The 63871-nt window shown below is 36.8% G+C and overlaps 1 protein-coding gene across 2 annotated transcripts; it reads right to left on the bottom strand.

Annotated features, from left to right (window-relative positions):
• Positions 1-9891: 9891 nt before the first annotated feature.
• On the bottom strand, positions 9892-63492 carry LOC114652204 (ran-binding protein 3-like). Of its 2 annotated transcripts, none has more exons than XM_028802458.2 (15): positions 62930-63492; positions 41397-41455; positions 38808-38838; positions 37975-38055; positions 36336-36410; positions 32977-33048; positions 30677-30843; positions 30331-30428; positions 29619-29700; positions 27804-27912; positions 25727-25845; positions 18748-18868; positions 16836-16978; positions 15200-15419; positions 9892-11939 (listed from the first exon to the last, which is right to left on the bottom strand). In XM_028802458.2, the coding sequence occupies exons 1-15, from the start codon at positions 63177-63179 to the stop codon at positions 11884-11886; spliced, it is 1683 nt and encodes a 560-aa protein (XP_028658291.2). In that variant the 5' UTR covers positions 63180-63492; the 3' UTR covers positions 9892-11883. The 2 variants fall into 2 exon arrangements, with proteins under 2 accessions (XP_028658291.2, XP_028658290.2); XM_028802457.2 differs by having other exon boundaries at positions 25727-25848; positions 62930-63491.
• Between the last annotated feature and the right edge of the window lie 379 nt (positions 63493-63871).

The raw sequence follows: 63871 nt of genomic DNA, 5'->3' as shown, positions 1-63871 counted from the left end.
TTCGTATTAAGTGTTCCCCGACCCATGTTAATCGCTTCGTGCTTCTTAAAAAAGACTTCCTCCTGCACTGAGAGGAGCCGCAGGCAGCGATCGCCACACATAATATATTCACTTCATGATATTACTGCTCTCTGAACATTTAGAATGCTAAGATAAATACTTGATATCCTTTTCATGACGAAGTGCTTTAAAGCATGTATTAAACACGTGAGGGGAAGGGCACGGTGGCGTGGAGGTTGCGCTACTGCATCGCAGCAATGGAGTCCAGGTTTACCTTCAGTGTAGGGAACCTTTATGGCGGGTATGACGAGGTTCCAAAAAGCTGGATGTATGAGTTTTGGTAGCTTGACAGATATAACAATCCTGCAATAAAGAAAGCCAGCTCAGAACATCCATTGAATTATGTGTTCATGTCTCCGACCACCAGCTTACGAACCCACAATATACACAATATTTCAGTTAAACCAGTGCAATACCCATTCATACATCCAGGTTTTTGGAGCCTCGTCACAGCTGCCTGGCATAAAGGATCTCTACACTGAACGTACACCTGGGGACCCCATGCTACAAGGGAGCAGCGCAACCTCCACGCCACCATGCCCCTACATGTTTAATACATGCTTTAATGCATTTCATCATGGAAAAAAAATCAAGTATTTATCTTAGTATTCTAAATGTTCCAAAAGCAGTAATATCATGAAGTGCATGTATTACGTGTGGTGATCGCTGCCTTTGGTGAAAGAGGAAGTCAGTTTAAGAAGCACATAGCGATTAACAACCTGTTCGGGGAACACTTGATACGAAGCACTTAATGTGCTACATTAGTTATGACGGGGTTTGAGAAAATCTAGTAAGTTTAACATTGATCTTAAGATGAAGTTTACGACATGGCAAAGTTAAACGAGAGAGAGAAAAAAAACAAGGGTTTAAAGTAGAAATGTTGACTTTTCTCAACATATACTTTTTTCTTCTCCACCGAGTCCGTGTTTTCTTCTGCATGGCCCTAATACGCTTCCGTACCTCCATAACTCTTCTGTAGTACAGTACTAATTTGTTTGTCTAGTTATGCAAGACGTTTGGGGGCTCCCTCATATTTTTGGACATGTAAACCCGAAAAATATCCTAATTTGTATGCAGTTGTGAACAGTATTTTGTGCCCTTATGATAAAGAGTAAATTAATAGGTGTTTTCAGCAAAAATAATCAGAAGGACATGAAATTGTGTGTGCCACATCAACCAACTCCAGGGGTCAAAGTTACTCCTTCCTGAAAAAAAATCGAAAAAGTGCTAATCTATAATATAATACTAATAAATAACAATACATTTTTATTTATATAGGGCGTTTACCGTGCTCAAAGGGCTTCACTGAAATGCAAAAAGAACAACAAACAGAGCATATACAACATTAACTATGAATAACATCCGCATAAACAAACACTAAATAAAGATAAATGCAACATAATAATAAGAGAAAATAAATCAGAATAGTATACAAAAATAGAAATGATACAAGGAAAACCCTGAACAAAAAATGTAATTTGTGATCCAAACACAAATTATCCTGATCATCTGGACAAAGAGGGTAACTGAAGGAAAGATCAGAAAGTCAGGGTAAGTTAAATGCCTTTCTGAACAAATTAGTTTTAAGTTGTTTTTTAAAATGATGAATTTAGTTGGCTAATATAATGCATTTAGTTAGATCTTTCCAAATCTTGGTGCAATTAAGCTGAAGGTTCAATCACTCATGGACCACAAGTTAATTAGGGGCACAAAGAAGCCACTTCCATCAGTGGACTTCAGTGGGCAAACAAAAGCATAGTGATGGAGGAGGTTATTTAGTCCGGTGAAAGGCAATTTAAAGCTTTATAGGTTGAGTGACTGAATTTTATATTCAGTCCTCTATGACACAGGGGGCCAGTGAAAGCAGAGCCGGATGGGTCTCATGTGCTCACTGTTATGGGTCTGTGTAAAGACTTCATCAGCAGAGTTTTGAACCAAATGGAGCTGTGATAACAAATTAGAAAAGGGGCACCTGCTAAAAGGGAGTTCCAGTGGTCAATATAGGCATGTGAAATGGCATTTCATGCTGTTTCTATGTTGCTGATCATGAATATGATATTTTTGTTATCTGATTCTTTAGCACTGGTCTTAGCACTCTGAGAGCCACTCCTAGAAGGTTAAAAATGTCACTTTGCAAACATAAGCATGTGGAATGTCGTTTTAGACTATTTAAAGGCCAGTGATTAGGAATATGGTCTTATTTTTGATTTCTGATCCTTTACTAGGTATCTAGCACTCTGTTCACCTATATCAGAATAAAAAATATGAACATAAATCAAAAAGCAAAGGCCATTTGAAAATTAGGCGGTAGACACAATGTATAGAAGCTGATGCAATACAACACATTCCATCTGGCTTATGGGTAATTCGAACACGCACAGTATAGCACTCTGCCGTTATTGTAGTTGAACCAAAGGTCAAATGGACATGGATGCTCTGCTGCGGAATTGCACCTTTGTTGAACAACACACCATAGTGAAGTTTCTTTGGGCAGAGGGAGTGAAACCTGCTGAAATTCACCAAAGGATGTTGGCTCTGTACAGAAGTACTTCCAGCAGGATGTCTTTGCCCATAGGAAGCACTTCTGTGTCAGACAGAACCCTTCTTGGGATATTGTATGCTGTAGTATGCTGTAGTTTCCTCTGTATAATAGACTTGTCCACCAGACTTCTACCTCCTGCAAAATAAGAGCATTTACCAGTGGTGTAACACAAAATGTGTTGGCTTCACATAATAACAGGGGTGGGTGCCCCACTCTGAAAATAAAAGCATTTATAATAAATCCTGATTTAATATTCAACTCTTGATTACAAGAAACATAAGGAGGATATCAGAATCCAAAGATCATCCAATTAAAAATGTGATTAACCCAACTTGCTGTCATATATTTCACTCAGGTCATAAGGCTAATCAACATCTTCTCATTGAACCCATAATCATAATGCTTCTTATGTGTTTTTGGATAAATACATTATAGTCTGATATTATATTTAAAGTTTGCATTAATTTGTATTTATTGTCTGTTGTCACTAGTGTGTGGGAAATATGCAGGTATGTATCTTATTGTACTGTATACACATGACAATGAACTTAAATTCAAAATCAGCAGGCATCACATGTATCAAAGATAGGTTCGTTGGATCAATGTTGTCACGTGCAGAGTACAGTGAAATTCTTTCTTGCATGTGCTAATCGACATGCAGTATGTCAGCAGGATTAGTGAGTTTGACAGCCTTATTTAGGTTTATTTACAGTATTTAAAGAAAGATTTAGCCAATATACAAATTAGGCATAATGTACACATAATCCTGTGGTGGACTGACTTCCCATCCAGGATTAATTCTCGCATTGCATCCTGTGCTGCCAGCTTAGAAGTTTGATCCTGTGATTTTATATTATTATTTATATTTAATATAGCATAGCAGTTTTCAGAGAATGTTTTGAATCCATTGTTTCATATTCAGTGCATAAAACAATATGTACTATGTTCTGGTAGCCATATATGAGAATAATCAGTACGTTGTTTTGAACTATCAGTATAGATGCTTTATACACTGTGATGGAGAGCAGGGATGGAATGGCATCCAGAACAGGATGAACCCTATTCCCTTACCTTTACAGGAGGTCAATGTAAATGGGTGGTCAGAAAGACAGCCAGGGTGTTCCTTAACTCAGCAAGGAGGCTGGCATAAGATGCCTGCACGGTTAGAAAAATGGATGGACTGGCATCCTGGTGAGGGTGGACAGAAGACACGTACCCTACCAGGAGGCCAGTATAATGGATAGAATGGGGGGAGACAACCATCCAAGACAGTATGCCTCCCCAATATGCTAGGTGTCACAATTCCTGTGCCATCACACCCATATACACATCCTTTTCCCTACTTGGAGGGGCTTCCTCCATTCAGCATCTTGGCACCAGAAGTATTCCAGAATCCTGCATATTAGGGGCTTTCTCATCTCCTTTGGGGAGTCAGATTCAGGAACGAAGGAGTGGAGTGCAGTGGAGGAGAGTATTATAATAAGAAGAAGATGATGCCTGTACATGATACATTCTATAAATAAAGTTGTTTGAAGGTGACAATGTTGTTGGGCAATTGTGACTGAGGTTTGTGGCTTTGCAGCACCCTCTAGTGACCACAACACATATAGGGTCATGGGACTGCTTTTCATCATGGATGGGGATATGGTTATAAAAGAAGGAAAAATGGATGGCGGGAAATACAAGAAAGTAAAGAAAATAAACCCTATTTCATTCTATTTGAAAACTGAAGCTTTTTTATACTGTAAGCAGTATTAAAATAATACAACTGTACATTATGATTACACCCCCTAAACTGAGAATACCCTCCAAACGTAAAAAAGGACAATATAAATTACTTAATTTGTTTATTATTAATTAAATAAAATAAAGTAGTAATCAATAAATATATTGTGAAAGAGGAAAAAGAAAACAATAACAAATACATTTACAAAAGGCCGTAAGATATTAGAAAAATAACAATGGACAGAAACTAAAACCTGAGACAGCAAGCTAAACTTAACATAGCCAAAAAGATGATCCAAAAAAAGCAAAACACATAAATTTAAAGCCCTTTTTACCAAGCCAGAAGCTCTAAATCTAAGAGACACAAAAGCTTAGTTGAAAAAGTCTCTAAGAGATGAGAATACCACACAAGACACAGCAGATCATGTTTGGTAATGCCCACCACAAAGGCTTCTTTTCTTCTTCATCATCATTTTCTTCTTTCACTTTCAGGGCAGGCTGAAATCACTTCATTTCAATCAATCGTTTCTAGTGATATATCATTGCCACCTGCTGGACAGAAGACTTAATACACTTTATGATGTTATTCCCACTACATTAGATCTTCTATTTTTTCTTGACTTTTGCCCTTTTCTGAACCCATTATAAGATACTTTTTATATGCATTATAAAGGACCTTAATAATGTTTCCTATAATCTTCTTGCTAAGCAAGCAGCCATTCCACCTGCACTTCAGAATGGGTAATCCACCTGGAGCTAAATGTATTTGGGCCCAGCCAGTACTTGGATGGCAGACCAGCCAGGAAAACTTGGGTTTCTGCTGGAAGAGGGGTTGGTGAGGCCATCAGTGGATGGCTACTCTGTGGATCCCAATGTTCCAATGTAGTGATGGGGAAATTGTGATTTACAAATTGCCACTGTCCTTCGGATGAGATGTAAAACTGAGGTCTTGACTCTCTGTGGTCACAAAAGGTCCCTGGGCATCTTTTGCAAAGTGCAGGGTCCCAACTGGCCTAGCTAAATTGTCCATGATAGCCTCGTCTGTCCTGGCCCACTAGCCATAACTGGTTATCTATCTCTCTTACTCCTTCATCACCTAATAGCTAATGTGTGATGACTACACTCAGGGCAGTGGAGTCGGTAGATAAATCCTTCGACTCTGACTCCAACTCCTTAGTTTCTGGTACTTCTGACTCCAACTCAGACTCCTCTGTATTTAATATGCTAATGTATTTTCCATGTTGATTAAAGAAAGGCAACATACACGTCATTTAACTACAGAACTACTGGCTAGGAAGCTGACTCTCTACCATATTGGCCAGTTTAAACAAAAGACAAGAACCCCTGAACACACATCAGGCCATAGCACACACCTACACCATTACACTTGTTTACACTCAAATAAACTTGTTAAACACATTATATCTGAAATAAACTGAAAACAATTTTTGTAATGTACCATAATCCAGATTACATCCAAGATAAGATACTGCAGCATCAGAGCCAGATCTGCCAGGCTGCAGGAGAGTTTTTACACCCAAGCTGTCAGACTCCTTAACACCATGCTGCCCCCTGGGATCTTCCACACGGCTTCAACCACCTCTAAAAACAGAACTTTTATACATGCAAGCCACTTTCCTGCAAAGACGAGTGTGCATGTAGAAAAGAACTGAAAATCTCATGCTGACCTTTAAGAATTCTGACACTCTTGTTATCCTTCTGCTGTGAAACATTCTGACCTCTCATTGTTTACATGTCTTAGACAACTATTATCATACACTGATAATTTCTGTATTATCTATATCTATTATTTATTTATTATATTACATATCTTACACATCAATATTGCTGCTACTTCTTTGTCCTGTCTTTGCACAATGTCTTGTCTTGTTTGTGTTTTAATTTTTAAATTTAAATTCTATTTTTATTATTATTAATTGTACTAGAACTTCAAAATGGTGAGGTGAATCCATGTTTTGACATCCTTGATGTAATTTGTTTTACGCGTGGAATGTTAGTATGTTTCATCAACACAGGAGCGCCACAAGGGACTGTACTTTCTCCGATCCTGTTCAGCCTATATACATCGGACGCTGCTATTGTGGGCTGTATCAGGAGTGGGCAGGAGGAGGAGTATAGGGACCTAATCAATGACTTTGTTAAATGGTGCGACTCAAACCACCTACACCTGAACACCAGCAAAACCAAGGAGCTGGTGGTGGATTTTAGGAGGACCAGATCCCTCATGGACCCCGTGATCATCAGAGGTGACTGTGTGCAGATGGTGCAGACCTATAAATACCTGGGAGTGCAGCTGGATGATAAATTAGACTGGACTGCCAATACTGATGCTCTGTGTAAGAAAGGACAGAGCCGGTTATACTTCCTTAGAAGGCTGGTGTCCTTCAACATCTGCAATAAGATGCTACAGATGTTCTATCAGACGGTTGTGGCGAGCGCCCTCTTCTACGCGGTGGTGTGCTGGGGAGGCAGCATTAAGAAGAAAGACGCCTCACGACTGGACAAACTGGTGAGGAAGGCAAGCTCTATTGTTGGCATGGAGCTGGACAGTTTGACATCTGTGGCAGAGTGACGGGCGCTCAGCAGGCTCCTATCAATTATGGAGAATCCACTGCATCCACTAAACAGTGTCATCTCTAGACAGAAGAGCAGCTTCAACGACAGACTGCTGTCACTGTCCTGCTTCACTGACAGACTGAGAAGATCGTTCCTCCCCTAAACTATGCGACATTTCAATTCCACCCGGCGGGGTAAACGTTAACTATATATATATATATAAGTTATTGTCTGTTTTTACCTGCATTATTATCAATCTTTAATTTAATATTGTTTTTTGTATCAGTAAGGTGCTGCTGGAGTATGTGAATTTCCCCTTGGGATTAATGAAGTATCTATCTATCTATCTATTTCAACTGACTTATTATATTTATCATTATTCTGTGGATGGATGGATGGATGGATTATTCTGCCATTTGGGATTTTGTTTTTTATATGATTGCTACAATTTTTATGTGGCCATGTTTACCTGTTGCCAGTCATACAACACTGAGGTCATGTAACCTTATGTTATGCTTCACCTATTTAAGATAGTGGCACACTTTATCTAAGTATTGGATTGAAAACAAAAGAAACAAATAACAACTGTTAGTCTAAATTAGGAGTAACTACCCAAGTTAGATACTTTGCTACGTATCTTCAGACAATGACTTCTCTTTTGACAATTGGTTCTGATGGTTCTTCTTTTTTTGGCTTTGGCTATTTCCCCTGCATACCATTCTGTTTGTCTTTCCATCTCCTGGTCAGTTTTTCCATTGCTGCTGATCATTTCAGTGTCCCTTGCTTATTTCCAGGTGATAATATCAATAGAATTTCTATTTTTGAGTAAATTTATCTTTTGTATACCTTTCACAGTACAAGACAAAATGTTCTAAAGTTAAATTTTTTCTTCATGGTTTTGACAAATCCCATTATTATCGGTCTTTATAATGTAAACGTTGATTCAGTCGAAAAATGTCTTGGGTTATGCAAGCCCTATCAACAGCATTTTTAAATGAAAACCTTTGTCCACATTAACGCTTTCACATCACTTATGAAAGTATCTCCATCCACACTAAAATGACTGAAAACATATGATGTATGTGTTCCTAAACTGGTCATGCACACATCAGTGGAAAACTTGTTGAGGGGAAGACAATGCCTTCGGCCACAGGATTTAATGTAAAACTGTTGCAATCAGTAATTTATTTGCCTTTTGTGCATGTGTGCAGAATTTAAACTGTACACAACATAATTTAGATGCACAGGGATAAGCAACACAACATGGCCCCATGGAGAACAACTCTTCTATATCTACTACATTGGAAGAATATGTTTTTCTTCCATGAAGGGTGACCAGTCAGGAAATGAAATATTGAAATGAGCAGGTTCCAGTCATGGAAGGAATATGTAATAAGCAGGAACAAATTAGACACCGATTAGTACCTGCGTTTTCAAACATTTACAATTTCGCCCATCCACACTGCAACGGTGAGCTGGCATTTTCAAAAAGTCACTTTTTTGGGAGTTAAAAATGCTAGGGTAGTGTGCATGAAAGGCAAAAATGGAAACAAATGTCTATTTTTTTTTAACAAAAAAGTAGTGGATGTAGCCTTAGTCAAACTCTGTTCATTATTACTTAATGAGAATAAATATTTAATTTAAACACATTCTTAACTAGTGGATTACATTGTGGATTCAACGTTATCATCATAATAAGGCTGTGTCTTTTGTTGCACTCTAAGGGGATAGATGTACTGGAAATGACTCGTTTTAAAGATGGCCTTATCTCTGCAAAATTAGAGGTATAAACAAAACAAAGAATTGATGTGAAGTTAAAAAAGAAAGAAACAAAAAACAAATTTATATATATATTTATATGTATATATATATATATATATATAAAATGGGCCAATATTAAAGGAATATGGAAGATTCAAAATATACAGTAACAAAAATTAAATCAGAGTGAGACATTGCTGCAATTTAAAAAAATATTTTTAGTAAGGTTGTGGTCTCTTCTGGATAAAATAGTGAAGAGGAATGCCGCAAGTGTACTTCTACAGGATAGATGTGTACTGAAACATACGTATCTAATGAGGTTATACCGTGGATCTTGCACGCACGTTTTTAAAACATTAAAGACATCCTACTGGTGGCCTTGCACAGACTGCAGAAGATGAGGGTACACTGGGTAAAACCATAAGACCTCGTGCTTTTGCCCATTTTCTAGTTCCTTCAAACCTTTGTTAGCTTTAGAGGCCTCTGTAGATTTTTATAACATTGGGACTCATTTGATTATAAAATACACTGTGTTTAATGTGTTTTTAACAAAGCATCGTGTGAATTCTAAACCTCTTAATTGGCTAACCCAACCCACTTATTCAGTGGGAAAAACACTTGAGGGATTTTTCTGCATGAAAAAGCTTGCATTAAATCCAAATACACTTTTAGTTACGCAAGACCACTTAACCCTTTAAAAATTCTCTTGTACATCTGTGCGTGCTGCTGACCTGGCTATCTGTCAGCGGTGTGGGTGGGAAGAAAATACTGGCAGCAAAACTGACTTATTACAATTGAGTTTCTAACTGAAATATTGACACAAGCATGGCATAGCAGTGCAGTTATTAGTGCTGCTGCCCCACACCCCCCCAGAGTGAGTTTAACTGCATAACAGGCCACTTTCTCTGTGGTTTTTTCACATTCTCTTCCTCTTGATGCTCTAATCCACCTTATCTAAAAGATTTATAGGACTTGTTAGCTTAACCACTCTTAATTATGTCTGTGGGTGTGGGTGTGTGAGTGAGTGAGGGTGTCCTGTGATGGACCAGAGTTGTCTGCAGGGTTAATTCCTACCTTGTACCTAATGCTTTCGGGATAGGCTGTGTCTCCTTATGACCTGACAAATGTGGATTATGCTGGCTAACAAGTCATACGTGAAAATGAACCTACGATTCAGTACAAACCACATGTTCAGATGAAATTCAGAAATGTGCCTTCAGACCAAAAACTGTTAAGAAATTTATTTAGTGTTTTGCAGAGTCCTGTTTAACAAAATGAAAATTCGTCACCTAATTCTGAGGAAATAATACCTTAGTCTTAAAATAGAATTTACATACTTTTACATTTTTTTTTATTTGGGGAATAACATTGGCTCTATTGACTGCAGAACAGCAGTAATGACCAGATGTATTTTAGAAGTAACTAATACATCTAACATAAATTAATATAGCAGACATTCTACTGATAAAATTTGTTTACAATCAAGTCCAAACTGTCATTCCTTTCAACTACTTAAACAAACAGGTAAACTCTAACAGAACAGTGCAGATATATTTTTAATAGACTATTTCTTGTTTTCTCAAAATACTGTACCTACATAATACAAGGCTGCAGACATTTTGTTCTGATTTGCACCTTCAGATTACTTTGCTTACATGGATATTATGTAGCGTTAATTTTTACAGGTAAGCTCAAAGTACTGCAAACATTTAAGGGAAGTTAAAGGGCTGAGAATAAAATTTAAAGCATATCATAAGTTTAACACACAACTGTGATTCATGGTGCAGGATTTCTGAAATAATGTGCTTTTTAAACGCGTTAAAAACCTGCATTTTCAACATTTGTTTATAAATATAAAATATATACCCATTTACTATAAATATATCACTTCATAAAATGTTATGTATTTGCTAACATACAAAAATGCGACAGACGTTCTGGCAAGAAATGATCACAGTATCAATGTATGTTTTGTGAGATGTTGCCTTACAAAACAGGCCAAACATGTCAGGAAGAAATCTGTAGAAAGTGCCGCTGTTTTTAATTTGGTAGACAGTAAAGTGAAAACCTAAGCAAGTGTTACAATATGTTACAAAAATTTAAACCGCTCTGGCTACACAAAATATAGAAATGGAATTCAATGCACATTCAAGCGTATTATTTTGAATGTATACATTGAATTATATCTTGATGGTGTTTTATGGTCAATATGATCAATATCTTAGTTCAATATCAAAGGAATTGTTCCTTTCTTATTTATATTCATTTCAATTTAAAAAATATATTTTGCAATAAAGACATTATACAGTTATTCAGAAGCTAAGGACAAAATGACTTTTAAGTGGTCAAGAAAATAGCTTGACGCAACTGCAGTTATCTGATTTATCAGTGAAGAAAAACAATGAAATCACATTTTTAGAATGAAAATTAACAAAAAAAAAACAAGGGATTTGAATCAAATGGCTTTGCATAAAACATGGTAAACATCTTATAAAGAAAAATGTAAAATTAGCCGTAGAACTGCATATTAGTTTACATTTTCAATATATCTTCAATTAAAAAAAAAAGTCAAAGCCTTGTGTATTTCTGTACTTGTATGTATTTTGAAGTTAAAAAATCAGTTGGCAGCATATAAACCTTTAATTTTAACTTATCTCTCAACATGCACAGATAAAAGTAAACCACACTTATCAATATGATGAGTGTAAACCCATAGAATAAGCTTCAAGAATTTAAGTAGTCATGTTTATACATATAAATATAATTGCACCCCAACATAAATTATTTAAAACATATGTCTACAGAAGACAACTGAAAATTTCTATAATATTCCAAGTTTTCATATAATATACAATATATACTGTAGATATATTAATATATAAACAGAAAACATATATAGAGCTTTGTTCTGCAGTCAGTTTTTAGCAGTGGATGGTAAGGCTAGGGTCTTTTTCAGACGTCCAGTCAAGTTGGTGTTTTTAAAAAAAAACACAATTTTGCAATCTCGATACACTGAATATTTTCAATCTTTAGGTATTTTTTTTTTTTTTTTTTGCTGGATATGTAAAGTGGTGTGGAATCTTCCGTAATGACAGAAAATCTTTTATGAAGGACAAGTGATTGTCTTCAATAAAAAAGAAGATATATTGCCTTCCATTACTTAGTAATGGTTTGTCCATGTAAAAACAATGCTCCTCTGTCTCCACAAGGGAGTACTGTTATGTGCAGATGCCAGCTTGGCTGCGTGTCCCACTTCGACTCCATTTTGACTGACCTGTAAAATAAAATTAAAAAAATGTCAACAAAAATACTTAATTTGAACACAGTTTTTTTCCTCACACAGAGGATTTTTGAGCTAAAAGTATGAATTTCACAAAGAAACTATTCGATTTTTATAAAGAGCGTGTCTTACGCACTAACAGTGAGTGATATGTAAAATCTGCATTAGAATGTGTAAAAAGTTTTTATATACCAAATTTAAATAAAATGTAACTGGTTTATTTTAGCTTTAAGGGAGTTCAATCTTACAACCAGAAATTAAAGTCTAACTTAAAACATGCATTTTGCACAATACTTTTATAAGTTGTTGTTTTACAAGGTACATTCAGTACACTTTTTGATTTCTGTAAATGTACATATTTAAATACAGCAGGAGTTTTTAAACTTTTTAATCTGAGGAAGATAAGAAACTTGACAACAAACTTGGACACAAAAAGAGGATTATTATCATAATAACAGTAGAGCTATATACAAATAATAATGGCCATATAATAAAAAAGTACTTTTTTTGTTTCCATTCAAGAATACCGAATTTCTCACATGAATATTACTAAAAGAAAAATGTGGAAAGCAAACATATTGGTAGTAAAACAATGCATAATTATCATTCAAAACAGAGAAGAGATTTCTGAGGTGCTGTATATCACTGACAGTTTAAATACTTAGTATATGGTTTAGTTATGCTGAGAGAAATATATTTTTCTTTATAATGGGGCAGCATAAGGATATGGCTCTGTGGCCAGGGATCTGCACCAGCAACCGGAAGGTTGTCAATTCGAATCCCGTAAACACCAGAAGTGACTCTACTCTGTTGGGCCCTTGAGCAAGGGATTTTCATGCTCAACCATTGTTAAGAGTTTACAGTGAAAGGTCCAAAAAAGGGGACATATCAAGTGAGCAGCGGTTCCCTGGGTGAAAATGCCTTGTTGATGCCAGCGATCAGAGGAGAATGGCTAGATTGGTTCGAGCTGACAGAAAGCAGCAGTAACTCAAATAACCACTTGTTACAACTCAGGTACTGTATGTAGAAGAGCTTCTCTGAATGGCCAACACGTCAAACCTTGAAGCAAATGGGCTACAGTAGCAAGAGACCACACTGGGTGCCACTCCTGTCAGCTAAGAACAGGCAACTGAAGCTACAATTGCAAGGACTCATCAAAACTGGACAATAGAAGATTGGAAAAATGTTGCATGGTCTGCTGAGTCTCGATTTCTGCTGCAACATTCGGATGGTAGGGTCAGAATTGTTGCTGACCATGGTCTATCCCTTTATGACCATAGTGCACCCATCTTCTGATGGCTGCTTCCAGCAGGATAACACACCATGTCACAGAGCTCAAATCATTTCAAACTGGTTTCTTGAACATGACAATGATCTCACTGTACTCAAATGGCCTCCACAGTCACCAGATCTCAATCCAATAGAGCACCTTTGGGATATGGTGGAACGGGAGATTCACATCATGGATGTGCAGCCAACAAATCTGCAGCAACTGCGTGATGCTATCACGTCAATATGGACCAAAATCCTTGAGAAATGTTTCCAGCACCTTGTTGAATCTATGCCACAAAGAATTATGGCAGTTTTGAAGGCAAAGGGGGTCCAACATGGTACTAGTAAGGTGTACCTAACAAAATGGCCATTTAGTGTATATTACTTGCATCAGAATTCACAAATGGAATAACTCAGCTAATTTTAATACAAATCATATGGTGGCTCATCACATACATGTCTGTGACCCAATTTGTGTTATGACCCATAGTTTAAGCACTCTGATATACAGTATATGTTTCTAGCACCTCAGATGATACAAATCAAGGAGATAATCATGTTATGGACATGAAGTAATATCATAAAGACTCACAAAGACAAAGGGAAAAAGCAATTCAGTATGTGGCTAATGCTTAAAACAGAACTGACAGAGAACAGTGACTTGGTACTGAGAGAGCTTATAGTTTGTTGAATGTATATGTGTTAGAGCTTAGACTGTCTCATGACCATGTACTCATTTGATTATATATCTGCATTAAATCACTATTCCCCATGATGACCCTGCATGAAACTGATACATGTGCATGCCTACTGATGCACAATTACTTACTGGTGCAAAGGTATCACACAGATGACCTAAACAGAATGTATTTGTCTCGTAATTTCACAGTAAATGGGAAAATACTTCTCTCAAAACTGACAGGCTTGTCACATCCATATAGGAAACTGACAAACCTTGTTGCAGAATAAAATTAAAACAAAGAACATTAAGAGGAAGGCGTTTGCATAGAGACACCCTTTTTCCCCATTGAGGAACTTCCTGTGCACTGCAAATCCTGACTTGGAAATTGGTACTTTGGCACAGTGTACAAAGTCGAGAGACTGATTTTTATTACTTTTTAAAAGTATTGTCATAGCTTGGTACTGTCTTTAAGGAAAAAAATCTGATGTGGAGTTATAATTCAGGTTGGAAAAAGGTATCTTATAACTCAATTACAGATATTAAAGTGCCTCATCTCTAATGATAATTCCTAAACATGCTGGAAATATATCCTATTTTTCTCCACATTAAAACTATTTATATACTGTATTTACAAAGTATTCCACAGAGCCAAGTTGTCAAAAAGAAAAAAATAGTAAAAGATGGCAGTTTGAATAATTTTCTTTTAAATCAACACATACTGGAGAAATTATTTTATACAATTATGTGGACATTTAAGTTGATGCTGCATTCTGCAATAACATATTTTATTAATAGTTACTGTACATTCAATGCTCTATGTGCTAATTTAGGTCAATGCCAGAAACATAATTTATGAAAATCTTAAAATGGGGTCTCCGTTGATTTCTTGCTGGTGAAGGAATGAATAAGCATGCAGAAAAACAAGTCAAGAAAAAAATAAGCACTTACAAAAGAAATGTAAATACACTCTATTGTAAGCAAGAAAATAACATGCACTTGCTTACTGTCCAAATTTGACTAAGCTTGTTGTAGTATCTTGTACAAGTAGATAGATAGATAGATAGATAGATAGATAGATAGATAGATAGATAGATAGATAGATAGATAGATAGATAGATAGATAGATAGATAGATAGATAGATAGATAGATAGATAGGATACTTTATTAATCCCAAGGGGAAATTCACAAACTCCAGCAGCAGCATATTGATAAAAAACAATATTAAATTAAACAGTGATAAAAATGCAGGTATAACAGACAGTAACTTTGTATAATGTTAATATATTAAGGTCTCTTTACCAGATCTGGGGCAGGCAAGGCGGACAAGCTTCTCCTCTTCTTCCTCCTCATCATCTTCATCTTCCTTCTCACTATCATAGTTGAGGACAGGAACTCCCGACTGTGCTTGTAATTTCCTGGGACTCAACTGGTTCTCCTGATTTTTTTTGGCACAGTCCTGCAGCAGTACTAAACGGTGATGTATTGCCACATACAAGCGTGTAACTTCCTTTAAGGTTGCCTGCAGTAAAATGGTTGGCATGTCAAGACAGGTGCAACAAGGTAATGTACATATTTATAGCTCACTCAGAAATACAAAAGGTTTCTAAAATTCATTTAATATTCAGGAGGCTAAAACTAGTATATACATTTCATTGGGCCTATCTGAATGTTCAAGGAAAATATAGAGCATGATTAAATGAATTCATCTATCCTCACGAGGCAGGACATGGCACTAGACAAGATACCAGTCCATCACAAGAAAATGAAGTCCAAGACTCTATAGATTACTGCTATGCCAATATGCCACCCATATTCAAGCAAATGTATAATTTTGAATGACCTGTCTTTTAAAAATTAATCTTAGCCATTTTTAGCTGGCTGTGCAATGTAATTTTTCTAGTATTACTGGATATTTTTAATATAAAATACACCATACAAGTTACCGTTGTTACTGTACCACAGTGTTAAAAGAAGTCATCTGTGTATCTGTTAATTAATATGATCTAAATGTTTATGAGTATACAGTACCTAGAAAAATTATGGGCAATGGTGGGCAAAGATTGAGCAAAACAAGCATATCCAAAGACAGTGACTAGTGTAGAACAATATATGAACAAAATAACCACTGTATATTTTAAGATACTTTCACACTGACTTGGAAGACACAGATTTGAAGACAGATTTGTATTAAAAGTATCCAGACACTGCCACTTAACCTCGTGGCAGATGGCAGCTTACAGGCTCTTCCACAAACACATCATAAACGTCTTGAAAGGGCTCTCATCAATTGCTATCAGGCAACACTAGCTCCTTCAGAATGCATCAGCTTAACTGGTGTATTCTGTTTCTTGTTTCACCCATCCTACACCTCAGCTTCACTCTCTGCAATTTGCATAAAGGATCAAATTCAAAACATTTATCTTGACCTACAGATTCCTGCCTGGTTCTGTTGCTCAATACCTCCAGTCTCTAGGTTTTCCATAAATCCCATCAAGATGCTTCCATTCTGGTTTGGCCTGTCTGGGAGAGACTTGCCAGATAAGATAAACTAGACAATGCATTTCTTACTCCTACTATGGAATAATCTTCCCATGACCTGGCACCTCTTGAAGACACACCACTTTACAAAGCATCTTGGTACTGTGTAAATTTTTTACTCACTGGCTTTCCTTCAAGATATCAAAATATGACCTAATCAAACATCATTTGGAATTGTCCGAATTCCGTTTTTTCATGTAGCCAATGGGCTCGCTAACTACAGTACCAGCCTTCTTGTGCTTTACCTTGAAATTTGTTTTCTTTTGATGGTATAATTTCTATCACACATTTTATGTATTATGGATGATGCTGTTCACAAATTGCCTTGCATAAAGGTGTCTTTTGAATAAAAAAAATAACAATTTTGTAACAAATGGTAATTACATTTGAACCTTACCTGCACCAGGAACACTCTTACAGTTTGGTCTTCAAGGTCAACAGCTGTGAAGCGCAACATTTTCCTTGAAGCTCTATGTAAATGCATCTGAGCCCATAGCCTAGAGTTGAGGATCAACTTCAGACTGCCTTGGTTTCTCATGACTAGAAGGCAACGTAAGCATAAAATGAATGACTTGAGGCATTTCACTATAATGGCTTTTCACAGTACTGCACTTATAACATTACACTATTCAACTTGATACTCCTTAACAAATTTTCAGTTGTCCTGAAAGTTGTTTGTTAGCTCTAGATTTCACAAGCTGGACATCCCATAAATTCCTTTGTGATTGCAGGGTTTGTCTTAAGATATTTCATATTAGTGCCAGTTCCTTATAAATGCTGCTTAACAGAACTAACATTACAATAATAAAGTAATAAGATCATTAAGCCAAATCAAATAATTAATTATCATCATACAACTACAGTACATCAGGCTATATTTTTGCATTTTGTTGAATGAAGAACTGTCTAAAGTAATGTGACACAACTTCTTGCCTTTGCTTTTAGGCATTCACATCTCTTTGGCTGAAGCTACTGGATAAAATGTAATTTTCTGCAATACAATATCATGTAAAAATTAATAAAAATCTTAACCTTCAGAAGAGTGACAAATATCTAATACACAGCTAACTCTCAAAAAAACAAATAAGTATTTGAATATTTTTATTTTTCTAATATTAATATGGTATGCATAGAAAGGAAAAAAAGAAAAAACCCTAACATTTAAAAGTTGCGATGCAATATATTCATATACTGTCACTATATAGTGTAAAGTTAAATTCCAGTTCTCAGGACTTTGTGCTGACAACTGTGGTCAGCAGAATCAAAGACCAACATGTTCTGCCCACAGAATTAGTCAAAGCCTATATTATACACTGGGAAATATCAATTCATCTGAAAATCATTGCCATTGTCTACATCTTTAGATCAAACTATGAAGTGCTTTGTATTATTTTTGTCAATTCTTAATTGGACTAATACAATTATTTTAAAATTTTCCTCCTGCATTAAGAATTATAAGGTAATGACAGACTCAGAATTATGCAGAAAGGGTGTTGTACAAAATAAAATGCTGTGACAATGAAACCTCTCAGCTGGCTTATTCACACTGGCTTCCTATCATAAATCAAATTGTCTCAAGCCTGTTTAGTCTGTTACCTCAGAGTACTGATTACACTGCATGAAACAAGATACTGTTTCATAACTTGTAGAACTTATTTAACTTTGCAGGTCTTCATAGCTGTACTGATGATGCTGCTCTGTCTGGCTTTTTCTTCATTTACAGGTTTCCACAGTTCCATATATTAAATGAAATTATACTGTTATTACCATGCTACACAATACTTACTTGTTCTCCAACCCATAATTTAACTTATCCTGTTCTGCTTGGCACAGCAGTGGTACTTATTCTGAATAGATTATTTTTATTTATTTAAAATATTGGTCTATTTAAAATATAATATCAGTCAGGTATACCGTATACAGTATCTCATAGTTCCTCCTGGTATCTATCAAAACTAAATGTTCCTGCATTTGTTGTTTTTTTTGTACTGTTTACCGTGTTTATTTGATGATGCATTGTAATTCTGTTGGCCTGTAAAACTCTTTGTGATAGTGCATGATATCACTTTATAAAATTAAAAATGAACTGCTTGAAACTACACTAGTACCTATAATAGAGATAAATATTAAGGGCTGATACTGTAATTAAATACTTCCTGAAACTAACTTCTTCAACAAGTATTATATAATATTTTAGACACAGAAAATATAATACAGTATATTGAAATAATTTAAAAGAGGCAATCTGTTTTGCTTGTAGGAAGCACACATGATTAAGCTCAGTTAGCTCAAAAAGTTCAGTTTCTTACCCAAACGAGACTGAAGACAGCCGGCACCTTCCGCCACTTTGTCATTAAGCCTCAGGACTCCCCTTCCTCTCTCTAACCAAGTCTGGGTGTCTTTTTCAAACACAAAGAGCTTGCAGGTCATCTATACAACAGAAAAATAATACTTTACAGAAGCTGCGCTGGACTTTTTTTTGTTGTTTGCACTTTTTTAAATCTAAAAATTAACAAAACACTGCAAATCCCCAAAGGAAACAATTTATATTTTAAACTACTGATGGGCACACTACCATGTTTTTTAACATGAATATTTCATTATTCAAAGTAATTTTCACACATTTTGAGCAGATCCCAGGATCAGTTAACATATTTAATCTTTGTCTTCATGAATTACCTCAAAAATACTGGTTTCTCAAACAGGGCAGAGACATGATATGTAACTGGTTTAAGCATGATGAATTGTTTTGGTAATTGTATTAGTTTCAGGATGTACAGTCACCCTGTGTAGGGTCAATTCACATCCTGTATCAAGGTGGGATTGCATTGTAAAATAACATGAGGTACAATAAAAGTTACATGGAAGTATCATAAACATGTTGGCCTCTCAGGTGAACTGGTGAGTGTAAAATTTCACCAGTGCCATGGAGTGTGCCAATGTGCTTTTATATATTACTCTTTGGTATATATTGGTGTCCCATCTACAACAAGCTGTGCTGTGTCAGATAATAAATACCATCTTTAGGCAGCCTGGACATGAACAAGTGGGTACAAGCGCTCTTGCTACATTCTGCTTCCAGCTCTTGATGTATCTAGTCACTTGTGTTGTAGCATTTACACCATTAGGTTAAAATGTCTTTGGTCAGGTGAAAATCTTAAAGCTTCTCTTCAATATTATACAGTGATCCCTCGCTATATCGCGCTTCGTCCTTCGCGGCTTCACTCCATCGCGGATTTTAAATGTAAGCATATGTGAATGTATATCGCGGATTTTTCACTGCTTCGCGGATGTCTGCGGTCTATAGTACGTGCGCTTCCTCATGATTTGCCCATTTGACTTCAAACAAGGGACGCATTTGACTTCAAACAAGGGACGCTATTGGCGGATGGCTAAGAAGCTACCCAATCAGAGGACGCGGTTAAGCTCCTGGGTGCTGACTGGCTCAGCGACAGGGAGCGCAGAATTCGATTTCACTTAAAGCCGGCATCTCATCTCATCTCACTCATTCAGCATCAACGTTTTGCTTTGTGCGTACTGTAGTCAAGCTCTTCGTTATGTCTACAAAGTGATCTTCTCCTGCTACTGGGGCCGTGCCGAAGCGCCAACGGAAGATGCTAACAATTGCTGAAAAGGTGAAATTGTTGGATATGTTGAAGGAAGGGAAAAGCTGTAGGACGCCACTACGGTATCAACGAGTCCACGGTTCGTTATATTAAGAAGGAGGAAAAGAACATACGATCTACGGCTGCAGTGTCCTTTAACCAGGAGGCGAAACGAAGTGTAAGTGGACGTAGTAAGGCGGTAGTCCGGATGGAATCTGCGTTAGGGATTTGGATCGAAGACTGCCGGAAGAAAAACATCCCCGTGGACACCAATATCATCCGACAAAAGGCCAAGCAACTTTATGATAGGTTTGCGGATGCTGGAGATGCTCCAGACGATGACGACGACGACCCTCGACCTGGAACTTCTGCTGAATCCCCCAGCGAGAGCCGTGAATTTACTGCCAGCAAGGGCTGGTTTGAAAAATTTAAGAAAAGGTTCAACTTGGCCAGTGTTAACCTGCAAGGAGAGGCTGCCTCCGCAGACAAAGCCGCAGCCGAGAAATTTGTCGCCGACACGTTCAAGACGATTATTGAGGAAGGCGGATATCAGCCTGAAACCGTGTTTAATATGGATAAGACAGCCCTATTTTGGAAGTGGATGCCGTCTCGTACTTTTATCACGAAGGAAGAGGCAAAAGCCCCGGGGTTTAAGGCGCACAAAGATCGCATCACGCTGGTCATGTGCGCCAATGCTGCGGGCTTTATGATAAAGCCTGGGCTCATTTATAAGTCCAAAAACCCCCGAGCCCTGAAAAATAAGAATAAAAACCTGCTGCCTGTGTACTGGATGCACAACCCGAAGGCGTGGATTACGAAACGCCTAACGTCGGATTGGTTTCACCAATGTTTCATCCCGGAAGTAAAGATCTATCTGGCAGATAAAGGGCTGGATTTCAAAGTCCTTTTACTTCTGGACAATGCTGGAGGTCATCCCTTGGATCTATCCTACCGAGGTGTAAAAATTGAGTTCTTGCCACCAAATATAACATCACTGATTCAGCCAATGGATCAAGGAGTTATCCGGGCTTTCAAGGCATTGTACACAAGGAACAGCCTGCAACACATGGTCGAGGCAATGGACACGGACGATGACTTTTCCCTGAAGGAGTACTGGCGTAAGTACATGATCACATCGTGTATGGTGAACGTGCAGAAGGCCCTTAATGATATGAAGAAAGACACGGTTAATGCCTGCTGGAAGAAATTGTGGCCAGAAATTGTGTGCGAAAAGAAGGGCTTTTCTGCAGAAGAAATTCATGACTCAGCGGTTGACAAGGCAGTCACGCTGGCAAAACTGCTAGGAGGAGAGGGATTCAACGACATGACCAGTGATGACATCAATGAGCTGCTCGATGCCCACTCCGAGCTGCTCAGCGATGAAGATTTGGCCGAGATGACCAAGTCAGCGAGCGAGGAGGAAGATCAAGACGACCCGGCAGAGGAAGAAGACGCAGGCCTAACTCTCGAGTGTCTCGCGACCATTCTACGAATGGCAAAAGATCTGCAGACATCCGTTGAAGAATGGGACCCGCAAATGATTCGTTCTCTGCAATTTAAAAATGCTCTTGACGGCACCACGGAAATGTATAGGAACCTCTTTACACAAATGAAAAAGCAGCGCCAGCAACTGCCCATCACGATGTTCCTTACACGTAAAACACTGCCTAGTACGCCTTCAGTGGAAGAAAACGACGGCGCTGCTACACAGTCGCGTGAAGAGACTCCTTTACAACAGCTGTGACAGTGCAGTAAATGTCATCGTTATCTGACAAGTTGGTGAGTACCCAAAACTATTTTTCTACGTACTTAGTATAGTACATGTATGTACGTTTATTGTAACTGTGCACACATTTTATACAATTTTTTGCATTGCATTTTTTTTTTTGCATTGTAGGTATTTATTGCCGGTGGCCTAGCTGTAACAAATGTGATATCAGAGACGCTCTACAGTTTCTTTAAAATAGCATTTTGGTTTTATGTACAGCATTTACATGTTAGATTTTTCACGTATTTTTATATCACCTACTCAATTACAATATGTTTAAAACTGTTACGTATTAAATAAAACTCCTCAATGATATACGATACGTATGTTTGTGAGTACTGTAGTATATAAACTGTGTTTACATACATAATTTCAACGAATCTTACCTAATAACTAAGAGAATATAAAGGGTTTATGCTGTATAACTGTACGGGGAATATTTATAAACCATGTGGGAGAGTTTATAAGGACTTAAAATATATAAAAATAACCATATAAACATATGGTTTCTACTTCGCGGATTTTCTCACTTCGCGGGTTGCTCTGGAACGTAACCCCCGCGATGGAGGAGGGATTACTGTATATGAAATGATTTTTTTTTTTTATCTAAAACAAAACATTTAAAAATTTGTTTTTACTTTTTGGTTTTGTGTGATGCGTTTCAGTGGTGGAAAGGAACAAATTATATTTACTTTTGTTACTGTACTCTAGTAGATTGCGTAGGGAATTGTACTTTTTAAAATAATTTTAAATAATACAAATACTTACTCTTTAAAAGGTATATTTATTTAGTAGTAATCATACATACATTTGTCAAGGATGGTTGTTACAAAGCGCCATTAATTAGTTGTGTTGAAAACCTGGAGTTCACAGTAGCCAATTATAATTAAAAACTGTGTGCAAAATTTTTAGGGGTTGTAAGTCATGAACTGCAGACGTAAAGTACTTTAGTAAATAATGGGTGTGCAGTTTTCTCTGCTTTAGTAAGCTGCTACATCTCAGCATATCATGCTTTAATGTCTAGTACATTGGCCAAGAACTCTTGTCTGCAGCGACTTAATGTTTCTGCTGGACAAAAAGATACCTCTAAAATGTAAGATGCAGTGGAACGTTCTCAGAGTAGTGTTAGCAGCAACACTATATATAAAGAAGGAGATAGTATATCACTGGTCAAATTTAAAAGAGCTGGTCAGTCTCAAGGACATAAGGCAATACTACTTCATTATGCAATCTAAACTATCCAAACAACTGTAGCGTTACCTTCATACAAGAGCAACTTAGTAAGTTTGTAATATTTAACAGTAATTTTTCTGTATACGAATATTGGATCTTACAAAATGTTTGCTTATACCAATTGAATAAGGCTACATAAAATGCTCCATACTGAGGATTAAACCGACAAATGCATAGCGTCTGTCTTTCATGGTGCATACGACACCTAAGAATTGATCACACAAAGTTTGTAGAAAAGAAAAAATCCTTCGACATTATATTGATGACATAAATGTTATTGATCTAAGCACATATTCTGAGTAAAAACTGAGAAAATGTAAGTTGTTCTGCTCATCTCCTAATAACTTCTGCTACATCGGCCTACATTTTTTTGCTTGTTCAACACTCATGTAATTAAGGGGTGTGCAACACAATCATAAGAATTTTACTGTAATTTGTTCACCACTATTCTATTTTAATATTTTAAGATAACATAATTAATATGGTTTGAATTTTTGTAAATTTGCTTCTGTATGCTGTTTCTATGCAGACTGTATTTGCTTAATGTTAACAGGATTCAAAAGCATTTTATTTGCAAAACTGTAAGCTTTTCTCTCCACTGAAGTCTTTAATATCTCTAATTAAATTTTAAAATGATAACTACAGACTACATTGTCAGCTGATATTTACAGATGATTTTGATTACTCGCTAACTATGCATTTGTTGTCATTATGTAATTTTTTTGCATGTTTTAGTATTTGAAATATACAGTTTGCTTCATCAAGAGCACTTATAGTGTAATTGGCTGAGATAAGTGTGGTCAATGACTTTTGAATGTCAACCTAAATAATATAGCAGCATTTTTATTGATTTCAAATTGCAATTGGTATAGTGCATGTCTAGTAATAATGTTTTTTGTATTCCATGTACAAACTAAATTTGTTTAAAATTGAATTGCCATATAAACTACAGTATAGCCTTTCTGTTTCTAAGTGTATATATATATATATATATATATATATATATATATATATATATATATATATACACACACACACACACACACATAATTAAAATGTATCATTATATAATACACACACACAGAGTACTGTGTATATACCATATGGACATGCACATACACACATAATTGTTAACATGTCTTTTGATTAATAAAATCTATTTTATTGCTATATATTTTTTCTTGTACTTTCCATTGTACTGTACAATATGGATATATCAGGAGTGGGCAGGAGGAGGAGTATAGGAACCTCATCAAGGACTTCGTTAAATGGTGCGACTCAAACCACCTACACCTGAACACCAGCAAAACCAAGGAGCTGGTGGTGGATTTTAGGAGGCCCAGACCCCTCCTGGACCCCATGATCATCAGAGGTGACTGTGTGCAGAGGGTGCAGACCTATAAATACCTGGGAGTGCAGCTGGATGATAAATTGGACTGGACTGCCAATACTGATTATCTGTGCAAGAGAGGACAGAGCCGGCTATACTTCCTTAGAAGACGGGTGTCCTTCACCATCTGCAATAAGATGCTGCAAATGTTCTATCAGACGGTTGTGGCGAGCGCCCTCTTCTACACGGTGGTGTGCTGGGGAGGCAGCATAAAGAAGAAGGACGCCTCACGCCTGGACAAACTGGTGAGGAAGGCAGGCTCTATTGTAGGCATGGAGCTGGACAGTTTGACATCTGTGGCGGAGCGACGGGTGCTCAGCAGGCTCCTATCAATTATGGAGAATCCACTGCACCCACTAAACAGTATCATCTCCAGACAGAGGAACAGCTTCAGCAACAGACTGCTGTCACTGTCCTGCTCCACTGACAGACTGAGGAGATCGTTCCTCCCCCAAACTATGCGACTTTTCAATTCCACCCGGGGGGGTAAACGTTAACATTATTCAAAGTCATTGTGTGTTTTTACCTGCATTTTTATTACTCTTTAATTTAATATTGTTTTTTGTATCAGTATGCTGCTGCTGGAGTATGTGAATTTCCCCTTAGGATTAATAAAGTATCTATCTATCTATCCATCTATTTGAGAATATTTGCTTTTTTTCCTGAAGTAACCATATTGTACTTTTACTTGAGTAATTTTTTCTAAGCCTCCTTTGGGTAGTTTCCATGTAACTTACTTTTATTGAAGTAAATATTTGTCCATGTAGGAATTCTTCTAATTCAGTAGATTTTTAGTACTTTTTTCACTTCAGACGTATTTATGTCTATGTGCTTTTATTCCCATACAGGTAACAGACAAAAACTGTGGCAAATCTGTTAGCATCCAACACTTTAACAAAGATAACTGTTGACTTAGGAATACGGGCATCTGCTAGTGTGAATTTCTGACCTTCAGAAGTAATATCAGTCAGACATGAACACTATCCTGTGTTTCCTGTGAGACACAAACCATACTTTTTGTTAAAAAATCAGTTTCTCTGGAAAAAAACTATTGTGTTACTGTTAAGGAGCCAGAGTTTGTTTGTTTTTGACAACAGACCATATAAGTATTTGTTTAGTTATTACCATCATTACAGACACAATGTATGCCATAGCTTGTTCAGGCCAGTACTGGGAACTAAAAATACATTCTTACTGTTTGGTTAATCTATGCTATAGGTTCCATTATAAGTATCACACAGAATTCATTGTTTTATTATACAAAGGAAATGGATTAATTTGCATTGCAGTACCTGCAGGACATTACTTTCATCTTCCTCTCCAGTGAATACATCCACTTCCTCTAGAAGACACCTCTGACTTGAAGCAGCGGTGTATGCAGCAGCAGACTCTCTTAATGTCCGATGTTTTACTGCTAATAATGAAAAAGACAGCACTGTTAGTCCACTTTCTTGCATAATATCAGTCTCTTACATATACTTTGACTTATTAGGTGTCATGCTGAAGCATTCTGATAGACACAGTTACAAAGCACTTTTGAGGGTGGAGTGGTGGCTCTGAGGCTAGGGATCTGCGCTGGTATCCTGAAGGTTGCTGGTTCAAATCCCTGTCACTGCCAAAAGAGATCCTACTCTGCTGGGCCCTTGAGCAAGGCCCTTAACCTTCAATTGCTCTAGGGGAGCTGTACAAATGTCTGACGCTGCGCTGTGACCCCAAGGGGTATACGAAAACTAACAAATTCCTAATACAAGAAATTGTATAAGGCGAAATAAAGAACAAAAAAAAAATAATAAAGTGTACAATTTTGTACTGCTTCTTTTTTTTTGTCAAATTTGAAATCTAAATCAATAGACCCTTTTCTAGCTTCAATGAATGAATGAAAAATCAATGAATTTCTACTTTATTATATAGTGTTTTTTATTCCTCTATAAAAATAATTTTAATCAACAGTGAAATAAATGTAAAATCTTATAGTGCAAGAAAAACCAAATGATACATTTAAAGTAATACACCCCTATTCAGGTTCTGAACTGAATATGCAAATGTGAAAACACACAGCAATATGACAAGTCCTATGCCTATGAAGTCCTGGACGTCAGCACTTCCGCCACACCCAGAGGTGCTGGCGGAAGGAAAACCATGGACACCCGGAGTGCTCCCGGGTGCTCAGCCGGCACTTCCGCCCCACCAGGAAGTGCTGGCGGAAGTTCATCAAGGGGCACCTGGAGCATATCCGGGGCAACATAAAAGGGGCTGCCTCCCTTCATTCGTCAGCTGGAGTCAGGTGGAAGAGGACAGAGCTCGGAGGAGAGGAGTGGAGGCGGTGAAGAGAGAGGCATTGAAAGAGGCCTTGAGGGTGTGTGGTGCAGGGGCACTGGGTTGTGCCTGGTATTTGTAAATAGTAGAAATGTATAATAAATGTGTGTGGTGTTTTGAACCATCGGTGTCTACCTGTCTGTGTCCGGGCTGGTGTCCACACTATGTAGCAATTTCTCAAATTGCCCACTGCCAATAAATCGTGAAACTTAACATATTCATTTAAAATATGTAAAAGGGTGATTGGGGAATTTTTTGCTTTCTGTCTACATTTTAGGGAAAAAAGGCATAGCATTGGACATGCACATGGTTTACAACTTTCGAACTAGACTAGTGTGGAAAGACAACTCATTATAAAAAATATTACTGTATGTGCAGCTCATTTCTCAATTTACTAGTTACAGCTTGAAACTGACACCACCAATTAATTTATTTTATTAATATTAAAAATATATTCATTTAATTTATTGATCTCATCTTCCCAACTCACATTTCCTGGTGATGGCAGTGTTTATTGAAAAACCAAATGGTCCCTACCAGACCATTTCTATCAAAAATAGAAATAAGCCTTTCCTGAGAGATGAGCACAGAGGTGAAGAAGAAGATAACCAACTTCAGAAAACCTTGCATGTTTGAAGGGTAAAAATAGTGTAAGCAGAGGAAACAGATACTATGAATTGTCTGAATTCACAACCTTTATGTGATTAGCTGAGGCTAGACTATTATTATAAAAGGAACAGAAAGTCAAAGCTGCTGGGATCATCTAACATATGACTGGAATCATCATTCAAGTGTCAGGTCACTGCTGACTGAAGAACCTCTTTGTGTTTGATTATTACTTTTTTTCCCTGTCCACTCTTCACCTTTGATGAAGTTTACTTTGCCCTTTACATACTGCAAGATCCTGGAGAAAATGCACAATGCTTCATATCCTAACCATGTTTTTTGATGACCTGGTAATATAAAATCTGTCTTCTTAAACAGTAACGTTAATTAAATAATGAATATATATGGTGTGTGGTTCTAATAAAAACCAGATAAAACAATAATTACTTTTGCAATAAGTTTCAGAACATGAGGATTCTGTTCCGGAGGATGTTGTCTCTTCATCAGATGAGTCATCACTTTCGCTGTCTTCAGAGAATGATGGTTTGACTGGACTCTGAAAAATGAAGAAAGAATATTTTCCCAACTGTTATTATGGACTTTGAATTATTCTTTTGGTAGATTTGGTTTATCAAAAAAGGGAGAAAGTGGGAAAAGTATCACTGTCATTTTTTTTAAAATCTGTCTCTTTAATTTAAATAATGTTTTATTACACTGTACCTTAAAATAGGAAATATCAGGCATTGTTTGCATTCTTTAGGATGAACTTTAGCTAAAGGGATATTTTCACAGTATTACTTCCCAGAGGAGGGTGTAACCGGATTCCACGTTGGGGTTAGGCAGAGCTACATCAGACAGTGGAGACAGAGCGACAAATATGCTGTAGTACAAGCTCTTACTTAACTCCTTATTGCCAGAATTTATCTTTACAAGTTTCTGAAGTATTTTACAGTTTTGTTTATTTGTGAAGTTTACAGAAATTGAAAAAGAATGAGCTTGATGAAACATACACAATTACATTTTAAAATATAATTCATTTATTAATTTTGCGAACCCGATTATTTCAATGCTAAGTCGGCAGCATCAGTTCAAATTAGACATCAACCCTGATGGCACTCGCAGACTTCTTTATAATATAATGTGTGTGGATTGTGGTTAAGAAAAAGTAAAAATATGTTATATTTATCAAAGAACAAACATACGATACGTGAAAACTACACTATTTTCCCTGTAACCCATTGAGCGGGGCCAATATGAACTTCAACCAATGTATGCCAAACATATCTATATATACAAAATTCTTTTCGCATTTGAAACGGAAATTTCGTATGAGCATTTGAAATGGAAATTACGTATGACCACAGAGGAACAGGAAAAACATTCTTAATAAACCTGATTCTTGCCGAGACAGTGAATGGTGACATAGCTCTGGCTGTAGCGTCATCGGGAATCGCTTCTACATTATTAGATGGAAGCCGTAAAGCACATTCGGCATCGCAATTACCATTAAACCTCGCTCACGACGAAAATCCAATTTGCAACATACGCAAGAGCTCTGGAAAGGCAGAAGTCTTGCAACATTCAAAGATAATAGTTTGGGATGAGTGCACCATGGCACATAAAAGAGCTTATGAAGCCTTGAACCAAACAATGCAAGATCCCAGAGATCCTAGCAAAAAAATGGAAGGTACTGTCGTTTTACTCGCAGGAGATTTTCGTCAAACATTACCAGTTATTCCACGAGGGACACCAGCGGATGAACTCAACGCGTGTTTCAAATCCATGCTTCTCCCACGGTCAGTTATATGTTGCGTGTTCTCGGGTAGGTACACCAAAAAAATTATACATTTATGCACGTAATGGGCAAACAAAAAATGTAGTATACCCGAAAGCACTGCAGTAGTACTGAATGTATCTTTACTTTTTAAATGTTAATGTTTTACTGTTTAATAATTTATACGCTTCTTATATTTTGTTCAAATTCTTTTATCAAAATATTTTACTGTTTAATAATTTATATTTATATGCAATGTGCATCTTATATATTACTTCATATTCTCATATGATAATGATGTTAATAATGTTGTTTATATTGATTTCTATGTTATTGTAAATGCTCTTTAATTGTTAAAAAATAAAATTGGCAGTTAAACTTATTTTATGAATACTACATTTTATTTTTTTCCCTTGCACTCAGTGAGCGAAGCCACTGGGTAATCAGCTAGTACAGTATAAAATGATACAAGTCCAAAACACACTTACCAAAACTCTTTCACTCATATTTTCTCCAAATACAAATTCAAGGTTGGCTTCTCTTCCAGACATTTCCTGATCCAAGCACTTCCTGCAAAATGTTTCCATATTTGAAATATTAGCTTAGAAAATAAACCTAAAGATGTCTATTACAAATGTATTAATTGTCTTAACCCGTTAATACTAAAGCAGGTTCATTTGGTAGCACATAACCTATTCCAAAGTCTACGTATTGAGGCAGGAGGCAGTTCCAGTGCAAGTCCAACACATGGTATACTCATACTCAAATGCTCAGTAGAGGGTCATCAGCAGATTAATGCTAACATGGGAGTAAAAGATTGCTGGGGAGAACATATTCCTAAACAGAGCAATAGTCCAATCACTGCATGTTAAGCTCACCTATACTTTCACTGCGTTTTAAACTCACCTACACTTATTTAATCTTGTCCGATTTATAATCAACAATCAAGCTGATCAGGGCCATTTTATAATCAACAGTCTAAACCTGCATGCCTGAGATGTGAGCGGTAATATGAATACCTGAAGAAAATGAAAGCAAATGCCGGGATAACACGCATACTTCACAAATGAATGTGCCTCAAATGAACGGGCCACTGAACCTGTACGGCAGCCGTGCTACCCGCTGTACCATAATATCACCCATCTGCTTAAGTGATGGTAAATATATCAGAGCCAACTAATGAGTTTAGTCCTTATTTACCTTGATATTTCCTTTGTGGACAAGTGGAGAAAGGGGCTGGAGGCTGATTCTCTATTTGCATCATACTTTGCTTGTAAGTACACAGGCTCCAGTGTCACCTGTTGGCAGGAAACACAAATTATTAACTAAATATTAAACATAAAAGAACTACACAAGTACCTGAGCTGTATAATGAGACAATATCATGGCAAAATAATTTATGGGCCAGTTTCAGCCTCAAGAATTCTTACGTTGAATCAGGCCACCATATAATGACTAGAAAGCCTTTTAAAATGAAAGAGGAGCAATAGTACCATACAACAGTTAATCTGACACAACAAAAGGTTTCAAAGTTCAAAAGTGTTACCTTCCGGTGTCCTTTTTCATCTCTCTGGGGTAGACAGCTAGCACCAATGCTGCTTCCAGGGGCTGCTTCATTGGCAGCAGGAAATATGATACTTTGTGGTTGGGGAGCAGGAAGGGTGGCAGGTCTGATCACATTCTTCTTACCATTTGATGGAGCAGGTATTGATTCTAAAACACCAAAGAGGTGTTAGGCTATTTCATTGAAGAAGTCTCATCTTTAACCATATTAGACAACTATCATACAAAATGCATGGTATCACCTAGGTAATTAACTAATCAGTCTTTAATTCATGTCACTGACATTCACTATCACGATATCCTCACATACCATGTAATCAGTGCATTTGCATGCATACACAAAACAGGATAAAGTGAGTAATCCAGGTATGGCAGAAGACTTGTTTTTTAAAAACCTCCTTTTGCAAACACTCCAAATTCAATAAACTGTTAATCCCAAACAAGCATGAAGCCTTTGATAATATTCTTGTGCGTCATGTGCTGTAGTAGATAACGTACATCCATCCCCTTTTCACATCCCCAACCTGAGCTGCCAATGATTTGTGTTATTAATGCCGGCTGCTGCAGCACTCGATCACAATGTTTTAACATATCTACAGCAAATAGCTGGATGAAAACTAAACTGATGCCTTATTAATATTTTTCTGTTACTGGATTGTAAGCAGCACACTCTTCTGATTGGCTGTGCAACTGAGCCCTGTAAAGCAGCGGTGTACCAGTACATTTGCTTCTTGCCTTACTCCCAGTGTTTATGGGATACGAACAACACAGGTATATTTTTAATTCAATAAAATAAGCATTGCATTTGGATATTCATTACATTAAAAAGTAATCAGACTGCTTAACACACATTACTTTTAAAATGTTACCCTACTGCTCCTGAGATTGTGCTGCTGAGCTAAGTTAAGCTCATTAACATAAATTTACTATTTTCTGAAATATGAAGGAATAATGTATTCACCTGAACATTTGAAAGTTTATTTTGTAGACACTTCTACCTGAGGCTACACCTCAGTGTGCGGAACTGAGCAGTGCAATAGACACTCACAGGCTACAAAAATCTTAGCTATAACCCAATTAAGGGTTTATATGTCCAAATAATGGGGTTACTCATGGAGAAATCTACCTCTGTAAAGCAGTTTTTCCTCTGAGACCAATAACCCAGTTTCTCTAACCGGGATAAGGGTTTACATGGCATTTTAGAAATTAGGCTTCTGTGAATAACCAGGCTATTAAATCACATGTAAATGCAGATTGAAATTACTCTTTTTAATTGTGTTTTACTTAATATTTGACCTAATTTGTATATTTGTCAGTGCAAATGATGCATCTGCTGCTCCATTACAGCTGTAAAGTTGTGCAAGTGCACCTAAAAAAAAAATAACTGAAACAATACATCAAACTAAAAAAGAAACATGTATTCAGGACTAACAGACAATAGGAAATGCTTGGAAACACCCTGACATCAAACATAACAAATACTCAAGTGTGAAAAAAAAACTGGATGAACTACAACATAGTAAGCTATGGCTGCAAGAACAATTTAACAGCTTTTTAATGTCTGAAAGGCAAGAGGTTATAAATGCAAATGTAAGGCAAGACTAGGGCCAGCCTGTAACAGAATGCTGAGCCACACACATGCAAACACAAACACAAATTCAAAATGTGTTGATTTAGCTTTTTTTTATCATTCTACCAAAATATTTTAGTTTCCTCCAAAAGCACAATTAGAGATAAGTATGGCAATAATTGGCAGTACTATTGTTGAACTAATCAGGAACCAAGGTCTATAAGGTGCCAGTGCCATTCACTTCTTTAAGGCACTGCTCAGCATATGACTCATTGTATAGCAGGCATGCATATTTTACATATATTTCACTAAACAGGTCATTGCAGGGCTGCAGGGAGCTACAGTCTATCCTGTTGGTATCATGAGGAGGGCAGAAATCAAGCCTAAATAAAACATCAGTTTATAGGTTTAGAACTTTGTCTTCCTCATCTGAAAAATCTCAGAACATACTTGTCATTAACAGATGAAGAGCCGGTAAATTCCAGGAACAGCCTGTATATAAAAGGCTACTGTTACTCTGAAATTGTAGACAAAATAAATGCAAATTACAAAAGCACATGTACAGTGAAATTCATGCTTGCATGTTGACATGCAACACATTGCCACTAATTGTCCACTAGATGGCAGACCTAGAGTACATAGTATTTGTTTCCTTTCAAGGCTTGTAAAATTATATATTAATTATAAGACCAGAGTAACTGTGGTGGACGTACCTGGTGTAAAATTCCCTCTTTCTGTATTTACCATAGAAAGACTTGATGGCATGAATACATTGTTTCGGGGTGCTGCAAAATAAAATAGAACAAAAAATTGCAATCCTAATGATACTACACAATCATAATATTATTATAATGCTACAACCTTTCATGGCTGTGTTTTTTTCTGTATGACCTAAAAAGAATGTATGTAATGTTAACTGCAGCATAGTTTAGTTCAGTGTAATGAATGATCTGCTGTACATTTATGGAGAAAGAATCTGATACACTAAAGACCAAAGAAAATAAATTAAAAAAATACTTGTTGGAATCTTAGGTTAAAAAGTTAACAGATTTGCAGACTTTTAAGTGTTACACCGATTCATTAGTTGTAAATCCCAAACAAAACAACGTTCTCGTCTTTGATTTTGGATAGCTCACACAGCAGTCATTTTTTAAACATCAGAGCATGTCTTATTTGCGAAATCCATACTGTGCCATATTGTTCAAATGAATTAAGCTTTGCTTTTCAAAAATGTCTTGGTCACTGATTATGCTCCATTATAGTCTAAGATTATACATTAATTTTCTGAGGAGGCCCAGAGACTAATCAGGCCATACTAGGTATAAAACAAAAACCAGGCCCAGAAGTGGAACCAGTCTATGTTATGTCATAATCACACACAAGCCTCACTCAAACCAGGCACCTCTAAAGATGTAAATGCTATTGTTAGGTGTTAGATGTGGAGGGTCTGTTACTAGTGCATTTATTTCATTACTATGATTAGTAGTTAGATACAATTTTATCTGTCCATGGGGGAAATTTAACTTTCTGAAAGTACTAGAAAGCTTCTTTACATACAATAGTCTTAGTTTTTCCTTCTAGTGAAAAGAACCCAAAATTGTAATCAGCAAATGCAGAGATATTAAGTCCCAACTTAGTGATGCTTGAAGATTTTACAACAAGTGATGGAAATCTAAATATAATGGATGGAATTTGGACCCAGTTTTTTTTTTTTGGATTAAGTGCAAGTCTGCCACCCATCATACTACCATCACAATCTATGTGGCAATGTATCTGTTGAGAGACCATACTATAGTATTTCTTGCCATTCACACTGACCACAAGCCACGGTGGGTATGGGAGTGTATATGGAGGGGTGGTGGGTAGGCAGCCTAAAGAAATCCTGGAATGTAAAGCAAATGCAAGGCTACGATACGTGATAATCTCGAAAGACATTTAAAAGACCCACGAGACCAAGGAGACTTGCCACAGTGCATCTCGCGGGGACCGTAAACATGAGACTTGGTGCCAAGAGATTGTCCCAGGGCCGTAGCAAAAAGGACAGCGGCTGTACAGGCTTTAAAAAGATTGAAGGGCAGCGCAACAGCAGCTATAACACCCCCCGCCCTCCGAACGCGAGCGGCATTATACATCCTGCAAGAAAGAATTCAAACACGCCCGGGGCCAGTAATAAAAGACAGGTATTGCTTTTACAACGTCACGCGAGACCAGGCAGTGAGCCATCATTTAAAGCAAGTCAACAGACAAGATTGCTTTTGGCAGGCAAGCATCATGTGTTCCCAGCTCTTAAAACAACGACATGCGACAGGCAGAAGAGGCAGCTAGCAAGCAGCAAAAAGATAGCAAATGATCCAAAGGCGTATCCTTAGCGTACGTTCAGCCGCAACACCCTTCACAACATGAGCAGTATTATACGTCTGGGAAGAAAGAGATGTAACCAGGCACGTGACCGAAAATAAAGGACAAGTATTGTTTTTACAAAAGTTTTTAAAGTAAAAGTGAAAATAATGCATATGTAACAATTCACAAGAAAATAACAATCTCTTTAAATTGTAGATTGCCTGCCTAAGGTAAAGTCATCCCTGATGAATGGGGACGTGGGAATGAGGGGTCCTTTCATCGGATTAGCGCTATTTCAGATGTGGAATGGCAAAATGGGGGAGGCAGCTTGATGAATGAGGTCTCCAGGACTTAAAACAAATCCAAATCATATTATGTGATATCATCTAATGTGAAATTTTACTCCGTACTTCTAGAATTTTTATTTTTATATTGTATTGAGGATTTATTCTGTTCTATGTACTGTACGGCTCAGAATTAAAAGACAATGAGTAAAATGACAAAGTAGAACTTCATAAAGACGTTTACAAACGTTGACGCTAAACACATGCAGAGCAGGTTAGAGACTATGAAACCAGTGAAATTAGAAAGACTAAAAAAAAAAAAAACAGCGCTATACACATGTGGAGAAAGTTAAAGGATACGAAAGTAGGAAAATTACAAAATATGAAAAAGGAAGTAAAGATCGCAGTAGCGCAAACAAACAAACTGCCTCATTTAACTATGCACCAGTCTAACTTTGGTTTTGCACAATAATTACTACACTATTGCACCTTAACACTTAATTCTACTTTATTCACATAATTTTACTTTTTTATTATGTTCTACTATACTGTTATCTTTCAATCTATGACTTTTTGTTAATCTAACTAATATTCTTCTAACTTTGCACAGTTTTTGATAAGCGGATCAGGATGCACTTCACTGCGTGTTGTCCTGTATAATTATGCATGTGACAAATAAAGAATCTTGAGAATTTCAAAAACGGAGTTTACCACACATGCATTTATTGGTTACTTTGTTAATGTATATATATTTATCTGTCTGCTTATTTAAAAAGCTAAATTTACCCCAGGAGTCAAAAGCGTTCTGTCTAGCCCTTGTACAAAAACCTAGACAAAAGCTGGGGTATCACCTTGGTAACCCCATGTACTTTTGGAACTGTGAGAGGAAAATAGCACGACTTTACAGACAGGTGTCCAATGCAGAACTCTACTTACTTTTTTACTTTGTAAAAAAAATTATTAACTGCTGATGATATAGATCGTTTTGTCTGTGCTGAAATTCAGAGAAACCTGTCCTGATCTCATTAAAAAGATTCAACATATTGGGACTCGCAAGATTACAAATATTGTTTTTACAGAAGTTCTGAAATAAAAGTGAAACTAATGAAATAGCAACAATTCAAAGAAAAAAAAATCTTACAAGTGTGTATCTGGAAAACCAAAAAACGGGGGTTGGCGAGCAAAGCGAGCAGGGGGCAAAGCCCCCTAGTATGTTAAAAACCTAACATATTGTGAAGTAGCTGTGTGTCAAACTTCAAGTCTGTGGTTTGAGAAAAAAAATTGCAATAAGGTTGTACACAGATTGTGGTTTACAGATTAGGGATGAAGGATAGAAAAAATACAGATATCTTTATTTTTATTTGTCTAAAAGTTGTTCAGAGTTTATTTCTTATTGTTTTATATTGCACACTGCTATGGTACTGGTTGCAAAAATTCAATAGACTTACCTGGTTGAGGAGGGAAGCTGGTTGCAGTGCAGTTAAATGATGATGATCTCACTCGTTTATCTCTGCTGGAAGAATCTAATGTGGATAAAGAGACACATTGAACAATTCCTCAAAAACTACATTTTCATCATATTTACAGAGCATTTCATGTTCCTAATGTTCCTCCTGATGGGGTCTAGTTGACACTGCCGAGACCTGCTGAACATTGCTCTACATGATTTTTATTTCTGGGCCAAATTTTGGCTTTCAAGGACCATTTTATTACTATAGCAAGTTACAGTTTTATAGAGCTTTTTTGCTGTTTTTTTCCAGATGTCTTTTGCATACTGCTTGCATTTGTTAATTTTATGCTTCAATTACCATTTTAAATTATGTTTTTCTTTTTAAAGAAGGTCTGTTGAGAATAGTACTGAAGGAATGACTGAATAACCAATGCGTAGCATTATGTAGCATAGCAATTTTACCCCACAGTTCCAGAGTATTAGTTTCAAGTGTCAGCCTGTTCATTGATAGTGTGGAGTCTAAACATTAATTCTGCATCTTCAAGGATTTACTCTGCATATTCTTGGTTCTCCTTTCGTATCCTTGAGACATTTATTTAGCTTAACAATGGAGTATATATTGTCCAAGTGTGAATGAATGAATGAACAAATGAATGAATGAATGTAGGTGCATAAATGAGGATATCTTAAGAGGATAGATGAGACTCTTTCAGAGTTAGTGTCACTGCTGCCAATATAGTAGTTTCTGACTCTCTGTCAAAGTAAAATTGGATTAACCGGGATCAGTAAGTGGATACATGTATACTATAGTTTTCGCCCAGATTCCAGAGGCGTTTGTGTTACATAAATGAATGACTACAAACTTCACTGGTGTGAATGATGTGAGTGTGTGTGCCCTGAGACCATCTGATGTTCTATCCTAGGTTGCTTCTTCTTTGTGACCAATGTAGCCTTAATTAGCTATAGCTTTTGGTGATCCTCTAAAGTATGACCAGAAAATGGGTGTTTGTGTGGATGATTAGTGATGACAAAATGAATTTGAAAACAAAAAATAATAATCGGGCGGCACAGTGGCACAGTGGGTAGCGCTGCTGCCTCGCAGTTGGTAGACCTGGGGACCTGGGTTCGCTTCCCGGGTCCTCCCTGCGTGGAGTTTGCATGTTCTCCCCGTGTCTGCGTGGGTTTCCTCTGGGCGCTCCGGTTTCCTCCCACAGTCCAAAGACATGCAGGTTAGGTGGACTGGTGATTCTAAATTGGCCCTAGTGTGTGTTTGGTGTGTGGGTGTGTTTGTGTGTGTCCTGCGGTGGGTTGGCACCCTGCCCGGGATTGGTTCCTGCCTTGTGCCCTGTGTTGGCTGGGATTGGCTCCAGCAGACCCCTGTGTTCAGATTCAGCGGGTTGGAAACTGGATGGATGGATGGAAAATAATAATCAAAATAACTATAAATACATTTAATGAATAAGCAATACTCTAGAAAAATGAGATAACTGAAGCAAAAATGTTATTATTTTATTATGTGCTCAGAAAAACTGAAAAAACCCTGCAGATGACACTGTTAGTTTATTTGTAAAACTTCATTGACATATTTGTATGGTACTGTACTGTGAAATTTCATTTAAAAATAATCAAAACATTACCTGTTTGGGATTGACATCCTGAACCAGAGAATGTAAACGAAGATGACCGTCCACGTTTTTCCAAAATAGCTCCTAACCCAGCTGAGGATGAAAACAGAAAATAATAATTTTGAAAGGACTGCCTTATACACAGATTCATACAGAGTTTACAACATAAGTACACCAGGTTAATTTATCTCTTCCAATGAATATTATTAGGATGTTGGCGCTACTCGTCTTCAATTGATGGAATGACAGACTTTTCACAAGAGTGTTTTTGTAAATAACTGCTATTAAATATGTTTATTTTAATAAGTTTAGGTTTGAAAACAAGCATCTCTTTCTAGAATTTAATATTTAATAAAAGGTTTAGGTGTGAGAATTCACTGATTCATTCACAGTATTTAAGTAACTGTATTAACAAACATCATTTACTCAACCAATTAATCCGGCACACAGATGTACTCTTTCAGCAAAACTAAGCACAAACTACATCATGTAAAAATAAAAAGATTGACAAATAAAGGGCTAAACAGTAACCAAAGGGCAAGGCTAAGTTAAAACATTGCCTCTGAAGAGTGCTAATTTTTCCATAGAAATTAATGCTGCAACAACAACAACATTTATTTATATAGCACATTTTCATACAAAAAGTAGCTCAAAGTGCAATATCACTGTTTACTTCCTGATAAAATAAGGATTGCAGTATTTTTTTATTCATACCATAAATGGTCAGAGCTAATATTTAAACAACAGAACTACAGCAGAACACACTTAACATTTAACCTGCAACTATGCCCTTTACAATGAAGAAGTGGACTAAAACAAAGTCTAATTCCCAGGAATGTACCTACCATTTTCCAGCCTTGAATTTTCAGCTGATCTCTGAAAAGCAAATTTAAAAAGAGGAAATTAAATGTTTTTGTCAGATGTCTAGATATTTCCCAAAACGGGCTGCATCTCAGCTCTTTTTTTCCTGCATAAGCTAGAGCAGGAAGATGAACTTGATGTATCTTATGTCTTCTGATAAATGAATATTGATTATGAACAAATTGAAGGGTTAGGCACATGTGTGATGACTTATTTTTCATTATGTTTCATGCTTTGTTTGATTCTCTTCTAAACAATGACTAATTCCTCCTTAACAGCTTACAGTATGTAGTTCATAGTGTTACTTTACCATGTTCTGACAGTGTTGATTTTTAAGTACGAGATTTATAATGACTGTAATAGTTTTCCATGCAAGACAATAATTTTTAACTAATTGAAATAACAAGAAAAATTTTACTTGATGACAAAAAAGAACAGAATGGAACATTATACACCTGTAATAAACAAATTATAGTGTGACTGCCACTCTATTATAATATGAACATAAGTAAAACACAGAGGGACATTAACAGTTTGCGTGTTATGATTTTGATTCATTTTAAAAGTTTTCCTCATTATTCTGGACTTTTTTCTAATTTTTTTTTTCCCCATACAATTCCAATTATGATATTTATATATTGTTTTGAAGTTGCATTAAATTTAGTAAGAAAGCATTAACAGTTTTTCTAATTCATGGATTCCATCATTTTATACATTCCATGTATACTTTTTGTGTTTGCTTCTTTAAGAATTTCCAGTTTAGATCATTTTGCTTTGTTTTTTTCTACTACAATTTGGGCATAGTGTTTGACTTCATTATTTGGTTTAATTTTACTTTCTAGTGTTAATTTCAGCTGCTTTTTGAACGAAGTTTCATCTTCTGGTCCAAAATAAAAATTGAACTGCGTTCTGATGTACCTAGGAAGGACAGTGCTCAGTATTTGCTTTTGGTTTAAATTAATTTTGGTATAAATGAAAGACGGTGCCTAATGATGCAAATGATTAACCAAAATTCATCATGATATTTCAACAAAAAAAAAATTCTAAGTAGTGTTTTGACCTAAGCTAACTAATGCCATCTTATTTAGATTCCAACTATACTGTAGTCTGTATTGTAAAAGAAAAAACGTTCTTTACCTCATTGCACTATGCAGATTTTATCATCACCAATAACTATGGTATGTCTAGCAGAGAACATCTAATGCTCAATAAGGGTCCCTTAGGACCAAAAACTCTTTCTTGCCACTAACAGATCCTTTCTGTTTCCCTGTCTTGTGCTAATCTAGTGCTGCCACTGCCGCTTATAATTCCTTGCTTATTAGGCATTTCTCCACAGCAGAATTTTCTTTAACCCACTCATTAAAAACTCATTTTGTTACTCTTTTCACTACTGTCAGACGGCTTTATTGATTGCTTTCTTTTAAATCATTACTATTTGTATCCATTTTTGTTTCTATTAGTTATGTCTCATTTAAGCTATAACACATCCCAGTTGGTAACTGTTTTGTGCGTACTTTATGTCTTCAATATTAGCTTCTATCAAGAGTGCACATGCTTTGTTACCTGATAATATCCACTTTATTGCTCTGCCGTTGCTCTTACTCTACAAATAACATTAGTGATATCAGACCTGTGCTGGCTTTCTTCAAATTTGGGACTTTTTTGGGGGGCATTTTTTAGCTGTTTTTCCCATATTTTAATATAATGTATATATGGCATATTGCAGGTTAGCAAAAGTTTTAAAAGAATACACTTTATTAGTTGGTTGGTATTTATCTTCTTGTCCTCTAAGGCCCAGACTCCTTAGTTTCTGTTCTCCCAAAAGAGGCCATCTGAATTCACTGCTAATATTTATTTAACATTGAAAAGAAATTGAATACAAAAAAAAATACTTTAATTGTTTTTAGGCTGAGTGGATGCATATCTCCCATCCAAAACTACAAAGCCGTCTTTGTTTTTAAAAAGCAATGCAGAATACAGGCTATAAAATCTATTTCCCCTCATGCTCTTGTGACTGACCTATAAAAATCGGTAAACTATTTTAATTCACATACAACGGTGATTCTCAACTAAAATGTAAATAAACAAACCAAAACCAAAGTTTAAAAATCAATCAAGATAATATTTTTCTGAAATATGGAAACTCTCCAAAGCTTTGCATGACAACTGCACTACAGAACAACAATATTATTTTAGTTTTGGCTATTTGCTTTCATAGCAGCATTAAGGGGCATTGATATAGTGAATCCCAACACAAGAAGGAATATCTGTTTGTCACGTGGCTTACTGACCAAAGGCTTGAACTTATGACTGGTTGTTTCATATCCCCTGTTTAGCCCCTGTGTCATTAATTCAAAGTGTGATCTAACTTAAAAAATGTGTGAACAATTAATTTATATGATATGTATGAAGCACTGTGAATCAGCATTCACAATACAGAGGCCAAATAAAATTAAGATTTTGCAATACAGAAATAATATGCACCTCAAGTATAAATCCAGTTTAAGTTTAGTTGATTGAGGTGGTTTATTACTGTGAAAAACAAGCTAAAAAGAAAAACAACTGTTAGTTACCTTCAGAGGTCGTTCTGCCTTCTGGAAAATAAACACTGGAGGAGCAATCGTTGGTTTCTCTGTAAAACAAAGCAGTGCAGATGTAAGCGTACCATCTTTGTGTATATATAGACAAGAATACTATTAGAGTTAGCTGCTGCCACTCCATTCTAGATGCACCTATAAATATGAACCCACTAGATCTAGTCACATGCCATATAGTGACAAGCTATTGTTCATCATACCAGAACATTCCTGACAAAGGTGGACAGAGAAGCTTTATGCAAGAAAATTTAACTTGATTTACCTTTATGTAGTACACATAATAACAGTCAAAATAAAAATGGAAATCAAAAAATTACTCAGATGGCTTGGCTATTCCAAATTATTGGTGTGAGAATGGCCTGTACTGCTGCTTAATACAGTATCTCTAAAGACCCGAGTTCAATTCCCAGTCTGGTCACTGCCTAAGCAGATTTCACATACTAACTCCAAGTCTGTATGCATTTTCTCTGGGTAATCCAGTTTTAACTCATTGTCTAGAGATGTGTGAGTCAGGTTATCTAGTGTAAGGATATGTGCCATTGCAATAAGTTATTGTAGTATATTGGAAAAAGTGTGTTCAGCCATTAGTTCTAACAATTATAATCTGCTAGGAGAATCTCTAGGACAAAGCACGGCACAACATCATGAACAAACCAACTGGAATGCATGTCAACTTAACTCTAATATGCATTATATAACTATAGATTTACACGATTTTCATTTACTTTTCTATGTATTGATTACAAAACAAGCACATCACTAGTTTTTATTTGCAAAATAAGTGATTGTGATATTAAAAATTCCAATATCACTACATACATTTTATCAGTAGATCAACACTGGTTGTTGTGACACAGATGTGACAACTGGGGCACATTCAAATGCACTTTTCAAGGTGTAAACAGCCTTATGTCTCAGCAGATGCATTACTAGAGAAAATAGGGACACTGCAAGTGATATGTCCTTAATCTGCATCCATTTCATTATATTTCTGATTCTGAGTATGCAATGCTAATTCTTTATTAGGTCAGAATACATCCACTTGTTTACATACGTATAGGTTTATAGGCTCATTATTGTCATATGCACTTAATTAGACACATTCAGCTCAGTTTGGTTCAGTGCATTCTTATATAGTGCTTTTCTTACATGAGTGCTTAAGAAACCAAGTTTAGATACACTCTCAAGTGCTATTGGGTCAATGATGCATACAGTGAGTCATGAGTCTAGACATTCATTAAGTTATTTTTGAGATCTACTTTTTCCAGCACTTGGCTAAATGGTAACATAGGGAACAAGGCAGGGACCTACTCTTAATGACACACTAATGCAATGGAGAGCACACCCACAGTGCTAATTTAGACCCACTCACTATCCCAGCCTAATCTGCATTTGTCGGTGATGAGGCAGGAAAATTGAGTACCCACAGTAAACCTTTGCTACCACAGGTATACTGTGCAAAGTCCACAGAGACCATGCCTGAGCCACAGAATCAGAAGCTATGAAGCAGTAGTGCTAATCGAAATGCTGCTATCCCAACCAGAACCTAAACATGACAATGACTACTGTAGCATTCTGGTGTTTCTGTTTCAATTTGTATATAAATCTCGTATTAATTTAAAGGTAAGTAAACTATGTGTCATTGTTTATTCAATGTGCATCTCTTAAGTCAGGTCTGCATAACCTTTAGCATTTAGTGCTGGCACACTTCATAAGGAAATTCAATATCCATAGGCTAGTACTGATTAATATTATGATGTTAAATGAAGGCTGAAGCTGATAATATATTTTATACAATTTTAATATTAAAAAATAAACATTCAGCATCTAATTTGCTGTGCTACTGCTCATCATCCCATTCAAAACACTACTCTAAGTGCACATTCAATTTCTAAGTTATGTTACAAATGGGATAATGTAAAGGAGGATCACAGTAATGCAAAATCTCCAAAAATGCAACTGTGTGAAGCACCCAATCTCACCTGAGTTTAAAAACGTCTCTCAACTATAAATTAATTTCCAAGTTGAAAACTGCAGAGAATACTTATAAACAGAGAATGAAGAAATGTATTACAATTTCTTTAAATGGGTTTTAAGTGTAAATGAAAAGGCATGTGTAACTCTCTTATCTGGTGGAAAGGTCATTAGAGGCAAACAAACAAGAAAGTAACATTGTAGGAGTTCACGCTAATAGCCTTACGAACCGATTGCTGTAAACACTTTTTTTAATGAGTTTTAATTACAGGGAAAAAAAAAAGGAACATTTGAACAAATCCGAACTTTATTAAAAACCAACCATAAACAACCAAGAAAGTAACACTGCAGGAGTTCACACTAATAGCCTTACGAACCGATTGCTGTAAACACATTTTTTTAATGAGTTTTAAGCACAGGGAAAAAAATGAACATTTGAAAAATGCGCAATTTATATAAAAACTAACCATAAACAACCAAGAAAACTAACCGTGCATGAGTCGAGTTCTGGCATGAAGGAAGTGAGGAGGAACTGGGTGGAGAGGAGATTACAGTTTTGGGGTAAAGTCCCTCTGCGCGATGCACGTCTGACTGAGAACAATGTATTTGTACAGGTACAGGGAGAGACTGAACACATGCGTAAATCACAGACGCGTATGAACCGGAAGGGAAACGAAATAGAGCATAAAGAGTTCACAGTGAATGCACAGGGAGAGACTGAACATGTGCGGAAACCATCGGCGGATACGAACCAGAAGGGAAACTGGCTTGTTCGGCACCCGAGTGTGTGGTCGTGAACAGATGCAAAAGTTTGCCAAACTTTTTGGTCGTAACCCGATTTGTACGTGTTCCGAGACGTTCGTGATCCGAGGTTCCACTGCATGCTTGATTTCCTTAAGCTTCTAAGTTAAGTTGAACAGAAAGGTCTATGTTGCTCTAGTTTAAAAAACACATAGTTCTTGGATTATGAATGTTATAAATGTTTGCAATTAAATAATTTTATTGTCAAAAAGTTCACAAAGTACAGATTTTGTGACATTGTAATATGCAAAAATATTGAAAATTGTATATTTGGCATGATAAAAGACATTATAAGCAATATCACTTAATACAAATAAAGATTACTGTAAATATGTCATTAAAGAGTAATCATATGTGCTGCATGCAGAGAACAATGCAGCATTTAAAGCAAAAGATTTGTTCCATTGTAACTGCAGTTTGCACTTTGGAGAGCTAATAACTTTTATTCTAATCTTTGGGAAGATTTCTTAACAAGCAAAATAAAGCTATTGATAAAGTAATAATATTTTAAAAAGTAGTATTTAAAAAAATGTATTGATGCAGACATTTACTATTTTAACTTTATGAAATGCAACAAATGATATAATATCCCATGAATTAGTTAAGGAATATGAAGACAGTAGAGTAGAGTCTGAATGAGATCCGACTTGGCTTACATTCATTAAACAACAAATTAACAATAAAAAAAAAATCCTAATGGAGCTCTGTATTCATAAGGCTACCAAATCTACAACCAGCTTGATTGCCAAGTGTATACCAGATCAATCCAGTCAACACCACTTCTGTGAAAATAATGACTGTGTTTAGTACCTTTTTAAAATATCAGCTTGGGAACACAAGATTTGGCAAGCAAGTGATGGTGATGAAAATCACTGTGAACACTGAAGCCAAGGTTGATGTTATTGTAGTAGTGTTATAACTGGAAATTACAAGATTACAAGCTGGTGCCCTGCCCGGGGTTTGTTCCCTGCCTTGCGCCCTGTGTTGGCTGGGACTGGCTCCAGCAGACCCCCGTGACCCTATAGTTAGGATATAGCGGGTTGGATAATGGATGGATGGATGTTCACAATACAGCATAAGTATTCTATAAAACACAAACAAAAATTATATAAACCTATTCATTATGGTGACTACTTAATCAGAAAAAACACTGTACTTCATGAAGAATTAATTCATATTGCTTGTGCCACTTATCAATGTAGCACAGCAACATTGATTACTGGCTACTCCAGATTTCCACCATATCGTAAATTACGGTCTTGCCTCCAGTGTTGCACAAAAGCCTCAGATCTTTCTGCTCTTCTGGTCAGACCCATACATTCTCTTGCTAGATTTTTATTCTACAAACTCCGGATTCTGGTTCCTAACCACTGCACCCACCATACTGTTGATCACTTAATTTATATTTAGAATTTCCCTGTCCCTGGGCAAATTGCATTCAGTGGACTGCACTGTAGAGATCATGTATTACTTGCATCAAACAAAGAATCCTAATTAAAAAGATTAAAAAGTGTTTTAAATAAGCAAGCGTTTTTGCTGACACAATGCCTTCTTTTAGCCCATACAGTATCACTTGAAAAATTAAGTTATGTCAGTTATAATAGGTATTTTTCTGTAAAAGTTTGGTGTAGGATTTGGATAAGGTTTACATGTATTTGGGGCGTTTTGACCCTGAGGAATAGTGTGCAAACATTTATTTTACTCTGCAATAGGTTTTTTGAGTAACTGAAAAATATTTTACACTTTACAGTATGAATTTGAACTCTTTTTTGACTAGCGATTTGGGATTTCACAATCAATCATTTGATCACCCGGTACAAGCTCAGCATGTTTCCTGACCACATGTTTTCTCTTAGTACTTCTTCATTAAAATTATCCATTGTCTTTTTTGACTCAAAAAATATCCCAGTTCAATAAAAGCTCATCAGAGAAAATACCTTTTTTAAATTTAAACAACCAATGCTCAAAGTTACGTGACTCACTCATTTTTAAAAGAAGAAATGCAAATGCAGAGACTGCACATATACATTTTAGTCTAAGAAGTAATTCAATTTTAACATTGTTCCTGCAGTCTGTTAAAATGTTTTTACAGATTTTTCTTAAAATGTGTATCTCTTGCTTGAAATTCATTACCTCTGTCATTCACACAGACATGGACAATGTACTTTTGTGCAGAATAAATATCTCTTAATTCAGTGGGTCAAGAACCTCTAACTATCTACTTCTAAACAACAATTATTACATGTTAGCAATTGGCCGGCATGGTGGTGTAGTGGTAGCACTGCTGCCTCACAGTAAGGATGACCAGATTCACATCTTGGGTTCTACATGCATGGAGCTTACATTGTCCTCACATATGTTACAATGGTAGTGTTGCTGCTTTGCAGTAAGGAGACTTTGGAAGATTGTGGGTTCGCTTCCCGGTTCCTCCCTGTGTGGATAGCACTTTGACTACTGAGAAAAACGCTATATAAATGTAATGAATTAATTATTATTATTATTATTATTATTATGTTCTCCTTATGTATGTGTGGATTTCCTCCTACTATGACATGCAGGTTAGGTGATGTGTCAATTAGTCAGTCATTTTCTAACCCGCTTTGACCTGAACTGGTGAACTGGCAACACTAAGTTGTCCCTAGTGTATGTCTGGTGTATGGGTATGCGTGTTTGCCCTGCAATGGACTGTCGTCCTATCCAGGGTTTGGTCCTGCCTTGTGCCCTATGATAGCTGGAATAGGCACTGTGCCCCTAAAGGCAACTTCTTGGTCCATTTTCCTTTTACTGTTATCAATCCATCATTTTCAAAACCTGCTGTAATCATCATAGGGTTGTAGGGAATCAAAGCTCCCCCCCAACAATCCAGGGGAAAATACAGGAAAAAACTGGACAGGATGTCAATCCAAGTCACACTGGGAATTTAGAGTTGGGAATCCATCTAACCCATTTGCTTCTGAGATGAGGAAGAAAACTAGAGTATGCAGAGAAAACTTACTGTTTGAGAAATACTTTAACCTTTTCAGCTGACAGATGTCATGTTAGAAAGCCTAAAAATCTTGTTATACTAAATAGAACTGCTATGTATTCTAAAAAAGCTGAAAGGCAAAGAAGCATTCACAGTATTTTAAATACTTAGAAAGTGAAGCAGGGCCATTGAACGTTTTGTACAGCCAGTCTGTTTGCATCCTCAAGCAGAGTATGATTTAGTAACATTTTGTGTGCTTTGAGAAATCGTAAGCTCTGTTCTAACAGAGAAGGCAGGTGTTTTATGTGTCTGTATATTAGACTTTTTTAAAAAAAGAATTTTCTCTCAGTTCAGTTGCTACCTTGCTACAGAAATTGAACATTTAGTTCAGTTTCGCTTTTCTGACACTGTTGTAAAAGGGCTCAGATCAGCTGCTTTCCAGGAAAAAAAATCTTTTCATGGAGCTTTCTGTCTGCTGGACAGTTGGAAATAAGTTATTTCTCTGGCAAAAAAAAAATCTTTTCAATTTTGATTAAAGATATATAGTATTTGTAACTAAGGACCATCTTGAGCATCTTGCTGATATGAAGACTTTGGACCCAGGTTTTATGATTTTTATATTTGCTACTGTTGGTTTTGATACAAATAATAATAATTTTTAAATGAAAGCTGAAATCAGTGTCTTTGTCAGAAAGCTATTAGCGAGCCAAAAAGTTAGAATGTCCATACCATGTCAAGCTGTGGTCCTAAAAGGCACTTAAGCATGCTGTTGTGAAGCTCTCTGTTAGCGATAAAACTGCACTGAAATAAAGGTTTGTAAGTGGCCAAGCAGCCCGCCATTAGAGAACAGTGAGAGGTTACAGGTAACAGTTTTTAGCTGGTTTTGACATTTTTTCTTTTCCTCTATTAAGAAAAAAACCTAAGAAGTTAGTTGGTACCCTTTGTGTTATGTGCACCTGATATACTGGCAGTCAAAAAGATAGATGTTGAAGTATGTCTTGACCAAGAACGATTTAATAGTTTAGCAATATCCACACAACTTTGGCTGTTTCCATTTACTAACAAGTACCATGACAGAGCAACATTTATCTAAACTGTACAATTAGTATACACTTTATAAGATACAATAGTATGCTTTATTGTGCTTTTGTACCAGTAAAATGGAGTTCAGTAGCTAACTTTAGTATGTCTCTTCATGCCGGCAAATAAAAAGATGCCTTCACCTAAGTCTGATGGTTTTGAATCACTTTACAATCCGGACAACAGCAATGTACACATTAAACCCAGAGAAGAGGATCATTGGAGGAAGCTCAAAACCAGTTTCAGGGAGATAAAACCTGATGTAACAAGACAAAAAATGAAACAGAAAGTAGCCATCCAAAGTCAATATTAGTTTCCACATACCACCCATAAAGCTACAATAATAATAAACCTACAAACTAGAAAAAAATCAAAGAATGTCTGCTTAAAGGTTACGACTTGCCCCAAACAACACAGTAACTACATTTCATCTGGACACCGCTACTCTAAATGTAAAGGAAGATGGGCTCTAAACTATTTTTCTTACAAAAATGACTCAGGAGTTTTGAGAGATAAAATACCAGCTGCACTCGAAGCCGGAAACTTTAACTTTTTCTTAACAATCAAAAATCAATTCCAAATGTGTGAATCTTAAATTCAGATCTTCAGGATAAATTCAAATAAAGAGTGAGAAGAAAATAAATGAGGACTTGGAAGTGCAAAAAGAATGCATGCTTACAATAAAAGTATGCTAGTGGTTTTATGTGTATGGTAAATATAAGATGTTGTGGCCTAGAAACTAAAGTGATGAACAGTAACATACAATGCCAGTGCTCCAATTTTAGAAAAATACAGAATGACTCTTCTATCCACTTGCAATTTATAATGTAAAGTATACTTTGGAACATTCTTTTAGTTGTGTGTTTGTTATCCTATGAAACTCTACACCAAGGCTTCTTCAATTATCAACACTAAAGTGATGGCAAACATCTCATTTTTCCATTTTTGTATTTTACAAATATTACTCCAGCACTGACTGACAAAAATATCACCTAAGCCTGTAAGTGTCATTATTCTTCATGTTTTCATATCTTTTTAAGCCCTTCTCAGTGTCAGATATAATGTACTCCTATTTTAAATTAAACATTTTTTGATTTGCTTTATTCAAAAGTTAATTAGTTTAATACTGTGCTATTATTATATGTTCTCCACAAAATGCTTAGCACCACAACATAGCATAATGCGAACAGAACCGCATAAAACAGGATGCACAATCCTGGCCCTGGAGAGCTGCAGTGAGTACAGGTTTTAATTCCTGGTATTTCTTGATTTTAACTGAAATCCTATTTCAGTTAAACAGCACATTTTTGTGAAAGAAATCCACAGGAAGGTTTAGTGGTACAAGTGGCAGAAATGAGCTTTATCCACTGGGTAATTGGGTTCTCCCTTCAAGATAAGCTGCGGAACACAGACATTTGACAGAGGCTCAGAGTAGAGCCCATTGAGGTGTTTCAGGCATCTTATATGGATGCCTCCCGGACACAACCCTGTGCAGTTTTTATGGGCATGACCAGGTGAGAGGAGACCATAGGGAAGACCCAGGGCTTGCTGAAAGGATTATATCTCCCAGATGGCCTGGGAACGCTGTAGAACCCCACAGCATGAATTGGGGAGTGTGGCTAGGAAAAGGGACTTATGGGCCTCGTTGCTAAGACTGTTGCCCCTTGAATGAACAAATAAATATAGTGGTATTTAACAAAGTATACACATAGGTGTAAAAAATACTGAATGAAGAGAAATAGAGTCACTTTTGAGAGCAAGTAATGTAAACATAGCTGTCAGAAAGTGTAATAGATATATGTTTTCCCACTTATATAAGATGAGAAATTCCACATGTATTAGTTTGGACAAGTCCATTAAACAGCCAAAAAAAGTTGTGTAAAGGAACTCTGTTGGCAGTTTGCGCCCTCTTTCCTTTGAATATTACTGGGGAAACAACTAGGAAGAATATACAAACCATGGAATATTAATGTCCGCCCTGCCCACTTTCTGATCTGAATAAGCAAGTTAGATTGGATGGATGGGCTTGATGGGGTGAACAGGCCATGATTGGGTTTTGCGTACCTACAGCTTTACTCAGAGTAACATCAGAGGTGCAATTCCAACTACAGCTAGGAGCTGTCAGCATGTTTTGGAAAATGAAGGCTTCATCATTTAAAAATATCATCTTTCAAAACTGGGACTACTCTTTACAAATAAGCAAAAACATCAATAATTATTTTACAACATACAAACTATATATAAATTCTAGAAAATTGTTTTGTCAATCAAATTTATTTTTAGATATTCTTTAATGTGTATAACAAGCTGCTTGGGATGTTTTACCACTCCATTTTGGTCAGTTGTATCCAGCTAGGGAGTCACTAAAATTCAGAGGTATCCAAACAATTGAATAAAATTATCTGACTCACCAGGAAGGCCAGATTCATTAAAAGACTGATCTTAGAAACACAGAAGATAGAAGGATGGCAAAATTAAGAGGCCAACAAGGTCTTATTCTGCCCGTCCTCTCTGTGATATGATGTCCTGGAGCACTTTTAGTCACCAGCTGTTTATATCATGGTGTGCTAGGAAGCACTACTGGGACTCTTTTTTTCTGTCAGCCACTGGACTTTATAAGGCTTCCTCACTTATTGCCAGTTATAACAGACACACTGGCATTGGCCTGATATTTTTAAATAAATTTTAGATATGTATTACTATATTACATATATAGGTCTGGTTCTTTACTTAAGTAGTTTGTGATTTTTCTTACTAGTTGCCAGTAGCTGAAGTAAGTGAATTTCCATCTTGGAGTCAGTAAAAGTAAAACCTATTTAAGTAAACCTGGGATTTCCAACTAAGATCCCGGGAGGCCACAGTGACTGCAGGTTTTATTTCTAACCCTTAGTGACCAGTTTTTGCTGCTAATTGACTTCTTTTCTATAATTTTGATTAATTTGCATTTTAAGACTCTTGATATTTATTTTCTGTTAATTAGCTGTCAAACAAAAATAAGATGCAAAATGAGGCAATAACTGCTAACCTGTGTCCAGCATACAATATTTGAAAATAGTGTGAACTTTTCAGTAATATCGATCTGCTCAGGTCACCAAAACATCTGGACATGATTGAAGAAAAACAGTTTTGGAAGTGTCTGGTGTGGTAGAATATGAGCAGTAACAGGCAATGGAATTAAATAAAGTGTTTAATTAATAACAAGAATTGACTTGTAATTAAGAAACTGGTTAGAGTTTGAGGCCCAATTTAGCTTTTTGTCTGTTGGTTTACTTCACATCTAATTTTTGTTTGGTTGTCATTTAAGAAAAAATTAAACAATTTTGAGGTCTGAGTCTTAAAAATAAGAAAATTTAAAATGAATGGAAAAAAAGTCAGGCGGCACGGTGACGCAGTGGGTAGCGAGCGCTGCTGCCTCGCAGTTGGGAGACCTGGGGACCTGGGTTCGCTTCCCGGGTCCTCCCTGCGTGGAGTTTGCATGTTCTCCCCGTGTCTGCGTGGGTTTCCTCCGGGCGCTCTGGTTTCCTCCCACAGTCCAAAAACATGCTGGTTTGGTGGACTGGCGATTCTAAATTGGCCCTAGTGTGTGCTTGGTGTGTGGGTGTGTTTGTGTGTGTCCTGCGGTGGGTTGGCACCCTGCCAGGGATTGGTTCCTGCCTTGTGCCCTGTATTGGCTGGGATTGGCTCCAGCAGACCCCCGTGACCCTGTGTTTGGATTCAGCGGGTTGGAAAATGGATGGATGGATGGATGGAAAAAAGTCAATCAACAGTAGAAATTAGTCACTAATTAAGAAAATGGCAGGAAGGAAAACCTACAGCCAATGTGGTCTTCCAGGATAACCCCTGAACTAAAAGCCATGCTTACTGAAAATTCTATTTAGGAAACGATTTAAAAGGTAGGATTATACAGTGCACTATGTTTACTGTATTTTACCTTGGAATGTTATTATTGCGTGTTTGTGGTTTAACTTTTTTCTTTTTCTGTTTTCACCCAACTCTTTACTGACTCATTTTAATCCAGTTTAAGTAAAACAAGGAACACTTACAGTAACTATATCAACATCAACCGCTCCAAATCAAAAATCAAGCCTCAACTGACTCGTGCGGGGAAAAACATCAACCTGCAGTGTTTTGAGTAGCCCATCAGAGAAGAAGCAGGTGCCCACGCATAAAAAAAGGTGCAAACCTCACGCTGTGATGTACCGGGGATAACCACTGGGCAACCATGCTTCCCTTCCTCTCTTTAAACGTTTTACTTAAAAATAAACACGTGTTACCCCATGACGAAACCTTTTGTTTCCGGTTAACAATTAACATGTTAGCTTGTGTCTGAAGTACATGGTGTGACTTTCGCTTTCTGCGGAGATGCTTCTTGCCAGACTATGTCAAAGTGAAGTCCCGTGCCAGTGAGGGAATTGGTCAGTCCGTCCGTCAGACTGAAAATCAGGCTCCGCCCAGCTCTGCGAACTGAGTTCAGTGAGCTGCACTGTGCCGCCTGAGACCGGGCTGAGCCGGATGAGGCCAGTCCTGGCACTTGTCGGGGAGCGGCATGAAAACAAATGCCCTTTGGCTGTGTTTGACACTGCGTGCGCAAAACAAAACACGTGGATTCATCAGCTCGTTAAAACCTTTTTTTCCTCTTTTAATACAATGAGCGCCTCGTTCGTCTGGATTCTTGGCTTCTGCTCGCAACATCTACCCACGTTATTGAAGCAGAGGAGTTACGTGGCTGGCTGTGCGTTACTCGAAAGTTCACTTCCACGAGAGCTTGTGCACATCTTCAAACATGTTACGTTTCTAAGCCAAGACATTTTTTATGCCAGTTATAATTTAGCTAGGTGTGGTGCGACATATACTTGGAATACAAAAATGCTAAATACATATATATTTCTGTATAATTTTTAAAGAAATTGAAAGTGACTCCGGAATGCACGGCTTTCAGTAAGGTGATAGCTTTTTGGGTTGCGGTTTCATGCACCTGACTTGAGATATTATGCAAAGCAGTCATTGAGAAATAAAATGAACAGTACCGTCGCCAGCTGGCAAAACACTGCATGCCAGTTCCCACCCAGCTGATCGAGACACGTCTTAACAAATAAAAGCTGGTCGGACGCCACAGGCTTAAACTGGAAAGGTGAGCGTGTCCATCCGTCAAAGGTGTTGACAATAGCTTCATTATGTTGCTTACGGCTAGTGGCTATTTTGCTTTTTTTCGTGATTACCAACATCGTTTGTAGGTGATTTAAAATACATATGTGCCTTAAAATATATAACTGATCTTGAATACTAAAAAGTGCACCAAGATTTAAAAAATATATTCGACTTTCCTTCTGGCATTTCATTCATTTGACTTTTTGGTTTCTGTGTTTTACCAGATGCCTTCCGGCTGTTCTGAATAAGAACGAATTGTAAACATTGAGCCTCTTTAATCCCAAAATGTTCAACTCTAAAGAAACGATATAAATCAGGAACAGATACTAACATAGTACAGTTTAAACCATGGTGTAGTACATTTTAACCTTTACATCTACAGTACATCGTTTTCCTGGAGTTTCTTGCACTATGTACATTAATTAGGCCATTCTTTTTCTACTCTTATTTACTGTGCTTATTTGTCTTCTACTCTTAGTTACTGTATTTATAATAATATTGTCTTAATGTATATTATTGCCTGTATATACTACCCAACCCTTCCCCCCTTACGCACATGTGGCACAAGAATTTTGCTATGCCCTTGCAGTGTATGCGACAATAAAGATCTCTAATCTACTATACACAAAGTATACATAGGATATTTCAAATTCTTTAGTTTAAGGCTGCCTTTTTCTGCTCATTTTGTCCAACTGAGGTTAAAGCAGGAAGTTTTTTGTAATTGACCATGTTTGCCGGGACACGTCATTTTGCATCTTGGTTATCTAGGGCATGACTGGAGGTTAGCCTCTCAAAAAAAAATCACAAAACATTAGCCACTTATAAACTGGGATGAGCTGGGTCAGGGCGAAAGTCACTTTAGCTGGCTCAGAGGATAAGCTAAATGTCACAAGTTGATGGATAACTGCATTTGGGCATCATCATCTTTTATTCATACAGTACTTATTTGGCTGATGCCTTTATTCTAGGCAACTTACAACATTTAAGCTACACTTGATTACTTTTATTTTTCCAATTTAAGTAAAGACAGGGGATGTGACTAGCTCATGGTCATAGTATCATTTGCAAGATTTGACCCTGTAGTTAGGATATAGCGGGTTGGATAATGGATGGATGGATGAAACCACATCCTTAGGAAATCAGTGGTGTTCTTTCACGTGGCAGTTCACTTATTTTGAAGCCAAAATTTTGGAGAGGCTACAAATTTAGTAGGAACCAGAGTTGGTATAAATTGCAATATGTAAAAAAAAGATTAGATTTACAGCACACAACAACAACATAATTTAAATAGAGAACAGCAAAATGTTGGAATTAAAGCAGACCTCAAGCACCACTAAGACACCATACTACCCTTCATAATCTTTGACCCTTTCACACCTACAAAGGTTAGTCTGGCTCCTGGTCACCTTTTCGCTTCAAAAGCCCCAGGCCAGACCACATTTATACTATCTTTTACTTGCAGCCACATAACAGAAATGCAGGACTAAATGCAGATGTAAAACCTCCCCAAAATACCTAATTACATGAAATCCAAAAATAACAGTACACTGACTAACATTTGTGAAACAGGTAGCTGCAACCTGCTGTTTAACAAAGCACCACTGATTTTTGCCCTCTGAACCTTGCAAAATGTTCCTTTATTTTTATCGTCTGATGAGCCTTTGCCAGAATATTTCTGCATCCATAAAACTGTAATGCAGTGATTTATCAGCTGCTATGACACAGTGCATCTCTAATAATCTTGTCCTACATTGCACCATTCCTGTTCATGCCTCAAGTTTGCAAGTGGCTGAGTAGAGGAACTGAAGAGAAGATGTGACATGATCACACAGACCAAATGTAGTTTCAGTATTTTGGATGACAACCTTGATTGTACCTGGCCAACTCACTGCTTGTACCCTTATCTGTGTGTTTCACTTCAACGGACAGATTACAGATTGTCCAAATAGCAGACTCAAATTAATATTACTTATTATTTGGTTGACACCCTTACCCAACATGACTTACAATATTAGAGAGATACAATTGGTTATATTTATTTGGATTTTTCCAGTTGGAGCACGGGCAGGTGAAGTGACTTGCTCATGGTCACATAGTGTCTGTAGTGAAATTTGAACCCACAACCTCAGGGTCTACAGTCCAAAGCCTTGACTACTATGCTTCTAACTGCAGTGAACTGTGATCCCAGAGTTTCACTCAGTCACCTAAATATTCCCGCAGTGTACACTGTTGAGGTTTCTAAACATTTACACACAGGACAGAGTTCAAAAGGAAAATGATGGCTGCAGAAATAACATTATATTGCAAATGCAATACACAGTTTCACTGGGAAACAAGAATTACTGATCATTTGAATAGGAAAAAACAATAGGATTAGATCTATTTTCCAACATCTTCTGCCCTGTTGAAACAGTCATAGTTTGCCTATGGAATTACACTTTTTAGAGTGCCCCTTTATTTGCAGTAGCTTTCTAAAGTTTAGAATCACCTACAAAATGTCATGCTTTTGATAGAAATTACTACTTTTTGGTAATCGAGGTACCCTTAAAATAATTTAAAATACAGCCAAGGCATTACTTATTTTGCAAAAGGCTACCGTTGTTTGAAATGACTGATTTATAATTTGTTATTCACATATGAATGCAAAGCCCCATATTCGGCTGGCATTGCTCCAATCTCCTAACAGCAAACTCTTATCTCATTCTTAATCATTTTAAATGCTAACTGGTTATTAGAGAAACCTTTTTAATTGGGCACAGCTATTATTCTATAAAGCAAGTAAATTGTCGTCCCTTGAGTTCCAGCGTATTAGTATTGTTAAAGTTCAATTCTGGGTTTAAAATGGCTAAAATGAAACAGCTTTGTCAAGATACACATCAGTCAAATGTTATGTTGTGAAGTGAAGGTTATTCCAGGTGACAGGATGTCTTGAAACTGAGGATTTCAAACTAAGGCATTCACTACTGTCTTACTAAAAGATGGCAATCTGGATCTAACCAGGTTAGAAGAAGAAGAAGCACAGAAAAGGCTCAGATGCACAATTGCATCAGAGTCTGTAGTTTGAGAAACAGATGCCTTACAGGTCTTCATTTGGCTGCTTCCTTAAATAGTACACATCAGTTACCAGTGTATGTGCAACACTAAAGAGATGACTTCGATATGCTGGCCTTCGAGGCAGGGTTTCAAAGACATACCCATATCTAAAACTGTCAAATAAAAATAAAGGGTTAAAATGGGGAAACAGTTTGGAATCAATCATAAATTCACCATGTTTCTTTTTTTAACCCATTTTTTTCCCATTCCTTTTCACTAACAACAAAACTCCTGCTTGAGTGATTTTGTTTATATGTAGCATACATACAGTACATACAGTACAAGACATGTTAATTTACCTCAGCATATGACTAACATAATAAAACTAATGAAGTGCTTACGCATACAGGGTTAGTTAAACTAAATAGTCAATAATGTTGTTTTATATGTCATAAGTTGACAGCTTGTTGTCTATTTGGGACCATTGAGTCGCCTTGTTTTGTAAGTAGGATATATTAGTCGTCAAAGTTTATGTTATCAACTTAGGCTACTATTTTCTATATATCTGACATGGAAGTATGAAATGATCTAAATAGTTTTTCAGTGTAAGAGACATATTTATGATAACCTCTCAAGTACTAGATCTCAGTATTAATCCACAGAAACTGACTATGCTTACTTGCCTTGATTACTGAGAGCTCATTTCTTTAAATAGCTGTTAAAAGCTGGATGGATGGCATGACTAATCAGTAGTTAGTGCTATTGCCCGTCGTCTGCAAGGACCTACGTTTAGATCCCAGTCCAGCAACATTGCTGTCTGAAATTTTGATTCCTCTATAGATTTGGGTGGGTGTTCTCTAGGTATTACAGTTTCCTCACACATCCCAAAAACATGTTTATTTGAATAGTGACCCTAAATTAATCATATGTGTGCCTTTTTATTATATCATTAACATCATTCCAAGACCAGAGAGTTTCCATATATAAAATTAGATGAGCAGCTGCTATAGTCTTTGAGATCTGACAGATTATTTTTTTTTTGCACTTAAAAGAATCCAGGATTATGACTTCGGTCTTTTTAAGAAAGTTTTTGTCTAGCTGTTAAGATCACAAAACTGGTTTAATTCTACTTTAGAACACTTCATTTTAAAAGGTTTATAAAGTTTATAAAAGGTTTATTTTATAAGCACTGGGATGAATTACAAGGTCTTTTCAAGCCCACTGAAAAATGTATGTCAATCAATTTTCAAACCTACTTTGGTCCACTTCATGATTGTGTTGGACTGAAGTTTATCTCAACTGCCACAGGCAAGAACTAATAATGATCATGGCACTGGACCATTGCACACACACCCACTCATACCAGAACAAATTAAAGCAGCAAATCAACCTAGCACACTTGCATTTGGGAAATGGGAGAAAAACACATCTAGACACAAGAAAAACATGTAAACTCCACACAGAAAGTGATCACGTTGGAACCTGAACCCAGTCTCTTGCTGTATGAGACAACTAACCACTGTGCCATTGTCATTGGAAAACAGATGTTGCATCTTAAGAAGTAACTTATCTGAGAAAGACATGAGACTAAACACTGTTGTGATTTTAGTAACAATACCGATACACCCTAAAGCATTTCAGAATATGTAATGTCATTTTCTAACAAGCTCATTCCAGACCAGGGCCATGGAGGGTGCTGGAGTCTATCCCAGCTGGCATAGGAACTGAAGCAGGAACAAATCCTGGACAAGGTGCCAGTCCACGATGAACACACACACGCCTGCCCACACTCCAAACACACACAAGGGCCAATTTAGTGTTGGCAATTCACCCTACCTGCTTATCTTTGGACAATGGAAGGAAACTGGAGTACATTTCAGAATATTATAATTCATATTTCAAGTTAACCTAATGTAAGAATCTAGTGTAATATAGTAGAAGAATTCATTTACAGGTAAAAAAAAAAAAAAAAAGTCACTAATAATTTGGGAGTAAACTAAACATGATTTTCACTCTCTTTCTATGATGGTTACTTTTTTAGATATTTAAAAAAAATATGGAGAGAAAGATGGTTCTTCTAAAATTGAGTGTGTTATTTCCCTAAAATGTACAACTAAACTGGATAAAACACAAATGATTGACCTATTTGGAAAGTTTTTACTTTATTAAAATCACATTAGGCTACTACACAATAAGTGACTGACTTACATTCCAATATATTTTCTTCCAATTTCCAGAAAGAAAAAAAAAAAACTTATCCCAGCTGCATCGGGCACAGGACAGGAACCAACCCAGGATGACACGTTGATCCAGTTAAGATCACATTAACTCATATGGGGCCAATTTAATGCTGCCAAAGTACATTTTTGGAAATTTTTTAAACTTTTTTGAAAATTTAACCAATTTAGTTTTTATATTGACTGTTTATATAAAACATCATTATAGTAAAACTATCTTACTAGCTTTAAGTTTTATTCCGTTGGCCATGCTCTGTTTCTCAGGGGTGGGGGTTGATTTTTTTTCAATCCTATTTTTTGTAAAAATTGATCTGTTTGTATGGAATGATTACAATAAAATCAATAAAATAAACACACACACATATACATATATATATATATACATATATATATATATATATATATATATATATATATATATATATATATATATATATCCATCCATCCATTTTCCAACCCGCTGAATCCGAACACAGGGTCACGGGGGTCTGCTGGAGCCAATCCCAGCCAACACAGGGCACAAGGCAGGAAACAATCCTGGGCAGGGTGCCAACCCACCGCAGGACACACACAAACACACCCACACACCAAGCACACACTAGGGCCAATTTAGAATCGCCAATCCACCTAACCTGCATGTCTTTGGAATGTGGGAGGAAACTGGAGCGCCCGGAGGAAACCTACGCAGACACGGGGAGAACATGCAAACTCCACGCAGGGAGGACCCGGGAATCGAACCCAGGTCCCCAGATCTCCCAACTGCGAGGCAGCAGTGCTACCCACTGCGCCACCGTGCCGCCTATATATATATATATATATATATATATATATATATATATATATATATATATCCATCCATTGTCCAACCCGCTGAATCCGAACACAGGGTCACAGGGGTCTGCTGGAGCCAATCCCAGCCAACACAGGGCACAAGGCATATATAGTAAAACTATTTACAGATTTTTTTTTTATAATTAGTGATGAGACAGGTTACGTGATCTGCTCAGATTTAACAGGATAATGGTGATTAAACTGGCGAATGACACACTTTAGCCCCTAAGCCACGCTGCCTTGTAACGAGGGTCTGTAGGCCTCTAAAAGAAATTTATTTGTGGGATTAACTAAACTATGCAATCACTAGTGTTAAGTAACTGTGATAAGAGGGGCCTTTTTTGGAAACAGCTGAATGATTTCTGACCTGAAAATGAACCACCTGGGAGAGTTTAAACAGTCTGAACTTGTACATGGGCAGAGTTTAATTCTTTTTGAAGTTGCCACTTTTTTTAAAATACAAAATTACAGCTATGTTGCTTCATTTAATTTGTTCAAACAAACAGGAAGTTGACATATAGGAGCAGGTTACACAGATCAAAGGCAAATTCCAGGATTCTTCCAATAATTCAGTCTTGATTAACTGACAGATGTAGTACAATGCAAGTCAAATTCACCATATAGTCTGATATATTCAAATTATTTTTTTCCTTTGTAATAAATAGTTTAAAAAAGGAATGCCATGCATTTAAACATTTCAGGGAGGAAATATGTTCATTCTTTTTTTTCAGTTAACCATAGTTAATGTAAATCAGTGACTGTTTTTTTCTTTGTTATTTTTTCATTTATTTGAATGTTAATAAAAACAAATCACTATGTTAAACAACAACCAAACAACTATACAGCACAAACCTACAAACCATCAATCTACCCAACACTTGGATTAAAATGCTTCTAGCAAATAATGTCAATTAAAATTATACTGTACTTGTCATAACTGGGTGGTTTCACAATTAAAAATGCAGGCATTAACTGATGGCTTTTTAAATGTTAAAAAAAATTCCACCGCTGTCATCATTCTACTGTAGTTCTTACGTACCTCTTTATCTAATTCTTTTCAATACTCTGTGTTATTCACAGGTGTTTACTTATCATTGAAGACTGTACTCTTGAGTTTTACAATATCTTTTGACAATCTACCATCCAAGGAAATGACTGTGATTTTAATTAAATAACCTGTAGCTTTGTGTGATGCCTACTGCCAATTTACAGGTGAGACGTCACTACAGGGGACAGCGGGGGTGAATGTTGGTGCAGCAAATCATTCAATTATAAAAAATAAAAGGAAATGTTTATGTATATAGAATGACCATTTCTGTTGTCACTATATGTCTCCTACAGTTCTACACACATTATTCACACTGCTACCATTAATAAAAGTCCATTTCACTTTTTGGCTGACACATCATATTGAACTACAATGACAGCAGTCTTTTAAGTTCTTCCTGATGGGATTGTGAACAATGTAAGCTTGTAATTTAATTCAGTGCAATATATTATTTAGAGATTAAGAACATCTACAGTGAAAAGCAGCAGATAAAAGGCATGCTTGGAACATGGAGGGAAAACAGCTCCATTTATCAGACAAAAGAAAGGCAAATGTGTTTCATTGTGGCAAAACAGCACACTTTTTTCCACTACGTAAATACTTTTTGCTATTTACATTTGGATTATTCCTTCATTTCTCTTGCATGGCTGTCAGTGCTTTGGAAAGAGGGGTGTTAAGTAACATGAATACATTTTATTTTTCTTCTTCCTCTTAAACTTTGAAAATGTAATAGATACATAGTTTAGCTCCCAACTCTAAATTTATGACTGCAGTGCTAGTGGCCTTTCTTATCTCAAAGCGCTGTTTGCTGTGTGCAGTTACCTTTACCTTTTATACCCATCTCCCCTTTAAGTACTATAGGCCAACTTGATATAGTTTATTGAAACAGAGGAAAATCTTAAAGTGAGCATATGTGAAATTAATTGTACCAGTACGTAAAAGTACATTTTGTGTAAATTGTGTACATACAATAAAACCATTCAGCTATTTTCTGTTCCTATTCATTCCAGTAGAGGGCAGAGATAGTCTGGAGCCTATCCCAGCAACATTGGGCATAAGGCAGGAACCAACCCAAAATCAAAAACTAAACAAATGCACAACCTCTAATACATATAATGCAGCAAAATGTAATAAAAATACAATAATGTAAACGTAATTTGTGTAAATTAAATCACCTCAATTTATACAAATCCAAAGACAGTTTTACAAATCTTAAACAACAAAATGCTCTAAATCCATCCTTATTTTCATACTACATGATTTTGAAAACTTTGAAGAGTGTTCTTCCTATATATAAAAACAATGTCCATACATTATCAAATCGACTTAATCCAGGCTCGGAGGCTATGCTGTTATCGTCAGTTGCAAAGCAGTAACATCACTGGATGGGTCACAAATCCATCTCGGGGCACTCTCCTACTCAGTGACGCAAAACGAATTTAATGGTCTACAGCTAAGTTACACTTAATTATGCACAACCTGTGCTGTATAAAATGTGTTTTTTAAGTTAAGTCTTTTAAGCAAAATCATCACCAAATCGCTATCACACTGCAACGTACAGGACTTTATAAATCAGTATCTCATCTCCAGTTTAAAAAGCGTTTATATCCGGTGGAGCCCAGTGCAACCAATCAAAATTCAAATCATTAGAATGACGGTCAGGATTCTCCAATCACAACTTAAAGAAGGCGGGCATTGGCAATGGAAACACAGCCACGCTGCTCGAATGGACTTTCTAAATGTCAGCAGGTCCGCTACTGAAATTAAACGTCTCTCCTTATTCCTGGAGAGAGAATTTCATTTTTTTGCCGAGTTGTCCCTTTTTCTATAGTATTACACCTATCTTGTTTTAATATATTCTACTAGCTACATATAACAGGACTTGTTTGTTTCGATCTTCCAATTAACCGTGTCATTTTCTTGCACGTATAATACAGTATCAACGAACATTTTATCTTAGCTGGAAACCGGGCGGACTGCTGATGAGTAACAATACGGGTAACGCAAGCTGTTATCCTGATTTGTCATTCAGTCTTTCCGTAAATGTAAAAGACTATTATTATCTTTTATCCTGCACACTCCACCATGAAACTGAAATGATGTTTTACAATTGCTTCCAGTTTAAGTCAGAACGCTCAATAGAAGTTTGGTGAGATCGGAAGATTTTTCTGCACCCATCCTAGACCACGCACTTGCCCTTTAAGTTATTAAAGGACTCGGAACAACACGCAGCCTAAGTCGCTCGTTATACAGTACTGTCAGCTTTAAGCAGTCAGGGCCATACTTCGTTTTCATTTACTGTTTTTAGGTTATTTGGTTCATAACACGCCATACCTGATCTGACAAGCACATTCCAGTCGCACCACAAAATAACTGTGCTAGTAAGTCATACCTTTGGGAACGCGGGCGATCACAAGAGACGACTCTTGCTGCTGCTGTTTGAGGTGCGGACTGCTCCCATGCAGATTGTGAATGGAGTTTTCAGTTATTTCCTCCTGGACTGTGGCTCCCCAGCCTTCGCCCTGGTACGACGGACTCCTGAGCTTCTCTGCGATGGGAGGGGAAACAGGATCCGTGGACAGAGGGACGATAGCTGAGTAAAGACCGGCTACCTTTCCTGGCGTTAACTGGTGACTTCGCATACTTCTCAAGTGTACACTTTTGTGATCTTCAAAGTCCAGTGAAGTGTAAAGACGAAGCTGCAGTTCACAACTACATTTACTTCACGAATCACACGAGCCTAAACCTTTTACCTCACACAAGTTCTTTTCCGTCTAAGAGACAGTATTTAGCTGAATAGCGGGCAATATACTGTTATTTTTTGAATTTCACTGCGCTTACACGTAATATCGACTTCTATTCAAAGTTGGCAAACTCTAAGGGAACCGAAGTTTGTTACAGAAGACAAAAAAAGCAGTGAATGGCACGACTGGAAGCTTGCACGACCAGTCTGCGTTTTAGAGAAGGCGTGGCAACTTTGCGCCCAGGCAGAGCCGGAGGATGGGAGGGTGAGGGAGGAGGAGCGGGGACTGAGGGGCGGGGAAAAGGATTTACTTATGTGGGGCGGGGTCAGCAACCAGATAAGCCAATAGTGTGTGCCTGTGGCTTGAAGTACCGTAGTTCTATCCGAAAAGATGTTTCACGTTGTCTCATTTATCACTGGTAGTGTTTATTTGAACGAGCTACATGAAGGAGGTTAAAAGTGGATTTCGAGAATCCTAAATATTTCTGCCTGGCTTGAACCGCTTAAAAAAAATTCAGCACTAACTGTTGATTAAATTGTAAATAAGTGACAAAAAGCTATATGTGTGTTTTAGTAAAGGCAAATAAACAA

Source organism: Erpetoichthys calabaricus, chromosome 5 (genome assembly GCF_900747795.2).
Source record: "Erpetoichthys calabaricus chromosome 5, fErpCal1.3, whole genome shotgun sequence".
NCBI lineage: Eukaryota > Metazoa > Chordata > Cladistia > Polypteriformes > Polypteridae > Erpetoichthys > Erpetoichthys calabaricus.
This window is presented reverse-complemented; position numbering and strand designations above follow the sequence as displayed.

Excerpts from the sequence above, each read along its gene's own strand:
- LOC114652204 (XM_028802457.2), bottom strand. The coding sequence starts at position 63,179 with ATGCGAAGTCACCAGTTAACGCCAGGAAAGGTAGCCGGTCTTTACTCA. Across the intron at positions 41,456-62,929 it reads GATCGCCCGCGTTCCCAAAG|AGAAACCAACGATTGCTCCT; the intron begins GTATGACTTACT and ends TTTGTTTTACAG. Across the intron at positions 18,869-25,726 it reads ATGAAAGTAATGTCCTGCAG|ATGACCTGCAAGCTCTTTGT; the intron begins GTACTGCAATGC and ends TCTGTTGTATAG.